We start from the raw sequence: 71360 nt of genomic DNA on the forward strand, positions 1-71360 counted from the left end.
AGCGCAAGTGCCCGATTTATGGTCCATTCATCATGCTGCTCATTGAGAAGGCCTGGGATCATGTCTATCCCAAGGTGCCTCTGGAGTCTGGAGAGTTGATCTCTCACGACGTCAAGCGTCTGAGGAAGAAGGATAACTGGGGCACTCAGGCCCCTAGGACTGGAGTTCCTTCATCTGCTGCTGCCATGGAGACAAAGGAGGAGCCTGCAGCTGATGATGATGAGGATGATGACTATATGCCTTCTGAGGCAGAGCCCTCTTGGGCTAAGAAGCTCAAGTCTAAGATGAAGAAGTTGTTCTGCATGGAGGCTCACGGTCAGTACATGACTCATGTGGCTGAGAAGAAGGCTCGAGGTCGTCACAAGGAGCTCATGCGTCAGTTGGGTGCTACAGTCAACAGTGGATCTGAGGACCAGCTTACTGAGGAGGAGGAGTGGATTCAGCAGCACTGCCCATGGACCGATTCTGATGCCGAGCACTTCCAGACTAACGACGGTGGTGCCGATGCTTCCGCTGGGCTCTGATGCGTGTGTCCCTCATTTGCTCTCACCTGGAGCCGTAGCAACAATCCCTCTCCTTTTTGGTGTCTCGATGCCAAAGGGGGAGAGAGTTAAGGGATTTGCGAGTTGTGTCTTTCGTCTCTTGTTCGTGTTTTCCTCGCATTTGCTTTGGTTGGTATGTCTGTGAGACCTAAGTTCGAGTGAGACCTAAGTTCGAGTCATATGGTGTGAGACATATGCTACCTTATCTTTCCAGTATCATTATCTATGTTACTATCTAGCTTATGAGTTGCTTTCTTTTCTTGTTATATCATCTATGTTGCTCTCATATACCTTGCTTAGTTTGTTGGTCTCTAAAATGTAGGGGGAGCATTGATCCTAGTATGTGTGTTGTGCAGTCCAAAGCACTTATCTAGATAGCACACATCTAGGGGGAGCCCATCTACATTTTAGGACGGTGGGGTTTGTATGCTTATTCTATATCATGCTTGTGCAAATCTTGTATTGTCATCAATCCACCAAAAAGGGGGAGATTGTAAGGGCATATTTATCCCCTAGTGGTTTTGGTGATTGATGATAATGCTTTTGCGGACTAATCGTGTGTGTTAAGTTCTTTTAGAGAATCATCCATTGGCACGAGACGATCTCCTCCCCTCGGTGTTTTATTCAAGACGGTGTAGCTCCTTCGTTTCATTGTTGGTGGACTAGTTTCGTAGGAGTCACCGTACTATTAAGAGGGGATCCGCTTTGGTAAGACTAGGGTGGAATCAACACGTACACATCCCTATCACACCCGTCGTCTTCCTTTTGCATCTTTGGAGCTGCAACTTCTCTTCCGTACCTGCTTCGCCCTGTGCCAGCGGTAGTACCGCGGTCTCCAGCGGTAGTACCGCCGAAGCCCTCCAGCGGTAGTACCGCTGCGCAGAGCGGTAGTACCTCTCGCAGGCTTCGGTCGTAGTACCGCAGCTGTACCGCGCTACTGCCGCCTCGATTCGTGACTGTGTTTTCTCGTGTCGGGTTTTGCGGCACTAGATGCGGTAGTAGAAGCGGTAGTACCGCTCCGAGCGGTAGTACCGCCCCTACTCCCGCGGTAGTACCGCTCTGGGGCCAGTGGCCTGACTTCCTCACCAGCATGGTAGTACCGCTGGGTAGAGAGCGGTAGTACCGCTCTCAGCGGTAGTACCTCCCTGCCCTAGCGGTAGTACCGCTCTGTGCGGGGCTGCTCAGTGGGGTAACGGTTGGAATTGTTCCCCCACTATATATAGGTGTCTTCTTCCTCCAAGTTGACCTACCTCTTTCCCCCAAAGCTCCATTGTTGCTCAAAGCTCCATTTTCGCCCGATCTCTCTCCCTAGCCAATCAAACTTGTTGATTTGCTCGGGATTGGTTGAGAAGGCCCAGATCTACACTTCCACCAAGAGAAATTTGATTCCCCCACTTATCCCTTGCGGATCTTGTTACTCTTGGGTGTTGAGCACCCTAGACGGTTGAGGTCACCTCGAAGCCATACTCCATTGTGGTGAAGCTTCGTGGTGTTGTTGTTGTTGGGAGCCTCCGATTGTTGTGGAGATTGCCCCAACCTTGCTTGTAAAGGTTCAGACGCCGCCTTCAAGGGCACCAATAGTGGAATCACGGCATCTCGCATTGTGTGAGGGCGTGAGGAGAATACGGTGGCCCTAGTGGCTTCTTGGGGAGCATTGTGCCTCCACACCGCTCTAACGGAGACGTACTTCCCCTTAAAAGGAAGGAACTCAAGTAACACATCCTCGTCTCCACCGGCTCCACTCTTGGTTATTTCGTGTCTTTACTTTTGCAAGCCTACTTGTTTTACACCCGTTGCTTGCTTGTGTGCTAGTTGTTATTGCATCATATAGGTTGCTCACCTAGTTGCACATCTAGACAACTTATTTTGTTGCAAAGTTTAATTTGGTAAAGAAAAGCTTAAAAATTGTTAGTTGCCTATTCACCCCCCCCCCCTCTAGTCAACCATATCGATCCTTTCAGCCGAGCAACGCCGGCGCGCCGGAGGAGTGGGAAAAGAACTAGAGGAGGAGTGCAAGGAGGAACCGAACCTCGTGGCCATCCATTGCCCGGCGCGCCGGCGGTGGACCGGGGCGGCCGTCGTGGGAGGGTATGCCAGCGGTGGTTCGTTGCCGCTCTCGAGGTACGATAGCATGCCGTCGAGCGTGCGGCCGGGGGCGCCCCACCACACGCAGCGCCCCTCACTGTTCTTGACGCCGCCTACAACCAGCGCCCCGTTGGTGGACGCCAGCCTCTGCTCCTAGCGGCGCTGGAAATACGCCGTCCACGCTGCGTGGTTGTCAGCGGCGTACTGGGGGAGGGCGAGCTGCTCCGCTGTGAGGGAGGCTCGCACGCGGTCGACCTCGACGGCAAACACGGCGGGGCGCGCCTCGACGTCGGGCACCGGGGGAATGGACACTCCCCCATTGCTAAGTCTCCATCCCGTCGCCCTGCACGCATGTCTGGTGACGCCGGGATGTTCGCCTCGAACAGAAGCCACGCCCCCCACTCGTGAAGCGAGCGGCGGCCGAAGCCATTGGCCGCCGCCGCGTCGCCGGGGAAACATGCGGCCATCGGGCTTGGGAGCGAGGGAGAGGGAGGGAAGAAGCGTCGGCGGCTGCGCATAGGAGAGGGAGAGCTCGGCGGCGGTCGATGGGTGGCTAGGGATGGTCTGGCCAGAGGCGAGGGAGGCCACCGGCTTATATAGCCGTGCTCGTGTGTACGCGTGGTCGGAGGAGAGGCTGACCGGTGGCGGCAGCGCGGCAGCCTTGGCATTGATTCCCGTGGGAACCGAGGCGATGAGGGCGACGAGCGGCCGTCTCGCTGACTCGGTGGGCCCGCGGCTCTTTCGCGCCAAAATCACTCGCCCCGGCGCCTCCGGACGCCCCCCAGCGCGCCGGGTTGGGCCTGGGTCCGCCGGTGCTGATTTCGGCCTAAGCCGGCCCAAGCCGACGAAAAACGGGTTCCTGGGGGCGTAACTAGACCGTGGGAAGGCCGTGTTGGGGCACGACTAGAGATGCTCTAAAAGCAACTCCGACGCGCCGACCTAAACGTACATGCTATTTTCCGCACCAAACATGCTAACCATCTAGGAGACCTCACCTTATTGTCGAAGTTCTTGTTTTCCATCATTTGCAGTGCGTCCAATATAAAGCTAAAAAGAAAGACTCTGATTTTCCTTTTTTCGGCCTTTTGGGCAGGTTTTTCTTTACTTTTTACTCGGGTTTTTATTTTCTTATATTTTTATTTTCCTTTATTTTCTAATTTTTGAAATGCATTTTTTTTAAAAAGTTTATAGCTTTTTACAAATTTGCGAACTTGTCATAAAATTTGTGAATCTTTTTCAACTTCACAATTATTTTTTCCAAATTTCACGTACTTTTTAAAAGTTTAATTTACTCGGGTTGGGCAGTCTGCGGCAGCTGTGGCTGGGCGAGGATATGCAAGAGATCTCTTCCCGCTGGGTGCCTGGGCTTCAAGTGCAGCACCGGCGACTTCATGGCGAAGACCTGATATCTACACATGGACCGGTTAGACGGCACAAGGTATATTTGAACAGGACATACTGATTCAAATATTTAGTATATTTGTGTCTTTGATTCTTTTAGCAGGCATGATTCATGTTCTCACAATTCAGTTTTCTACCTTAGTGGATTCATGCACAAATCACATCTTTGTTGAGTTGTATGCCACCGTATATGCTTATGCAACAAAAATGCCCGACCCTTGTACACATTCCAAAACTTCTAGATGTCCACTAGCTGTATGATTTTGCTCTAAATTGCCCATGTGTGTTCCTTCGCGGTCTAACATGCCTTGGAGGCCCATGCTGTTGCTTACATTCTCGTAATCTTCCTCTTAGATTTGATAATATAAAGCGGGGCGAAAGCCTTTTTTAGTAATATCGATGAATGGTGAAAGACAGTGACAAGTACTTGTTCAAGGAGCTATCTGTGGGAGGGGAAGCGTGAAGGATAGGGGCAAGCTCTGTTCTATGCAACTTAGCTGGCTCAAATTTGTTAGGATAACTCAAACTTGTTCTCCTATCATTGGTTTTGTTTTGCCCCCAAAAAAAAAAAAAGAATCCTTCTTCTGATGACTAATACAGTACTAAAAATGATTTGATAACACATGAATGAATGATCCATGTGTACAGCTTTCCTTTTTAGAGGACACAGTTCAGTTCGCCAACTGTCTGAGCACACTGAGCAAAGCCCCCAAGCCAATCGAAGGTGTGTATGGTGTGTATGTATGCGTGACACGGTTTCATTCTTTAAACATAACCAGTAAATTTATTTCTTTGCTGCACACTGTACCTACGTGCATGACACGGTTTCATTCTTTGTATGTAACCGATGATTTTCATTCTTTGTCTGGGGTTTGCCGCACCGAACGTGTGTAACCTGTATGTATCGCCAAGCCTGTGTGTGTGATCTGATGAAGGAAATCGTAGGCGTCTGATGTGCGACCAAGATGATGCCGACCTGACACAGCTGCAGAATAAACACGGCACGAAGGTGTGCAGTGCGGCGAAGGTTGCTGTTGCTGAGCTCCAGGAGCACAACCCTGCGCCGGATCTCTGGAACTTGAGCAAAGGATGGTCGGCGACGACGACGGAGGCGCCCAACTGCTGAAGCAGCTCTCTAAGGGCATCTTCAGCCGCGCCCCCAACAGACCCTTCCCAGGCAATTTTGCCGTGCCGTCGTCAAAAAAAGGCCCCAGTTGCGCCCTCAGAAGCCCGTTTTTCGCCGGCTCGGGCCAAAACTGATACCGGCGGACCCAGGCCGAACCCGGCGCCTTGGGGGCCCTTGGGGAGCCGGCACAAGCGAAAAAGGCGCGTGGGCCCGCCCTGGAGGCGACCCGAGGGCCTTTTCCCGCCGTTTCTTGACGCTTTTCCCTCGCATCTCTCCCGCTCGCTCGCCTTCCTCCCGCCATTCTCTCCCTTTCTCCCGCCAAACCCCCTCCCGCTCGCCTTCCAGTCGCCGCCATGCTGCCGAAGCAGTACGCGGCAACCGCGACTGGCGCCGTGGCCCAGCCAAAGCAGAGGAAGCCGAGGGCGCCGCCATCGAAGCCACCGGGCCTGTCGAACGCCGAATGGAGGGTGGAAGTTCAACGGCGCGAAGCAGTCACCGCCGACATGCGGAACAGGGCCATAGCCAAGAAGGTCCGCGACAACGCGGCGCGCGCGACGGCGTCTTCCTCATCGGTCGACCAGGCGGGGATTAATCCACCCGTCGTCAGCCACGCCCAGTACGCGCCCTGGGGACAGCAAGGCGCCGGATCTACATGAGGTTCATCGTCGCCCGGCTACGCCGACGGCGACGCGCACGGTGGGTTCAACCCAAACGTGACCTTCCCTCATGGTCACCCCGCTACACGCACGCCCTCGCCCGCCTTCGTCGGCGTGCCGTACCCTCCATACAACTACTCGCCGCCCGCCGCCTACGCGTCCACACCGACGCCCCATCTCTACCGTGGACCGCTACCCTTTCCGCACCTCGGCGACGCCGACGACACGGGAGCCGACATGGACGACATCATCGCGACAGGATCGACCGCGGCCGCCGCGTCTCCCGGGTTCGCCACCCAGGACGAGGTAGTGGACCTCAGCGGCGACATGGAGGCCGAGCTCGGCTACGTCTACGGCGACGACGCGCAGGAACCCGAGGAGGAGGAGGAGGACGAGGAGGAGGAGGAGGAGTCGGCTCCTGTTCCGACGAAGGGGCGCCAGAAGAAGAAGAAGCGGGCGGCTAGGTCAGGCGAACCGCACATCAAGTGGACGTCCAAGGAGGAGGAATGCCTCGCCGAAGCATGGAAAGTCGTCTGCCTCGACCCGACCACCGGCGCGAACCAGAGCTTGGAGACGTACTGGGACCGCATCAAGGCCGAGTTCGACGAGCGGAAGCTCATCGACCCCTACTTCAAAGGCGTCTACATGCAGCGCGGCTCCAAGGCGATGGTGAACCATTGGGGGCGTATCCAGTTGGCGTGCAACAAATGGCATGGAATCGTCGAGGAGGTCGCGGCTCGCCCGGAGAGCGGCGCCAGCGTTGAGGATCAGGTACGCACGCCGTTCGCCTGCATATCTTCGTCCCCTACACCCACCACCCGCCAACTGTTTGTCCCTCCGCGTAGCTGCTGCGTATATTCGCCATGTATCGGGGCGACAACCAAGACGCCGACTTCAAGCACCTCCACGTCTACAAGCGCATTGACAAGTGCGAGAAGTGGGCGGAAGTCCGACGTGCCCTCGACAAGGCCAAGGAGACATACAAGCCGGACGCGATGACTCCGGGCGCGTCAGAGGGGCGGCCGGACGGCCATAAATTGGCAAAGAAGGGGAAAAGCGCCGACGCGGCAACCGCGCGAGTGCAGGAGTCCATCGAGCATTGCCTCGCCGACGCCCAGGCCCGGGCCGTCATACGCGAAGAGAAGACCGAGGCGCGGTGGTCGTCGCTAATGAAGAACAACGCCATCAAGCTCGACCTGCTCCGGACGAACGTCGCCGCGAAGAAGAGGAACACCGACGTGGCTTTTCTGATGGGCGAGGCTGACATGCTCCAGAGCAACAACGAGAAGCTCAAGGCGTGGTACCTGGTGCAGCGCGGCCTCATCCTGAACGAGCTGCCGACGGCAACGCCGACGACGCCCACGACCACACAGACGCCAAGCCTGAACGATGCCTCTACATCGCCGCCCAGTAGTGCCGAAGCCGCGCCGACGCAGCCCAGCACCGAAGCAGCTCCGACACAGCCAACGCCTGGAGCCGACCCCGCCGAGTGAATCGTTGCGCACGCGAACTTGCGGCGGCGGCGCTCTGTTTTTTGTAACGCTAGACTACGTCCAATCGCCGGATTTGCGGCGTCTTTTGAGAGCGGGAACGACCAAGTTTAAATTTCCTGCATCCTGAGCCGGCGCGTGGGGGCGTGACTGGGAGTTAGGTCGCCCCCAGGGGCCGAACTAGCACCGGCACGCCCCCAGACCATTCTATTTAAGCGTCCTGGGGGGCCGAACGGCTGGAGATGCCCTAAGCGTGAGCTCTCTGAAAGACACAAGCTCTGTTCTCTGCAAATGCAATGCTCTTCTGTACTTCCTCCGTCTGAACATATTTGTCATCAAAATAAATAAAATGAGATGTATTTAGATGTATTTTAGTTCTAAATACATCTCTTTTTATCCAATTTTATGACAAATATTTCCGGACGAAAGGGTAGTATCTTTTCTGAACTCAATTAAGTGTCTACTCTGCGGCGGAGACAGGCCCAGGCAGCCGGGGCGGCAGCCTGGGCGTGGGGCAGTTTCCTTTGGTTACTGTAGCATACATTGTAGCTACAGTGACGGCACCCCCACTCACTCTGTTGCGGTGCAGATGGATGCGTCTTATCCGCATCTTAGTTGAGTACAAATGCAGGATGGCCGCTTAGTTGGAAGGAAATGAATGTATTAGATTTATCACCCGAAAATCCAAATCTGAGCCCGAGCTCATCTGCACCTGCGCTCACCAAAAAAATCAAAATAAATACTAAAAAAATTCAAAAAATTCCAAAACAAATTGGGGTGGTGGACAATTTGATGCGTGAGGCGCGCCTCAATTTTCAAAACATTTGGACTTATATGCATCTCTCAACAAAAAAGAAAACAAATCAGAGGTCAGTAAAAATGTGTACTGTTCATATACTGTTTTGGTCTGATTTGTCTTTTTTGCTGAGAGCTGCACATAAGTCCAAATATTTACAAAATTGGAGCGCACCTCACGCATCAAATTGTCCACCACCTCAATTTTTTTCGGAATTTTTTGAATTTTTCTGAATGTTTTACGATTTTTTTTTGAACGGGTGCAGATGCACCCGGGCACCGAAACGCCGCACTCATTTATCACCCCCTTTTTTTTGCATGGAAGATTAATTAGACTGTTTGCCTGCAAATGTATTGATCTACTACAGTTAGTTTCTATGCAAACTGCTGCATGTGTCCTCGCAGCTGGCTCCTGTAATACACAAAACATCATTCCTCTGTTTTTAATTGCTGTCTTAAAAAACACTTGCAGCTAATTTTTTCTGGGATCAATACTTTGATTTCAAAAAAGAAAACTGTTGCATATTTGTGGCATGGGCTAACTGGGTTCATGTTTGCTGACACACAATAAATATAAATAAAGACCTGCACTTAGAATTTAACGGTGGCCTTCGTAAGTGTCAATAAATTATCACAGAAATATAGAGCATGTCACACGTATTAATTCGTGAATATAAGTTATATTGGGTCCAAACTTAATCTATTCATTGTTGGCACCAACAATTGCTATCGGTGGTCACTAAAACATCAATGACATTAAGCAACCAGCTGGCCGCCTTTAAAGACTATGCTGTGTAGCCACAAACGCAAGCAGAGGAGGGCCAAGATACTGACAACTGCCTCCATCTCAAAATATAAGAATTGCCTATGAAAACGTCTTATATTTTGAGACGGAGGTAGCTTTGTACTAAACTTATTTTGGGACGGAGGGAGTATCTAGACGGAGAGATGGATGTATCTAGACGTATTTTTGTTCTAGATGCATCCATTTCTATGATAAGTATTTCCGGACGGGGGGAGTACTTCTGTGTGTGGTAGCTAGCCACTAGCCTTTGCTCTTGCTTAGCTCTAGTATAATTAGATTAGTTAGACTGTTGTCTGCAATCAAAACTGTAGCGAGGCCTTTCTACACAAACTGCTGCATGTGTCCTCAGCAGCTGGCTCCGGTATAACTCAAAACAATATCCCTCTGTTTCTAATTGTTGTATTTAAATGCATTAAATTGGTTTGGGATTAACACTTGCATTTTAACAAAAAAATAGCCTCCCTAAAAAAATTGTTCTTACTTATGGAATGACCTAACCTGATTCATGTGTGCTGCCAATTTTTTTTTTGAAAACATGAACTCAGAATTTAACAGCGGCCTCCGTAAGTGTCAAAGAATTATCGCTGAAATACAGTTGAGGCCACACGAATTAATTCATGAATATAATTTATATGGACCCAAACTTGATCAATTCAACGGTACCGGCGAATGCTACCATTTGATAAAATATCAATGACAATAATCAGCCAGTGGGTAGCTTGCCAATCTCTTTCAGAAGACAATTCCAGCTTCCGCTTTTAAAGACTGTGCTGTGTGGCCACAAGCGCAAGCAGAGGAGGGCCAAGACACTGACTTGTATTTATCATCTACTGGCGTATACCAGCTAGCGAGTATCCTTTGCTCTTGCTGGGCTCTAGTATGCTGCTGCTATCTGCCCAGACAAGGCATCACGAAATCTCAGAAATCTGAAGATTTCGTTCATTCCCTTCTGCAATTGCAAGCAGAGGAAGTTTCATCTTGATCGCTGTTGATTGAAGTAATCCTGTATTCAGGTATATATATTCAGTTTCTTTTTACATTAAGGTATATATATTCAGTTTAGTTACCTGTTTTGTTCACTAGTTGGTCAATAATCTTGTATCATCTATTGCAGGTGTAGCAGCATGGTTTTCTCCTGGTGATTGGCCGATAATCTTCTTTTATCTATTTTGTTTATAGCTTGCGCACAGCCTCGCGAGATCTTGAAACTATCGATGGGCTAGAAGACTGGTTCTAAGGTAAGACTTGCTGCCGTACCTCAGAGAGCTTCGGACCTTAGTTTCATAACTTCAGTGGAATGAATTGTGATGATTTATAGGCTAGCATGTCGGAAAACGATTAGAGTTAAGATGGATTTGACAACCACAAATAATTAGCTGGTTGATCAATCTGTATCTAACTGTATTTTGTAACTCAATGAAAGAATTTCAGTAGTAGTTTGGTGTGGAGTAGTTTGACAACCACAAATAATTAGTATGCTGTAACTCATGGCCCTTTAACTGACCAAAACAAACCAGCAAATCATATAAATTGGCAACCGGAAAAAAATTGAAAGGGAAGAATGCCAAATGATTAAGAATTTATACCTCAATACAAGTTTCTACGCAAACTGCTGCACATATCCTCAGTCACATTCACACCTGGCTCCTGTATAACACAAAACATTATCCCTCTGTTTTTAATTGTTATATTTTATAAGACTTATATTCAATTATTTTTGGGATCCATACTTGCGTTTCAACAGAACTGTCCTATTTGTGGCATGAGCTAACTCGATTCACGTTTGCTCACGCAAAAGAAAAAAGAAAAACATGAACTTATAATTCTACGGTGGCGTGCGTAAATGTCAATAAACTATCACCAAAATGTAGTTTAGGTCACACAAATTAAATTCATGAATATACTTTATATGGGCCAAACTTAGCCTATTCATAAATGGCCCTGGTCAATGCTATTGGTCAATTAAAAGAGCAATGACAACAAGCAGCCAATGGGAAGCTTGCCAGTCTCTCTTGACTGGTTTGTTCCCTTCTTCTTCTGCAACTGCAAGCAGATGAAGTTTCTGTCTTGATCGCCGTTGATTGAAATGACCGTCAGTAGCTTCTCAGTTTAGCTACCGTCTGTATCCAGGCACATGTACATTCAGTTTAGTTACCTGCACTTCTGGCACTCCTTTTTTTGTTCAATAATCTTGCATCACCCATTGCAGGTGCAGCAGCATGGTTTCCCCCTGGTAATTGACTGATAATTTTCTGTTATCTATTGCGATTCTTAGCTTGCACTCAGCCTTGCGAGATCTTTAAAACTATAGATGGGCTAGAAGACTGCAGGTTTATAAGGTCAAAACTTGGTACCGTGGAATAAATTATGATGATTGATAGACTAGCATGTACGGAACCAATTAGAGTTAAGATGAATTAGACAAAAAAATATAAATATCTAGATGATTTATCCATATCACTCTATGTTGTAACTAAATGCAACATTTTCAGTAGTAGTTCGGTGTGGAGGCTTCTGTGCAGATTGGCAACCGGAAAAACAATTAAAGAACAGAATGCCAGATGATTAAGAATTGAGACCTTAATACTTGGCACTACCGCTCAAGCTGTATTTGCATAGTTATATTATTATTATTATTGAAAATGTAAATGGCAGCCCACTAGTGATAAATTTCGTGAGCCTTGTCCTACTTTGAAAGCATGTTATCATACCTTGTGCATCCATTTTCAGCTTTCGGTTTCAGCCAGACTCAAGGAATATCCTAGTGTTTTTGGTGGACCTCTGGCGCTGAGTTTGTCTGATCCATGGCAGCCGTACTTGAAACTTTGCTTAAATCAAGTGTCAATAAGTTGCAAGATGTCATTACAGATGAGGCCATACTAATCCTAGGGGTGGAAGAAGAGCTCACAAAAACTACTGCGACGAGTGGAACTAATTCAGTGTTGTATATACCATGCTGAGAAAAGGAGGACAAAAGAGCAAGCAGTAAACAATTGGCTTGGTCAACTGAGAGATGTTGTATATGATGTTGATGAAATCTTGGACGTGGCTAGATGTAAAGGAAGCGAGCTACTTGCTGACCACCCTTCACCATCATCAGACAAATCAGTTGAATGTAAAGGCCTTTCAGTTTCCTCCTGTTTTTGCAACATAGTGCCACGCCGTGATGTTGCAGAATGCATGACCTCTTAAGACAGCTTGCTTTAAATATATCAAGAGAAGAATGTTTTGTTGGAGATGTTGAATCATTAAGGGGTGAAAATATGTCAAAACTGCGACGTGTTACTGCTGTTGCAACTAAAAAGGATATATTAGTGTTGCTTAGCAAGGATAAAGTCAAAGTTAAGGTGAGGACTTTCCTAACTGTTCGTGGTCCATAGAGAATTGAGGATACATTGTTCAAGAGATTTCTGCTTCTTCGTGTTTTGGTACTGAATTACACACTTGTGCAAAGCATCCCAAATTATATAGGAAAATTGATACATCTACGCCTACTTAATCTAGATCACACTGGCATATCTTGTCTTCCGGAATCCATTGGCTCCCTAAAGAACCTTCAAGTACTGAGCTTGAGATGGTGTAATGATCTGCACACTCTTCCTTCGGCAATGACCCTGTTGACCAGTTTAAGATGTCTTAATCTTTTTGGCACAAAAATAAATCAGGTTCCCAAAGGCATAGGCAAACTGAAGTTCCTCACCCATTTAAGAGATTATCCTGTTGGTGATGGAAGTGATAATGCTGTTGTACAAGATGGATGGAAGTTAGAAGAGTTGTCTTCTTTGTCGCAGATGAGGTATCTTTCTCTTGTTAAATTGGAAAGAGCAGCTCACTGCAGTACAAATACAGTGCTTATAGACAAAAAGCATCTAAAGACTCTAATACTAGAGTGGACTAAACATGGAGAGGGGTCATATTCTGAAGAAAATGTTAGCAATGTTGAGAAGGTGTTTGAGCAGCTAATACCTCCACCTAACCTGGAAGACCTATCTATTGTTAGATTCTTTGGTCAGCGGTATCCCACCTGGTTTGGTACCACCTGTTTGTCTTCATTATTATACATGAAACTCATAGAAGTACGATCATGTGTGGAACTACCACCGTTTGGGCAGCTACCCAACTTGAAATTTCTGAGAATTGATGGAGCACATGCAGTTACCAAGGTTGGACCTGAATTTGTTGGCTGCAAGAAGGGTGATCCTGTATATAATGAGTTGGTTGCTTTCCCTAAGCTTGAATGCTTGATCTTCAAGGATATGCCCAACTGGGAGGTGTGGTCTTTTTTTGAGGAAGAAGTTGTTGCTGCTGATGTAAGGGGAGAGGATGGAGTTGCTGAGATTCTAAAAGAGGATACCCAATCTGCAAGGTTGCAACTGCTGCCCCATTTGTTGCAAGTGCAACTTTGCGGTTGCCCGAAGCTGAGGGATCTCCCGCAACAGCTTGGAAAAGACACCGCCTGTCTGAAGGAGCTCAGTTTAAGAGAACTAAACAACTTGAAGGCCATGGAGGACCGCCCAGTGCTCTCTGAGCTCCTTTTTATTGGGAATTGCGAAGGCCTGGAGAGGATCTGCAACCTCCGTCAAGTAACAAAGCTGCGTGTATTTGGTTGTCCAAACTTAAGCCATGTAGAGGGGCTGGACAGTTTGCAGCAGCTGAGGCTAGGCAAGGATATGCAAGAGATATCTTCAAGATGGGTGCCTGGGCTTCAAGAGCAGCACCGGCGGCTTCATGGCGAGGACCTGGATGTCTACACTGTCTAGCAGTTAGATGCCTCAAGGTATATATGAACACTGCCTGCTGATTTGATATTGAGTATTGCGTCTTTGATTCTCATGCAACCATTCGCTTATGAAACAGAATTTGTTTTTGATTCTATTGGCAGCAGACTGCAAGCGTATAAGTTATTAATGTTGTTCTAAGTTGCTTGTGTGTGTTCCTTCTTTAACATGCACTGTAAACCCCTGCTATTGCTTACGTTCTCGTAATTTTCCTCTTAGAGTTGATAATATGGGCAAACGGTGAAAGGCGGCGACAAGTACTTGTTCAAGGAGCTATCTGTGGGAGGAGAAGTGTGAAGGATAAGGGACAAAGCTCTGTTCTCTGCGATGGAGCTGAAGAAGAAGAAGGAAACTGCAGAAACTACTTACTAGCTACACCATCTGCCAAAAAACTTAATAGTGCAATGCACTGCTCTTCAGACTTCAGTGGTACTACTATCGTTTTCTTTTCTGAACTTAATTATTGTCGCTCTTCAGTGGCTGTTTAGTTTAGTTGGGAGGAATTGGATATATTTGGTTAATTGGAACGTTGCCTGTAATCAAACTGGCCAGGTGCATCTCGTGTGTAATACTGTATTTGTTTACCCCCACGCTGGATTGGATGTAATCAAACCTTAAATCTTGTGCGCGGGACTAATAAGGTTACTTCACTCATGGACGGGCTGCAATCAATCAAGACATGCTTTCTTGTCAGAGGACACGGTTCAGTTCGCAACTGTCTGAGCACACTGAGCGAAACCCGCCATCGCTCCAAGCTGATACTCCCTCCGTTCCTAAATACTCCCTCCGTCCGAAAATACTTGTCATCAAAATGGTCATTGCTTTATTTATAAAGCGGGGCGAAAGCCTTTTTCGGTAAATGGACAAAAAGTGATGTATCTAAAACTAAATTACATCTAGATACATCCCCTTTTATTCATTTTGATGACAAGTATTTCTGGACGGAGGGAGTATTTGTCTTTCTAGACATTTCAAATGACTACTACATACGGATGTATGTAGACATATTTTAGAGTGTAGATTCACTCATTTTGCTCCGTATGTAGTCACCTGTTGAAATGCCTAGAAAGACAAGTATTTAGGAACGGAGGGAGTAGATGGTGTGCACGTGTATGCATGACACGGTTTCATTCTTTAAACGTAACCAGTGAATTTATTTCTTTGCTGCACACTGTACCTATCGTGCGTGACTGTCATGCTCTGAACTAGTTGAGGTCAGAGATGCTCAAGATTCAGAGAAATTCAGAGATCACGCAAGGAAAGCAATGCACTGAGATGGATTCTATTGGGGAAAGTACTTGATTACAGAAGGAGGTTTATGCCGGCCAGAACATGGCGGCGGCTTAGGGTTCAACCCCAAATATACAAGAGATAAGATAGACATGCCTTCTAGCTTACACAGGTTATATAGCCCATCACAGAAACAAGCAAGGGTAGGAGATAAACGGCGGATGACTATGATCCCTTGGATCCGAGATGGACGGTTTCGAGTCATCACCGCAGCGAAAGGGTAAGTGAGCTGCGGGTGTACGGTAAATGTTGAATTCTTCAGTAATGTTCAGATTTTCAGGGAGTTACCAAGTGTTGGGTCCTGACAGTGACACGATTTCATTCTTTGGATGTAACCGATGATTTTCTTCTCTGAATGGAATTGATGTCTGGGGGTTTGCCGCATCGAACGTGTATAACCTGTATGTATCGCCAAACATGGGTGTGTGACATCACCTGGTGAAGGAAATCGTAGACGAAGATGATGCCAAACTGACACAGCTGCAGAATAAACAGGGCAGGAACATGTGCAGTGCGGCGAAGGCTGCTATTGCTGAGCTCCAGGGGCAAAAGCAAAACCCTGCGCCGGAGCTCCGAACTTCGGCAAAGGGTGGCCGGTGACGACGACGGAGGCTCCCAAGTACGTTCTGAAGCAGCTATCTTGTCCAGGGGAGAAGCATGAGCTCTCTGAAAGACACAAACTCTGTTCTCTGCAAATGCAATGCTCTTGAGTACTATCTTTTCTCAACTCAGTTAAGCGTCTACTGTGAAGTCTGTGATGCAGATGGATGCATCTTATCCGCATCTCAGTTGAGTACAAATGCAGGACGGCCGTTTAGTTGGAGGGAAATGAATATATTAGATTTATTACACCTTATAGTTGCATGGAAGATTATTTAGACTGTTTGCCTGCAATGCACACCCTCTGTTCCTAAATAGAAGACGTTTTTGCAGTTCAATTTAAACTACAAAAACGTCTTGCATTTCAAAACAGAGGTGGTATTGGTGTACTACAGTTTCTATGCAACCTGCTGCATATGTCCTCGCAGCTGGCTCCTATATTACACAAAACATCATTCATCTGTTTTTAATTGTTGTATTAAAAAACACTTGCATTTAATTGGTTTTGGGATTAGTACTTGGGTTTCAAAAAAAACTATTGCCTGTTTGTGGCATGAGCTAACCGGATTCATGTTTGCTGACACACAATCTTTCCCTAATAATAAAGCGGTCACCGTCATCCAAATTACCCCTACAGTTGGAAAAAATTACAATTCATGCTACCACCAAAGTAAAAAAAATCTGTCAAAAAAATAAATCAAACATGCCTTTTTTTAGGGGAAAATGGTGCCGCTTTATTTAACCGAAACTAGGAATGTCGTCTGAAATTACATGTAAAATAAAGTCTGGTGGTGAATCCACCCACACCTCCGAACGGTTCTCACCTACACCTACTCGCGCAAGATTATGAGCGGCTGCATTCCCCGAGGGTCGAATCCACATAACCTTGGCCTCCTCCATAGGCCTGAGCAGCGCCTTGATCTCCTCCACCCAAGGCCCGACAGCAGAAAGATCCCTTTCCTGGTTGTTTAGCTTTTGCACCAGTGCGAGACAGTTCAACGTAACTCCACATGAGCTCTCTGAATGTTTAGATTCATAGCTAAGCGAACAGCAGTTCTGCATGCTAGAACTTCTGCCATCTCAGGATCGGTGATATTGGAAAAGAAGTGACATGACCCGGCTATGAACGCCCGCGTTGTGATCTCAAAGGACCGCACCTCCTTCTCTGTCGCCGTGCCTAGAGACATGCCTCACGCCCCTGCTCCCTCCCATAAAAAAAAAAAAAACACGCCCCTGCTCCGGTCGATCCAGCGGTGCCGCCGCTTCAGCTCCCGCTCATCGGGCGCCGCCGGAGCCACCTGCCCAGCGCGCTGCTCTGCCTGCCCTCACCGGTAGGCTTCCACCCCTGTCGCGCGCCACTTTGCATCCCCCTCCCATAGAGCTCCTGCACAACCGCCTCAAATCGCAGCTGGAAGCATGCAAATCTCTCGCTCTCTCTCTACTGGTGGGCATGGACTGATGTTTCTGCTCCTCTCTCTCTCTCTCTCTCTCTCTCTCTCTTATACATGGATCGGCAACTACATTCTTGCCAAACAAATATGTGCCCCTTTTCTTGAGATTGCGCCCACAACATGTTTGATGTTTTGCTTATAAAGAGTTGGACTTCATTTTTTTCAGTTTTTTTTAATGTATGAGGCCTGGTCTAATTTGTTTTCAAAAGTGAACCTACTGTACATGCCAATGCATCTAGGAAAATTAAGTTTTTTTGCCAAACTAACTGGATGCTTAAATTCTGGATATGAACATTGATTGGGTGCTGAAATGTTTCGCTAATGATAGTTTCCAACATGCTTTTTAGCACAACTACAGAACTACAGAAATACATATAAACTATTATAGTTCAACCAATTTGCAGTTTTTAATTATGTGTACTGAAAATGGATTTGGTGTCCACGACATGTGAAGTTAAGATCAACTTAAATTGTGTGTTAATGTTCTTCTCCTTTAACAAATATATACAATACGAGGCCATGATGCCCGGCAGATATGTAGCAACAAAGGTGATAACCTCTCTTTGGTCCCTTTGGTAAGATAAATTCGTTCTTCTGTGCATCTTGTATGAGTTTGATGCGGTAGGTTGGAAATTTATTGGATTTTGTTTGGTTCCTTCAGACTCAGAGGCTTTCATTTTGCTCAGTTGATTGGCTGAAGTTATGCACACAGCCCTGCAGGCTGTTTGTTGTAATGCAAATAAAGCATTTCTCCCGGCAAAACACCCAACAACAAGATTTTCTTTAGGGCTGATTTATCCAGAAGCCCAAACCATGTGGGTGTAGTTCTTGCAATTAGAATTACTAATATCCGTTTGTTAGAGTATAGTTATTTGGCAGAGAACTTCTTCTAGATGCTCTGCATCCTCTATGAGTAATGCACTTTGTTGTTTGTTGACCATTTATGGGTAGATTTTGCCTATTGGATAATGGCCCAGAAAATATCTTCTTAGAAAATAGCATTGGCAACTTTGATAAATCGAGAAAGCTTCTTCTTTGTTTGAGTTGAAATTAAGAAACCTCCCACAGAGCAATGTCGTCTTCATCATGCTGCAACTATAAAACACAGGGTGACCAAACCCGAAAAGTTGATGGGAATTTAGTTTACATTTGGATTCCTTTGTACTGCCTACAATATTATAGCTTAAATATTGCTACTAAATTTCTCGGAGTGGTGATGCATGCAAACAATTTCTTAGAGATAGGCTGTGTACAATCATTCACGATGCAGATCTGTTAATTTTAATTTTGGAATAATGGATATGTTCTATTAGCTTGAGCTGGTGACAGGACACCTTTTGATTGCAGAAGCTCAAGTACTTGAGCCATCTAGAGAAATCACTAAAACTACTTGCTAATCCAGTGCATCTCTATCAAGATAAATCATACTGTAGGTGTTGCCATCTATGATCATTTCCCTATTCATACTCTGCAACTCCACTTGAAAAGGGCATGGAGTCAGGAAAAAGGCTACGAGCTTCTGATGGATATTCAATCTCATGGTCAGACTGTGGGTACATTAGGGTCAAAGCACCACAAGATAATTAGTTGCTAATTAAATATGGCATGAACCTCAATTAACACACTTATAGTTCAAGTTGAAGGAGCTTACTCTGATTCACAACCACAATAGCAGAGTAAATAACTTGGTAGTTTCATGTTTAACAACTTCTATTTTGATACTGTCTCGACGGCTTGATGGAAAAGATCGACGGAATAACATGGTTACAACTAACAGTCTGACGGCCTAAATCAAGTATGTTCCGTTGCCAACTTTCTCTTGAAGATAAAGACTGAAGCTTGTTGCTTTTGCTCATCCTGGTGCTACCTGATTAGTACTTAATCAAGATGAGTAATCATGATAGCTGGTGTTGAACTCCAGCCAACCATGGTGAGAAGGAATTGATGCTGCAGCTGTAAGCGGCGGGTGGCTACGCATTGGTAGCCGTTGTGCTGATATGTAACTCCAGCCAACCATGGTGAGCAGACTTTGATGTTGATATGTTAGTCTGGTAGATAAACATTACTAAATTTTCAATCAGATGTTAGTACTGGTTGAATGTCGATTAGGATATCAGTAGTACATACCCACATATGATTTTTTGCAGTTGCCATATGATTGAAATAAGTAGCTTGATTTATTGTTCAACAGAAGGTTCCTTTCATATTTACTACTCCCTCCGTCAGAAAACACTTGTCATCAAAATGGACAAAAAGGGATGTATCTAGAACTAAAATACATCTAGATACATCCCCTTTTATTCATTTTGATGACAAGTATTTCCGGACGGAGGGAATATTTGTGTGGTGTTTGCGGGTTCAGTAGGAATTCATCACATGGTGTCCACGCTTATGGTATGTGTGTGCTTGTGCTGATTCTCAAGAAAATGCTCGCCTTTAGGATGTGGTTCTTTAGTTCTAGGCATTTAGTACTTTTGGTTTTGAGGAAAAAAATTTGATCCTATTACCCTATACCTTGAAATAAAAGGTTCTAGCTGTGATTAGGAGTAATCAGATTATTTGCAAATCATGTGCAGAAAAATTGGATCAGTTATGGGAAAGCTCTCATGCCATATTACTGCTTTGTGTATTATATTTAGAAAATAAATCTTAGGGTAACATCATTTCCATATAATTTGTGCAGAGTTATGTATGTTTAATGCATGAATGGTAGAGGCAACATTAGATAGAAAATGACTACACCATGCATGCTCTTAGGAAAAAAGGCCATGATAACACCTGTCACATTTTCAGTTTTTTGAATAGCCTATTATAAGTCCTTATCTTACCATTTAAAGTTTGTCACGATGTGTTCTTTAAGTAGGATGGTGTGGCCATGCGAGGATATTTTTATACCCGGTGCAACGCACGGGCCCTTTTGCTAGTAAATATAAATGAAAACATGCACTTAGTATTTAACAGTGGCCTTCGTAAGTGCCAATAAATTATCACCGCAATATAGAGCAGGTCACACGTATTAATTCGTGAATATATTTTATATTGATCCAAACTTAATATATTCATTATTGAGTGGGCAGATAGCCAATCTCTTTCAGAAGACTATTCCAGCTGGCTGCCTTTAAAGACCATTCTGCGTGGCCACAAAAGCAAGGGCAGGAGGCCCAAGATACTGACTCTACTACCACTGTCTCAAAATACAAGACGTTTTTGTAGGCTATATAAAACGTTTCTAGGCTAATTTAGCCAACAAAAACGTCTTATATTTTGAAACGGAGGTAGTAGTATTTATTGTATACTGGTGCGTGTGGTAGCTAACCACTATCCATTGCTCTTGCTTGGCTCTAGTATAATTAGATTATTTATACTGTTGTCTGCAATCAAAACTGAAGCAAGGCGTTTCTACGCAAACTGCTCCTGTATAACACAAAACATTATCCGTCTGTTTTTAATTGTTGTATTTGAATGCATTCAATTGGTTTGGGATTAATACTTGCATTTCAACAGAATTATTGCCTCCCTCAAAAAAAATTGTTGCTTATTTGTGGCATGACCTAACCTGCTTCATGTGTGCTGACAATTTATTTTTTTGAAAACATGAACTCAGAATTTAACAGCGGCCTCCGTAAGTGTCAAAGACTTATTGTCGAAATACAGTTCAGGCCACACGAATTAATTCATGAATATAATTTATATTGACCCAAACTTAATCAATTCAACGGCACCGACGAATGCTACTAGTCGATAAAATATCAATGACAATAATCAGCCAGTGGGCAGCTCACCAATCTCTTTCAGAAGACTATTCCAGCTGGCGCATTTAAAGACTGTGCTGCATGGCCACAAGCGCAAGCAGAGGAGGGCCAAGATACTGACTTATATTTATCATCAACCGGCGTATTCCAGCTAGCGAGTATCCTTTGCTCTTGCTGGGCTCTAGTATGCTTCTGCTATCCACACAGGCAAGGCATCACGAAATCTCAGAAATCTGAAGATTTTGTTCATTCCCTTCTTCTGCAACTGCAAGCAGAGGAAGTTTCATCTTGATCACTGTTGATTGAATAATCCTGTATTCAGGTATATATATTCATTTTTTTTTTGACAATCAGAACTTCCCCATTCAGTTTAGTTACCTGTCTTGTTCACTAGTTGGTCGATAATCTTGTATCATGTATTGCAGGTGCAGCAGCATGGTTTTCTCTTGGTGATTGCCCGACGATCTTCTGTTATCTATTGTGGTTCTTTGCTTGCGCTCAGCCTCGCGAGATCTTGAAACTATTGATAGACTGGAAGACTGGTTCTAAGGTAAGACTTGATGCCGTACCTCAGAGAGCTTCGGACCTTAGTTTCATAACTACTCCCTCCGTCCGGAAAAGCTTGTCCCAAGCTTGTCCTTCAAATGGATGTATCTAGCACTAACTTGGTACTAGATACATCCATTTGAAGGACAAGCTTTTTCGGACGGAGGGAGTACATGGGAATAAATTATGATGATTTATAGGCTAGCATGTCAGAAGATGATTAGCGTTAGGATGGATTTGACAACCACAAATAATTAGCTGGTTGATCAGTCTGTATCTAATTGTATGTTGTAACTCAATGCAACATATTCAGTAGTAGTTTGGTGTGGAGGCTGCCATCTCATGGCCCTTTAACTGACCAAAACAAACCAGCAAACCATGTAAATTGGCAACCGGAAAAAATTGAAAGGGAAGAATGCCAAATGATTAAGAATTTATACCTCAATACAAGTTTCTATGCAAACTGCTGCAAATATCCTCAGTCACACTCACACCTGGCCCCTGTATAACACAAAACATTATCCCTCTGTTTTTAATTGTTATATTTTAGAAGACTTAGATTCAATTATTTTTGGGATCAATACTTGCGTTTCAACAGAACTGTCCTATTTGTGGCATGAGCTAACTCGATTCATGTTTGCTCAGACAAAAGAAAAAAGAAAAACATGAACTTATAATTCTACGGCGGCATGCGTAAGTGTCAATAAACTATCACCAAAATGTAGTTTAGGTCACACAAATTAAATTCATGAATATACTTTATATGGGCCAAACTTAGCCTATTCATAAATGGCCCTGGTCAATGCTATTGGTCAATTAAAAGAGCAATGACAACAAGCAGCCAATGGGAAGCTTGCCAGTCTCTCTTGACTGGTTTGTTCTCGGAAGATGATCCAGGCACATGTATATTCAGTTTAGTTACCTGCACTTCTGGTACTCCTTTGTTTTGTTCACTAGTTGGTCAATAATCTTGTATCACCCGTTGCAGGTGCACCAGCATGGTTTTCCCTTGGTAATTGATGGGTGGTCATTCATTTTCAGCTTTTGGTTTCTGCCAGTCTCAAGGAATATCCTAGTGTTTTTGGTGGATCTCTGGCGCTGAGTTTGTCTGATCCATGGCAGCCGTACTTGAAACTTTGCTTAAATCAAGTGTCAATAAGTTGCAAGATGTCATTACAGGTGAGGCCATACTAATCCTAGGGGTGGAAGAAGAGCTCACAAAACTACTGCGACGAGTGGAACTAATTCAGTGTTGTATATATGATGCTGAGAAAAGGAGGACAAAAGAGCAAGCGGTAAACAATTGGCTTGGTCAACTGAGAGATGTTATATATGATCTTGCTGAAATCTTGGATGTGGCTAGATGTAAAGGAAGCAAGAGACTTCCTGATGATCCTTCTTCATCATCAAGCAAATCAGCTGCATGTGTAGGCTTCTCAGTGTCCTCTTGCTTTTGTAACATCTGGTCACGTCGTGATGTTGCTGTTCGGATTAGAAGCCTCAACAAAAAGATTGAGAACATTGCAAATGATAAGATATTCTTAACGTTCAACAGTAGTACACAACCTACTGGAAATGGTCCAACATCCAGACTGATAAAAAGTTCCAACCTTCTTGAGCCCAACCTTGTGGGAAAGGAGATCATACATTCCAGTAGGAAGTTGGTGGACTTAGTGCTTGCACACAAGGAAAATAAGTCTTACAAGCTTGCTATTGTTGGAACAGGCGGAGTTGGAAAGACAACACTAGCTCAGAAAATATACAATGACACAAAAATAAAAGGAAGCTTCAAGATGCATGCATGGATTTGTGTTTCACGGGACTACAATGAAGTTACTCTTCTGAAAGAAGTTCTCCGGAATATTGGTGTGCATCATGAACAAGGTGAAACCATAGCAGAGTTGCGGAGTAAGCTTGCAGAAACAATTGAAGGGAAGAGTTTCTTTCTTGTTCTAGATGATGTATGGCATTCCAATGTATGGACGGGTTTATTTAGACTTCCCTTACATGCAACAACTAGAGAAGTAATATTGGTAACCACACGAGATAATCAAATTGCATTGAGAATAGGCACACAGTACACCCATCGAGTTGATCTCATGTCAGCAGAGGTGGGATGGGAGCTGCTTTGGAGGAGCATGAACATTGGTGAAGAGAAACAAGTGCAGAATTTTAAAAACACGGGGATTGAGATTGTTCGTAAATGTGGTCACCTCCCTCTTGCAATCAAGGTTACATCTAGTGCTTTGGCCAGCAGAGATCTAACAGAGAATGAGTGGAAAAAGTATCTGGGTAAATATATTGGCTCCCAGAGCATACTCTTGGACGAAGTAGAATTAGCTTTGTATCTAAGCTATGATGAGTTACCACATCGTCTGAAACAGTGTTTCCTTTATTGTGCTCTGTATGTTGAAGGTTCTATCATTCGACGTGATGAAGTTACCCGGTTATGGATTGCTGAAGGCTTCATCGAGGAGCAGCAAGGCCAACTACTAGAAGACATAGCAGAAGAGTACTACCATGAGCTAATCCACCGGAATCTCCTCCAACCAGATATCTCATATTTTGACATGTCTCACTGCAAAATGCACGACCTCTTAAGACAACTTGCTTTGAATATATCAAGAGAAGAATGTTTTGTTGGAGATGTTGAATCATTAAGGGGTGAAAATATGCCAAAACTGCGACGTGTTACTGCTGTTATTAAGAAGGATATGTCAGTGTTACCTAGAGTGGATAAGGTGGAAGTTAAGGTGAGGACTTTCCTAACTGTTAAGGGTCCATGGAGAATTGAGAATACATTGTTCAAGACATTCCTGCTTCTTCGTGTTTTGGTACTGAATTACTCACTTGTACAAAGCATCCCAGATTACATAGGAAAGCTGATACATCTACGTCTACTTAATCTAGATTATGCTGGCATATCTTGTCTTCCAGAATCCATTGGCTCCCTAAAGAACCTTCAAGTACTGAGCTTGAGATGGTGTAATGATCTGCACAGTCTTCCTTTGGCAATGACCCTGTTGTGCAGTTTAAGATGTCTTAATCTTTTGGGCACAGAAATAAATCGGGTTCCCAAAGGGATAGGGAAACTGAAGTTCCTCACGTATTTAGAAGATTATCCTGTTGGTGATGGAAGTGATAATGCTGTTGTACAAGATGGATGGAAGTTGGAAGAGTTGTCTCCTTTGTCGCATATGAGGTATCTTCTTCTTATCAAGTTGGAAAGAGCAGCTCACTGCAGTACAAATGCAATTCTTACAGACAAAAAGCATCTAAAACACCTAACACTAGAGTGGACTGAACGTGGAGAGGGGTCATATTCAGAAGAAGATGTTAGCAATATTAAGGAGGTCTTTGAGCAGCTAATACCTCCGCACAACCTGGAAGACCTATGTATTGTCAGATTCTTTGGTCAGCGGTATCCCACCTGGTTAGGTACCACCTATTTGTCTTCATTAATACACTTGAAACTCATAGATGTACGATCATGTGCGCATCTTCCACCGATCTGGCAGCTACCCAACTTGAAATTTCTTAAGATTGGGGGAGCACATGCAGTTACCAAGGTTGGGCCTGAATTTGTTGGCTGTAAGAAGGGTGATCCTGTATGTAATGAGTTGGTTGCTTTCCCTAAACTTGAATGGTTGATCTTCGAGGATATGCCCAACTGGAAGGTGTGGTCTTTTTTTGAGGAAGAAGTTGCTGACGATGTAAGGGGAGAGGATGGAGCTGCTGAGATCCGCAAAGAGGATGCCCAATCGGCAAGGTTGCAACTGCTGCCTCGTTTGGTGGGCTTGCAACTTGTAGGTTGCCCAAAGCTGAGCGGTCTGCCACGACAGCTTGGAAAAGACACCGCCTGTTTGAAGGAGCTCAGTTCAACGGGACTGAACAACTTAAAGGCCATGGAGGATCGCCCAGTGCTCTCTGAACTTGTTGTTTCGTACTGTGAAGGCCTGGAGAGGATCTGCAACCTCCCTCAAGTGACAGAGCTGCGTGTAGGTGGTTGTCCAAACTTAAGCCATGTAGAAGGATTGGGTAGTTTGCAGCGGCTGTGGGTGAGTGAGGATATGCAAGAAATCTTTTCACGCTGGGTACCTGGGCTTCAAGAGCAGCACCGGCGACTTCATGGCGAAGACCTGGATATCTACACATGGACAAGGTACAAGGTATATTTGAACAACACATACTGATTCAATATTAGTATTTGTGACTTTGATTCTTTTAGCAGCCATGACCCACGATTCATGTTCTGAAAATTCAATTTTAAGCTTATGGAACAAAAATGCCTGAGCAGAACTTTGTATACATGCCAAAACTGGTGCAAGCATACAAGTTCTTAAGTGCAGTATGATTTAGCTCTAAAAAACTCATCTGTTTTCCTGCTGTAACTAACATGCATTGGATTGGACACCCATGTTGTGGCTTACATTCTCATAATCTTCCTCTTAGAGTTGATAATATCGGCAAACCGTGAAAGGCGGCGACAAGTTCTTTCAAGAAGCTATCTGTCATCTGTGGGAGGAGAAGCGTCAAAGAAAAGGGGCAAGCTCTGTTCTGTGCGATGGAGCTGAAGAAGAAGAAGAAGAAGGAAACTGCAGAAACTACTTACTAGCTACACCATCTGCCAAAAAACTTGATAGTGCAATGCAGTGCTCTTCGTGGTACTACTATCGTTTTCTTTTCTGAACTTAATCATTGTGTGATGGAGATCGATGATACTCTCGTACATTTTATCTGCGTTTTAATTACTTATGTGAAACGCACTGCACTGCACTGCACTCTGGTTTAAGCTAAGTGTGTGATCTGTTTTTGGATACTGTTAGGCGGGCTCAGTGGCCGTTTAGTTTAGTTCGGAGGAATTGGATATAGGAGTATTTTGGAACGTTGTATTGTGATCAAACTGAAGCGAGGCGCATCTCGTGTGTTACTCGCACGCTGGATTAATTGGGTGTAATCAGAACTTAAATCTTGTGTGTGGGACAATCAATCAACACCGGTTTTCATTTCAGAGGACACTGAAATCGCATTGTACCGCCAAGCCTGTGTGTTTAGGAAATCTTAGACGACGAAGATGATGCCCAAATCGTAGACACACACAGCCACAGCTGCGGAATAAACACGGCACAAACGCGTGCTGTTGCTGCTGCGCTCCAGGAGCACAACCCTGCGCCGGAACTTCAGCAAAGAGAAGTCGGGATCCGCGGAGATGCCTTCGGCTTCGTCGGCGGTGGGGAGGCTGCAGGCGGCGGCGCAGGACGCCGCCAACTCCTCCTCCTCCTCCTCCTCCTCGCGCTCCGCCTTCTCCGACCAGCTCCTCCTGCCCAGGGAGGCAGGGTACGTCCGAGCTCCCCCTCCTCAGCCTCCTCTGATCCGATCGATGCGCCCTGTTCTCGCTCGCTCGCCCGGTAGATTGCTAAGATTTGGGGGCGGATTTGGCCGTTTGCTGCTAGTAATTGTATGGTAGGAAATCCCTTGCAACACCTACACCTCATGTTTCCTCTATGGCTTATCATCAGAGCTTTTGAAGCGAGTTAAAAGTGATTTGATATGTAATAAATATTTGGCAGGGGAAATCTTCGGTTATGTGTATGTATGGCAGGACAACCCAATTGTTCGATTTCTGTTTACTTTTATGTCAGTAGTATTTGTGGTGTCTATGACATCTCTTGTTCCATATGGTGCTATATATAGCGTTCTGTATCTTAAATGCCAAACCACAAACCTGAGAACAAGAATTAGGCTGGGCAATGTACTCTGTATGTTGTACACGTATTTGTGGAACTTCTAAACAGCAGATATTCGGTTGCCAGTGTACATGCTTAGCAATGTCGATTTAGGAGATTGCAACTCTGCCTCACTATGCAGCTGTCTGCTACATGATTATTATTGCTGAACTTTCCATATCCCAATTCTACAATTGTACTCTCTTAACATCCCCTGTGCCTCCTCCTTAAGCAAATCCCCAGGCCTCTCTGCCTCACCTTCTCATGCTCATCCTCCTGCTTTGTGCCGTGCTGCCACTGTGCACCCTATGGTGCTGCGCCAACTGAGGTTGTCACCCTTGAGCAGTGGCTGCGGGGGGTTGAAGTACACTGATCCCTATGTTAAATTAGCCCCCCTAATGTGAAGAAACCTGACCCAGTTGATTTTTTTTATCCTAATAATTGAAATTTTGATATTGGCTCCAGTTTATTTATTTATTTGGTCAGTAGTTGATTGAGAGCTGCTTGATACTTGTAGGTGAAAGGTTTGTCCCCCCCTTAGTTGAAATTGAAAGTATTGATTTGCACTAGTCCGAAGTTCTATCAGAACCTCCCAGTTTAGAGGTTAAAAACTGGAAAGGTCAGTTGCAAGTTCAAACATCCAGTAGATAGCATGCTTTGAAATTTTGTGGCATGCAATTGAATGCTGGGGATGGAAGAAAGACAATGTGGAGGGTTGGGGTCTGCATCTGCCAACCAAAGCTGCAGTCATCTACCAAATAGACTCTGTGCCTATATAGTGAAATCTGTATGGCACATGCATGGCATCTACTCTCTAGTCTTCGTTTCTAGATTTAGGCTGCAGCCGTAACATTTTTGGTGATGTAAACGTTGACATGTTGTACTGTAAATCTGTAATCCCTGACTCAAGTTATGCTCCTTGCAAGTTTGCAACTTGTTGAGTAACGTGATTGTATTAGGAAACATAGGTTAGACTAGGAAATATTCTGGCTTGCCTTGTACTCCAAGTAGATCATGTACTCCTATATATATGCCCATGAGGCTCAAGCAATACAACGAACAATTCCATCAATCCCTCTCTCCCTTACAACATGGTATCTATCGCAAGTCGATCCTAAACCCTAGCCACCGCCGCTTCCGCACCCGTGCGCCGCCCCCGGGGCGGTCGGCCTCCATGACCGCCGCCGGGGGCCGCGCCGCCCGTACCTAGGGTTCGTCCGCCGGCCGTGTTGGCCGGCTGCCCTAGAGAGTTTTTTTCCCGATCCTTTGATCTGGGTTTTCTCTCTCTTGCCGGTCGCTTTGATCGGCGTCTACTTTTTGGTTTTTCGGTCTTTGTGATCCGGTTTGCGTCGCCCACCGCCGCCGTCGACCCCGTGCGCCTCTACTCCGACTTCGGCATCGACTACACCGGCGTCTTCACCGACATGGCGGCCTCGCGCGTCGTCCACGCGTCTACCCGCCGGCCGCCCCGACCCGGCGGCCTCGCATCATGCGGCGGCCCTTCACCGCCGCCGTTCGCGCGACGGCCCGCCCGTCGATCTACGCCGGCCGTCACCGCCTGCTCCGACCGGGACTCCTGCATCACCCCGACCCGGCGGCCTCGCGCCATGCGGCGGCCAATCATAGCCGCCCTGTCGCCTGCCGCCGCCGGCTTCATCTCGGACTTCGCCGCCACCACGCCTCCATCGAGCGGCGTCCCGACCTCGCGCGCGATCGGCTTGATCACCCGCTCGCCGCCGCGATCCGCCTCATCTACGCCGCGCGACCGACTTGGCCCGTCAGTAACGCGCGCCTCCGCAGGTCCCGTGAAGATCATCTCCGAGTTCAGCGCGCCCCTCCGCCGATCGAGCAACGGGCTGCCGCTGCGTCGCCCCGTCGGGCCGCAGCGCCGCCGCCCCGTGGTTCTTCTCCTGGCTGCACCGACCCGCGTCACCGCTGCGTCGCCCCTTCGGGCCGTAGTGCCGCGGCCCGCGGTCCACCGCCGCCCCGAGGCCGTCCGCTCCTGGTCGTCCCCGTGGCCGCACCGACCCTCGCGTCGCCGCTACATCGCCCCATCGGGCCGTAGCGAGCATGGCACGTGGTCCACGCAGCCGCCCCGAGGCCGTTCCCGCAGTTGCACCGACCCGCACTCCTCCACCGCGCCGCCCTTTCGGGATGTCGCGCCGCGGCCCGCGGTCTCCGCCGCCGCCCCGAGGTCTTACCGCCGTCGCCCCGACCTGCCCGCCGCCGCTGCGTCGCCCCTTCGGGCCGTAGCGCCGCGGCCCGCGGTCCACTCTGCCGTCACCGCGCGTCGACCTCCCGTGGTATGTGCTGCGCCGTCTCCCTTGGCGCAGGAACGCCACCGTCCGCGCCGGTCTTCGTCACGCTGTCGGGTTCTTCGCCTACTTCGAGCACCGCCGCCGCACCCCTAACCTAGCCGCCGCCGCCGCCGTCAGGCCGCCGCCGCCGCCGTCAGGCCGCCGCCGCCGCTCTTCTTTGGCCGCCGCCGCCGCTACCACCGTAGCAGCCGCAGCCGCCCGTCCACCTTCTTCGTCTTCGTCCAGCACCAGCCCGTCGCCAGCATCGCCGTCATCTAACTTGACCGCTTCATCTACTCCGACAACCGCGGGCGACATTGGCCCCGTGCCGATTGGCGCCGCAACCGTCGTCGAGTCCTTCTCTGCTGGCCTCTCCGACTTCTTCGACATGGCGTACAGCTTGTGCAGGTCCCTCGTCTACGCATGCCCGGTGCTGGCAACACCGCCGCGTGCCTTCGTCCACGACGTGTCCCCGGGCCTGGCAAGCCTGGCGCGGCGCTTCATCAACTTCGTCTTCGTCCGTCTACGCATGCCCGGTGCTGGCAACACCGGTGCGTGCCTTCGTCCACGATGTGTCCCCGGGCTTGGCAAACCCGCCGCGACGCGTCGTCAACATCATCTACTTCCTGGCGCACCACTACTTCGACACCACTGCGCCCATGCTAACTCGGCGCCCCCTTGCGCCCGCGGCTCCACGGCGACTTCCTCGACACCGGCTACCCCGACTCGACATCGACCACGGCATTCTTCGCACGGCTACCTCGACCACGGCTCCACCACCCACGCTCTCGGCTACATCGACAAACGGCACAAAGGGCTACCGCCTGCTTGAGCAACCTCGTTGGTTTCCACTCCAGCCACGACTCCGCGATGCATCGACCGTTACGACTGTGGGGGGTGTCCGTCGGCTTGCCTTCGGATTCTTCTCCAGTCTCACCGTCTGCATCGCTACCGTTGTGACTGCGGGGGGATGTTGAGTAACGTGATTGTATTAGGAAACATAGGTTAGACTAGGAAATATTCTGGCTTGCCTTATACTCCAAGTAGATCATGTACTCCTATATATATGCCCATGAGGCTCAAGCAATACAACGAACAATTCCACCAATCCCTCTCTCCCTTACAACACAACTGACGTATGATCCTTTGGTATTGCAGACGGATGGTGTCTCTGTCGGCTTGCGCGAAGTTCGGCGCTGTCAGCTTTGTGGTTGGCGTCGTGGTTGGCTTCACCCTGAATAAAAGGCTGCGCCGGTGGGCTGCCAAGCTGCTCAAGAGAATTAAGGACGATAACTAGCAAAGCTAGCAGAATTAATCTCAAAATTTTGTTGGCAAGTGTGCTCTAGTTACCTCTGTAGTAACCTCAAGTTGGATCTCCTTACTGCTTGGATCAACTGTGATGGATACAACATAGTCGTTTGTAAGCTGTATCGCAAAATTCTCTTTTGGGGGGATCTTTATTACTGGTGCAGATTCCACAGTACATCTCTCGTTGACCGTAAACGTATGGTGCCGTTGTGTTTGAGACTTGCTTTCATTGCTGGTTGCTGAAAATGATGAGCTAATGTTGTTTGGTGAAATAATACAGTTTGTCTAATTCACATCTAGATGTTTTTTAAGGATATCACATCTAACCTCCCACAAATAACTCTGCAACAAGAAACAAAAAAAAAAGCTGGGACAAAAAAAAATAGACCACAAACATAGTGGACATCAGGTTTGATGTGACACAACTATGTCACATCTAGATGTGTCCTAGACACACCCTAAATAATATCATGACAATTGAATTAATAATAGAAGTAGCTAGTGTTGTTTGGGTATACAATTCATTCCAACCGAGGGCTTTGCTGTTGCTTGGCTTTCCAGTATATATATGCTGTTGCCGGCTTAGGTAAGGCATCAGGCTGAATCGTCAAGAAAGAAAAAGTGAGCCACCTTGAGTGCTTTTGCTTTTGCCTTTTGCTGCAATGGTGGGTGGGAAGGATGGAATAATTAGTGGGTTAAACAAATTATAAGATAAGCATCATTAGCCCTCTTCACCTCTATTCTCTTCCAGCCAGCACCAAAGCTTGCCTTTATGCGACTAATTCTTGCTTCAGACCAAAGTGATTCCCCGCTGAGTTCGCCTCCTCGAGTGTGCCTTTCACCGATTTTTGTTCTCTCCGTTCTTCCTCTTCTCCACACGCAGAGGAAAAGTTTGTCTTGATCCTCTCAAGTTCGTCGTTCCTTCCCCGTTGGTCCACTGGTCACCACTGATTGAAGTGATCCTGTGGACTTACCGGCCCGTGTTCAGGTATATATTTGATCTCAGTATCCTTAACTTCTTGATTTGTATCGCGGTGGGAGGCACTCCTTCTGTTCACTAATTGATACATAATCTTGTATTATCTATATAATACTGCAGGTGTAGAAGCAGTATGGTTTTCTGGTGGTGATTGAATGGTAATCTTCTATGAGATCGACTGATCATCATAGCAAACTGCTTCTTCAAGATTTATGATCACTATTGGTTCTTACTATTGACCGTTTTTCCTTGACCGGAGAGTGGTTTGTAAGGTAAAGACTTGCAATCAACTTAACTTTCATTAGTCCAGTCGAATAAACTAGTTATCAAGATTTCTAGGCTAGCACTGGGGCTATTCATCAGATGAATCAGAAAGCAAAAAAGCCGCTGGATGATTAATCTAGGTGTTGTAACAGATAGAAATATACTTCATCCGGTCCTTTTTACTCCGCATATACTTGACGCAACATTTTCTTTGGTTCCGATTGACTGCTATGCAGCTGCCATTGGATGGCGCCCTTAAGCAGGCAAGACAAACTAATAAATATTTTTGTATGAAAAACTGAAACACATGTAAATTTGCGAGCATAAAAAATGGAACTTAGTCCTTGATACATGGCACTACTCAAGGTGCTGAATCTATATGTATGTTGCATACATAGCTTTCATTAGGCAAAAAATATAGTAAATGTAAATAGTAACTAAGTAGCTTCTAGTGTATCTGTAGAGCCTTGTCTAATTTTTGAAAGCATTCACTTTCAGCTTCCAATTTCTGCTATTCTCAGAACAAGTCACTGGTGGTTTGGGTGGATCTCCCTTGCCGAGTTTGTCTGATTGATGGCAGCCATACTTGAATCTTTGCTTGGATCATGTGCCAGTAAGTTGCAAAATATCATTACAGATGAGGCGATACTAATCCTTGGGGTGGAAGACGATCTCAGAGAAGTCCTGCGACGAGTAGAACTAATACAATGTTGCATATATGATGCGGAGAAAAGGAGGACAAAAGAGCTAGCAGTAAACAATTGGCTCGGCCAACTGAGAGATATTATATATGATGTTGATGAAATCCTGGACGTGGCTAGGTGTAAAGGAAGCAAGCTACTGCCTGATGATCCTTCATCATCATCAAACAAATCGGCTGCATGTAAAGGCCTCTCAGTTTCCTCTTGCTTTTGTAACATTGGATCACGTCGTGATGTTGCTGTTCGGATTAGAAGCCTCAACAAAAAGATTGAGAACATTGCAAATGACAAGATATTCTTCACATTCAACAATAGTACACAGCCTCCTGGAAATGGTCCAACATCTAGACTGATAAGAAGTTTCAACCTTGTTGAGCCCAACCTTGTGGGAAAGGAGATCATACATTCCAGCAGGAAGTTGGTGGACTTGGTGCTTGCACACAAGGAATACAAGTCTTATAAGCTCGGTATTGTTGGAACGGGTGGAGTTGGAAAGACAACACTAGCTCAGAAAATATACAATGACCAAAAAATAAAAGGAAGCTTCAATCTACAAGCATGGATTTGTGTTTCGCGAGACTACAATGAAGTTACTCTCCTGAAAGAGGTTCTCCGGAATATTGGTGTGCATCATGAGCAGAGCTCCAAAGGAAGCTTGCAGAAACAATTGAAGGGAAGAGTTTCTTTCTGGTTCTAGATGATGTCTGGCATTCCGATGTATGGATGTATCTATTAAGGCCTGTATTACATGAAACAATATCCAGAGTAATATTGGTAACCACACGAGATGATCAAATTACAAGGAGAATAGGTGTAGAGCATACCCATCGAGTTGATCTCATGCACTGGTGGAAAAACAGGCTTCCGTCCAGCCCCATAAGTCGCGAAGCTGTAGGAACCGCGACTAATGGGACCTTTAGTCACGGTTCTGGAGGTGAACCGCGACCAAAGGCCTGGGCCCAGGGCGCTCGGTGGCTAGCTGGCGCACGTGAGGGTCTTTAGTCGCGGTTGGCCAGGACAACCGCGACTAAAGGCCTTCGGGCACCTTTAGTCACGGTTTGCCAGGCCAACCGCAACTAAAGCCCCTCCCCTATATATACCCATCCAGCAGCCAACACTTAGCCATTTGGAGCCATTCTCTTCACAAGTGGGTGTAGCTAGGTTTGCTTTTGGTTCCTCTTATGCACATAAGGTGTTTGATGAAATGCCCCAAGAGTATGAAACAAACATGACATGAAGTGTTGGAGCCACACTCCTCGATCGCGGTTAGCAACTTGATGAACCTTTGATGTGTCATTGATAAAATATGCATGTGTGCAGTTCATTGTTTAATTTATATTGTTTGTAGCTAGTTAGTTTAACAAATGCATGATGGTTAATTATATATTTTATATTATAATAATGCAGATGAATCGGCAATGGATGTACGGTAACCGACTCTCCGGCGAGTTCACTACGGGTTTGAAAGATTTCCTCGTAGTGGCTAATGCGAACAAGCAGGGGGGTTTTGTTATCTGTCCATGTGTTATCTGTAAGAATCAGAAAGGTTACTCTTCCTCAAGAGATGTTCACATGCATCTGCTTCGGCACGGTTTCATGCCAAGCTATAATTGTTGGACCAAGCATGGAGAAAGAGGGGTTATAATGGAAGAAGATGAAGAAGGGGATGATTTCATCGATGAAAGCTATCTTGCTCATTTCGGTGATACTTTCATGGAGGATGCTGAAGGTGAAGGGGAAGGTGAAGAAGAGGCACGTGATGATCCCGTTGATGATCTTGGTCGGACCATTGCTGATGCACGGAGACGTTGCGAAACTGAAAAGGAGAGGGAGAATTTGGATCGCATGTTAGAGGATCATAGAAAGGCGCTGTACCCCGGATGCGATGATGGTCTGAAAAAGCTGGGCTGCACACTGGATTTGCTGAAATGGAAGGCAGAGGCAGGTGTAGCTGACTCGGCATTTGAAAACTTGCTGAAAATGTTGAAGAATATGTTTCCAAAGGATAACGAGTTGCCCGCCAGTACGTACGAAGCAAAGAAGGTTGTCTGCCCTCTAGGTTTAGAGGTTCTGAAGATACATGCATGCATCAACGACTGCATCCTCTACCGCGGTGAATACGAGAATTTGAATGAATGCCCGGTATGCACTGCATTGCGTTATAAGATCAGAGGCGATGACCCTGGTGACGATGTTGAGGGCCAGAAACCCAGGAAGAGGGTTCCCGCCAAGGTGATGTGGTATGCTCCTATAATACCACGGTTGAAACGTCTGTTCAGGAACAAAGAGCATGCCAAGTTGTTGCGATGGCACAAAGAGGACCGTAAGTCGGACGGGGAGTTGAGACACACCGCAGATGGAACGCAATGGAGAAAGATCGACAGATGGTTCAAAGATTTTGCAGCTGACGCAAGGAACATAAGATTTGCTCTAAGTACGGATGGCATGAATCCTTTTGGCGAGCAGAGCTCCAGCCATAGCACCTGGCCCGTGACTCTATGCATCTACAACCTTCCTCCTTGGTTGTGCATGAAGCGGAAGTTCATTATGATGCCAGTGCTCATCCAAGGTCCGAAGCAACCCGGCAACGACATCGATGTGTACCTAAGGCCATTAGTTGATGAACTTTTACAGCTGTGGGGTGGTGTCCGTGTGTGGGATGAGCACAAACAAGAGGAATTTGACCTACGAGCGTTGCTTTTCGTAACCATCAACGATTGGCCTGCTCTTAGTAACCTTTCGGGACTGTCAAATAAGGGATACAATGCATGCACGCACTGCTTACATGAGACTGAAAGTGTACATTTGCCAAATTGTAAGAAGAACGTGTACCTTGGGCATCGTCGATTTCTTCCGAAAATTCATCCAGTAAGAAAGAAAGGCAAGCATTACAACGGCAAGGCAGATCACCGGCCGAAGCCTGCGGAACGCACTGGTGCTGAGGTATTTGATATGGTCAAGGATTTGAAAGTCATCTTTGGAAAGGGTCCTGGCGGACAATCAGTTCCGAAGGGAGCTGACGGGCACGCAGCCATGTGGAAGAAGAAATCTATATTCTGGGAGCTAGAATATTGGAAAGTCCTAGATGTCCGCTCTGCAATCGACGTGATGCACGTTACGAAGAATATTTGCGTGAACCTCCTAAGCTTCTTGGGCGTGTATGGGAAGACAAATGATACAAAGGAAGCACGGCAGGACCAGCAACGTTTGAAAGACCCTGATGACCGGCATCCGGAATGGTTTCAAGGTCGTGCCAGCTACGCTCTGACCAAAGAAGAGAAGGTCATCTTTTTTGAATGCCTGAGCAGTATGAAGGTCCCGTCTGGATTCTCGTCCAATATAAAGGGAATAATAAACATGGCGGAGAAAAAGTTCCAAAACCTGAAGTCTCACGACTGCCACGTGATTATGACGCAATTGCTTCCGATTGCTTTGAGGGGGCTCCTGCCGGAAAATGTTCGAGTAGCCATTGTGAAGCTATGTGCATTCCTCAATGCAATCTCTCAGAAGGTAATCAATCCAGAAGTTCTACCACGGTTACAGAACGATGTGATCCAATGTCTTGTCAGTTTCGAGTTGGTGTTCCCGCCATCCTTCTTCAATATTATGACGCACCTCCTGGTTCACCTAGTCGAAGAGATTTTCGTTCTCGGTCCTGTATTTCTACACAATATGTTCCCCTTCGAGAGGTTCATGGGAGTATTAAAGAAATATGTTCGTAACCGTGCTAGGCCAGAAGGAAGCATCGCCAAGGGCTATGGAAATGAGGAGGTAATTGAGTTTTGTGTTGACTTTGTTCCTGACCTTAAGCCGATTGGTCTTCCTCGATCGCGGCACGAGGGGAGACTAAGTGGAAAAGGCACGATCGGAAGGAAATCAACGATATGTATGGACGGCCATTCTCTGACTGAAGCACACCACACTGTACTGACCAATTCCAGCTTGGTGGCTCCGTACTTTGAGAAACACAAGAATATTTTACGCTCGGACAACCCGGGGAAGCCTGAATCCTGGATTAGGAAGGCCCACATGGAGACTTTCGGCAGTTGGTTGAGAAAACATTTAATGAATGACAATGATGTTGTAGATCAGCTGTACATGTTGGCCAAGACACCATCTTCGACTATAACGACTTTCCAAGGGTACGAGATAAATGGGAATACATTTTACACGATCGCCCAAGATAAAAAGAGCACCAACCAAAACAGTGGTGTCCGCTTTGATGCAGCAACCGAGAATGGGCAAAAGGTCACATATTATGGTTACATAGAGGAGATATGGGAACTTGACTATGGACCCTCCTTTAAGGTCCCTTTGTTCCGGTGCAAATGGTTCAAGCTAACAGGAGGTGGGGTAAAGGTGGACCAGCAATACGGAATGACAATGGTGGATTTCAACAATCTTGGTTACCTTGACGAACCATTCGTCCTAGCGAAAGATGTCGCTCAGGTTTTCTATGTGAAGGACATGAGTAGCAAACCGAGGAAACGGAAAGATAAGAAAACGATCAGTACATCATGCGATGATCCAAAGCGCCACATTGTTCTTTCAGGGAAAAGAAACATCGTGGGAGTGGAGGACAAGACAGACATGTCAGAAGATTATAATATGTTTGCTGAAATTCCGCCCTTCAAAGTGAACACCGACCCAAGCATTAAGTTAAATGATGAGGATGCTCCATGGATACGGCACAATCGTAAGCAAGCAGGGACACAAGGGAAGAAATGATGTGTAATAATTTATTGTACCAAACTTTGTTGAATGGATCATGTGAATTATATTACCCGTGGTGTGTTTGGTGTCCATTTTCGAATGATACATGAAATTTGGAGTGATGTAGTCCATGACGCTCTGCAGAGTCCGGCCGTACCACCATAGCCGACAACCGGCCTCTGGTATATTATTTTGAATTGAATTAGTTTTATTTTTCTGAATTTTTTGATATATTATTTGTATTTTTAACATTTTGAATTGAATTAGTTTTATTTTTCTTAATTTTTTGATATATTATTTGTATTTTTAGAATTTTGAATTGTACTAGTTTTATTTTTCTGAATTTTTTGATATATTTTTTGTATTTTTAGAATTTTGAATTGAATTAGTTTTATTTTTCTGAATTTTTTGATATATTATTTGTATTTTTAACATTTTGAATTGAATTAGTTTTTTTTTCTGAATTTTTTGATATATTATTTGTATTTTTAGAATTTTGAATTGAATTAGTTTTATTTTTCTGAATTTTTTGATATATTATTTGTATTTTTAACATTTTGAATTGAATTAGTTTTTTTTTCTGAATTTTTTGATATATTATTTGTATTTTTAACATATTGAATTGAATTAGTTCTATTTTTCTTAATTTTTTGATATATTATTTGTATTTTTAACATATTGAATTGAATTAGTTTTATTTTTCTTAATTTTTTGATATATTATTTGTATTTTTAGAATTTTGAATTGAATTAGTTTTATTTTTCTGAATTTTTTGATATATTATTTGTATTTTTAAGATTTTGAAAAAGAAAAAGTATTTGGAAAATACTTTTAGTCGCGGTTGGCCTGCCCAACCGCGACTAAAGGTGGTTGCGCGCGGGAACGAAAAACCCGCCAAAAAAGTCCTTTAGTTGCGGGTCGCCTCCCCGACCGCGACTAAAGGTTCTCCTTTAGTCGCGGGTCGCCTCCCCAACCGCGACTAAAGGCCCTTTAGTCGCGGGTCGCCTCCCCGACCGCGACTAAAGGGGGGGGCTATAAATACATGCGCCCGACCCGTCGCCTCCATTTCTCCGCTCGTTCTCTGCCGCGCCGAAGGCCTGCCGCCCTCGCCCTCAACGCCGCCCGCCGTCGACGCCGCCCTCGACGCCGCCCGCCGTCGCCCGCCGCCCCCTCTCGCCCACGTACGGCGCCCGCCGCCCCCTTTCGCCCTAGTACGCCGCCCGACGGCCTCCCTCGCCCACCACCGCGCCGCCTCGCTGCCCTCAGCGCCGGCGGCCGGCCTCGCCGCCCTCGCCGGCGGCCGGCCTCGCCGCCCTCGCCGGCGGCCGGCCTCGCCGGCGTTGATCGAGAGAGAGAGAGAGAGAGAGAGAGAGAGCAGAGAGAGAGAGAGAGCAGAGAGAGAGAGAGAGCAGAGAGAGAGAGCAGAGAGGATGGGTAGTTGGCTACAGCCGGCAAAAAAAATTGAAAACACAAACAATTTTCTGAAACTCCGGAACAAAATTTGAAAACACGAACAAATTTGTGAAAATCGAACATTTTTTGAAAATATGAACATTTCTGAAAAATAGAACATTTTTTAAAAGGAGAACATTTTTTAAAAAGAAAAAGAAAAAGAAAAAGAACAATAAACAAAAAAAGAAAAGAAAAACGAAACAGAAAAAGAAAGGAAAAGAAATGAAAATAAAAAAAGGGTTGGGAACCCTCGTAGGTGCGTTCGCTCGACAGTTTGACGCAGACAGCGTCATATAGGAAATTCCAACGTATCCTAATCACTGTTTCGGCGTCGGCTACAACGGGCCGGTGCATTAGCAGCAGTACAGCCGCGGAGGCTGCAACTGCAGCCCGGCTAAGACCCAGGCTCGGCCATATCCAGCCCTGTGTGACGCTCTTTGCATCAAAAAGTCGACGCGTCTCACAGGACGTAGCTCACCTGGGCCGGCCCATTTTGGGTTCGCGACATGACAAATTGGAATTTCCTCCCTCTCCGTGACGCCGTCGTCTGCCGCCCCGTCTCGCGCTCTACCGCGACACCCTCTCCCACCCCTTCCTCGCCCCCTCCTTTTGCCACCGCCCTTTCGCCACCGCCACCGCCACCGCCCCCCTTCTTCACTTAATTAATTTGTTTTTACTACATGTTTTCAGGACTGACATAATGGCGGACGATAGAGCTGACCCGATTATGGACAACTATGATCCGGACGGTGAAGCACATATGTTCGGCATCATAAACGGCGATATTCTATATGTGCCGACCGGAGAAGAAGAAGATGATATCTCTTCTTATCTGAACCTTGACGGTGAAGATGAAGGGCGCCGTCAGCAAGATGATGCCGAACAAACGTCGATAAACGACGATCTTCAAATGGAAGTAGCAACCACCTCCGGCGCCGAGGTATATATATACATTGAGCCTCTGGTGATACAAACTAACTGATTTGAATAAATATGTGTGTACTAACGCGCGCGACTCTCTTTCTTATTTTAGCCCTCGGCCGGATCGTCGAAACAATCGAGTACGTCGTCAAAGCGTGGCGCAACCAAGACGATGAAACAAGGAGAAACATGCACCATCGAGGTTGTCGACAGTGCAACCGGCAGGCCGCTGGAGCCCCGCAAGAACGCCACCAAGTTTGTCAGCCAATGCGGAGCCATTGTTAGAGACAACGTCTCGATCACCGTCCAGGAGTGGAATGAGCCAAAGAAGGCACGAATTGATGGTTTCACTTTTGTCGATAAGAGAACAAAAAAAGATTGCTTCAAGAAGCTTATGGAACATTTCGTTCTACCTCCGGAATACAACAAATTCGATGAGGAGGGTAACAAGATTGAGGAAAACAAGGAGAGGAGGAGGCTAGTCAAACAGTTCGCTCTTCATAAGATGGCCGACGCATTCCGGAAATTCAAGCAAAATCTAGCCCATGACTTTGTCAAGCAGAACAAGACTCCGGATTTCAAAGGACAATATGAGAAACTGAAACATGATTGGCCAGAATTTGTGAAGCAAAAGAAATCGGAGCAGTTCATTCAAATATCGAAAAAAATAAGGAAAATGCGGCTAAGAAGGAGTACAATCATGTTATGGGGCCAGGAGGGTATCGCATTTGGGTGCCTAGGTTGGAGAAGATGGAGAACGAGCTGAGGGCGCGAGGAATCCGTCCAGGTACGGAGGGATGGGACCCAAGGGCCAAAAGCTGGTGGTACGGGCATGGGGGAACGCTGAACCCGGAGACAGGGGAGTGTGTTTACCGGGGCAAATTAATTAAACCCACCCAAGCCCTTATTAACGCAATGAGGGATGCTCAACAGGGGAAGATCAAGTTCAACAGAGAGAACGACGCGCTGACAAAAGCCCTCGGGAATCCTGAACATGGAGGACGTGTACGAGGCATGGGGCACATTCCGTGGAAAATAGGGTTCCCCCAGAACGATGACCCGTACGGTTACAGAAGCCGTAAGAGAAAGATGGATCGGGAAGCAGATGTTGTGGCGCGGTTGGCATCGGAAATGGATGTGATGAAGAAAACCATGAGTGTACTAGTAGCCGAAAGAGATGCAGCTCGGGTGCAGCATGAAGATCATCCAGCGGATCTCGGAAGCCAGCAGCGGAGAAGCAGCGTGGCTTCCACGGAGGCCCCACCGGCTGGTGCAGATGCACCGACGATCGAAATTACTGCACCGGAGCCTCTGGTGGTCGAAATTACTGCACCGGAGCCTCTGGTGGTCGAAATTACTTCACCGGAGCCTCCTCGCTACCCCGTGGACGATATAAAGGAGATGAAAGAATGTCATCTGTATTATCCTATCGGGAACATGTCCATGAAGGTAGCCATCGGCAGTGCTTTACCATGTTTACCTGGAGCACTCCACCACAACAACCCCATTCAAGATGGCTATGCTCGTGTCACGGTGGAGGACATAGTCCAAGGGTTTGAGGACCTGGAGATTGACATTGCTACACCTGAAGGGGAGAAAAGACTTGGAGATGTCAAGCGCCATTTCATTCTATGGCAAAAGAAGTTTATCAAGTTTCCAGGCGAGGCGCCAAGGACAACAAGTCCACCCCCCTACGGTGGTGGTGGTGGCGGTGGCGGTGGTGGTGGTGGTGGTGGTGGCGGTTCACCTACACCTCCGTCACGTCAGCCGACGCCGCCCCCCAGTCCACAACGTCCGGCGGGTGATCAGCCGCCGCCCCCCAGTCCTCGTCCGGCGGGTGATCAGACGCCGCCCCCCAATCCACCTCCGGCAAAGAAGCAGAAGCAGTCCTGGATTATTAACCCGGACCCTTATGTACCTAAGACCACAAAGGTACCGGAGCCATCACTGAAGCCTCTCCCCACAAGGCCTTGGGAACGTAGTGCCGAGGAAGTCGACGCGGCCGCGGCTGCTGATTTGGAGAAATGGAAGGCGGACTGCAAGAAGAAAAGAGAGCCCGAGCCCAAGCCAGTATTTTCTGATGAGCAAAAGAAGTGGGCTAAGTCATTTTTGAGCACACCGTCCCAAGCCGCGAAGAATCTGCCTAACGACTATGCACGTGAACTTCGCAGGCAGGCACTCATGTTCAAGGAGAACAAAGAGCGGGAGAAGGCCGAAAGTAAAAAAAGCGGGAAACAAGTTGCCCAGCTCGGGGAACAAAGTAAACAATCGATTGCCCCGCTTATAGTGGAAGCCTTCTGTCCGGATGCCCCCGAGATCATACAAGCTGCGGCAGCACAGGGATTGACTGTAACGAGTGCCAGAGAACAAGCGGCCAACTTAGGTATTACTCTTCGTGAACTGTTAGGCCTTGATGAGGCGCCAGTGAAGGAGGTAGTAATTACATATGTCAAGAATGGGCCTCTCGTCGAGCCTGCGCAGGAAAAGGATCTACCTCCACAAATGAAAGGTCTGCTGAAATGGTACAAGGGTTACATAAAAAATAAAAACGCCAAAGAATATATTTATGCGGAAGTTAGACATGAGCATCACTTCAAACATTACTATGTACAAATTGAACTGAGTGAATTGTTCCAGCTTTTCAATCTGCGCGAGCTCGATAAATCTATCATCAGTTGCTACGTTCTGTAAGTGATTTATTAATTTCTACCCCATCTCGTTCATATTGCCTGCACTATATATATGTCCTAACTATATTGTTGTGTCCGCTATTATACATGCAGAATGAAGATTAAGGAATGCAGAGTAAGGAACATCCATGATGTTGGGTTCATTGACCCACACATCGTTAATGGACATGTGTTGGAGCGTTACCCCGCCGACGTGGAGGCAGACCTGTGGCAGTTTCTTACAAAGCAGGAACTCAAAAGTGATATTCTATTTCCTTACCATTTTGAGTGAGTGTTTCTGTCTTGAGCACATTCTCTTTTGTTTACTCCATGCATGGTATGTGGCCGGCTAATCGATGAGTTATGCATGACGTACTGTGCATGTATCGTGTCCGCAGGTTCCACTGGATTCTGCTAGTAATTAAAGTTAACACCTCAGAATGTCTCGTCCACGACTCTGTGAATATGGATCCAAAGCTTTGGGGCGGCATGAGAAGAATGCTGCAGAAGTAATTATTTTCATTCATTTGCGCTCTATATCGATCGGCCTATTTCGTTCATTTCCTAATATCAAGTAACTAATTAATAACTCTCTTGTTCATTTAATTTTCTTTGCCTCGTAGGGTTTGGAGACGGTTCGTAGATACAAAGGTCGGTGAATTCAAAAAAGAGCTAGAATTCAAAATGTTAAAGGCTAAGAATGCTGGGGATATTCAGCCACCGGAGACCAATCTATGTGGATACTATGTCTGTGAGATGATCCGGAGATACACCTCTGAGCGGGTTCCGAGTGATACCAATGCTCAGAGGAATAACCTCCGGTGGATGCTTAGTCCAGAAGCTCGCTTCCGACCACTTCAAGAGGAACTAGCTGGATGGTTCAGCAGGGAAGTCCTCCATCCTAAAGGAGAACACTATTACGAGGACGTAGAACTTTATATGCATTAAATCATGTATGGAAACTTGTTCAAAATTGTATATGGTCATCCGATGATATTGAATATATATTGTATATTCCTCTTGAATTCTTTTTGGTTCTAATTTCAAATTTATTTGAAATTGTACATTCATATGCATGTATGTAGTACCGTAGAATATATGAAACTCCTTCAAAATTAAAATAAAGCACAAAAGAAATAAAACAATACAAATTAAACAGAAAACAGGTTTAAGGGGGGGGGGCTAAAACCCTAAACCTGCGGCGGCCTTTAGTCGCGGTTGGCCAGAAGAACCGCGACTAAAGGTCCTCCGCCCCGACGGCCACCTGGCGCCCACGTGGACGGGCCTTTAGTCGCGGTTCTTAAGCAACCGCGACTAAAGGGGGGGGCCTTTAGTCGCGCCCGTTCGGTCGCGGTTGCGCAACCGCGACTAATGGCAGTTGCGAACCGCGACCAAAGGCCCTTTTTCCACCAGTGATGCCAATAGAGGTGGGATGGTGTTGGGAAACGTAGTAATTTCAAAAAATTTCCTACGCACACGCAAAATCATGGTGATGGTATAGCAACGAGAGGGGAGAGTGTTCGTCCACGTACCCTCGTAGACCGTAAGCGGAAGCGTTAGCACAACACGGTTGATGTAGTCGTACGTCTTCACGATCCGACCGATCCAAGCACCGAACGTACGGAGCCTCCGAGTTCAGCACACGTTCAGCTCGATGACGATCTCCGGCCTCCGATCCAGCAAAGCTCCGGAAATGAGTTCCGCCAACACGACGGCGTGGTGACGATGATGATGTTCTACCGGCGCAAGGCTTCGCCTAAACTCCGCGACGATATGACCGAGGTGGAATATGGTGGAGGGGGGCACCGCACACGGCTAAGGAACGATCTGTAGATCAACTTGTGTGTCTATGGGGTGCCCCCCCCGCCCCCGTATATAAAGGAGCCAGGGGGAGGAGGCCGCCGGCCAAGGAGGGCGCGCCAAGGGGGGATTCCTACTCCCACCGGGAGTAGGACTCCCTCTTTCCAAGTAGGAGTAGGAGAAGGGGGGAAAGAGGAGGAAGAGGAGAAGGAAAAGGGGGGGGGGGGCGCCGCCCCCCTTCCCTTGTCCTATTCGGACTAGGAAGGGGAGGGGCGCGGCGCCCCTTCCTGCCTCCTTCCCTCTTCTCCCTCGAGGCCCATGTAGGCCCAATAACCCCCCGGGGGGTTCCGGTAACCTCTCGGTACTCCGGTAAAATGCCGATTTCACCCGGAACCATTCCGATGTCCAAACATAGGCTTCCAATATATCAATCTTTATGCCTCGACCATTTCGAGACTCCTCGTCATGTCCGTGATCACATCCGGGACTCCGAACAAACTTCGGTACATCAAAACTTATAAACTCATAATAAAACTATCATCGAAACGTTAAGCGTGCGGACCCTACGGGTTCGAGAACTATGTAGACATGACCTAAAACCATTCTCGGTCAATAACCAATAGCAGGACCTGGATGCCCATATTGGTTCCTACATAGTCTACGAAGATCTTAATCGGTCAAACCGCATAACAACATACGTTGTTCCCTTTGTCATCGGTATGTTACTTGCCCGAGATTCGATCGTCGGTATCCAATACCTAGTTCAATCTCGTTACCGGCAAGTCTCTTTACTCGTTACGTAATACATCATTCCGTAACTAACTCATTAGCTACATTGCTTGCAAGGCTTATAGTGATGTGCATTACCGAGAGGGCCCAGAGATACCTCTCCGACAATCGGAGTGACAAAACCTAATCTCGAAATACGCCAACTCAACATGTACCTTCGGAGACACCTGTAGTACTCCTTTATAATCACCCAGTTATGTTGTGACGTTTGGTAGTACCCAAAGTGTTCCTCCGGTAAACGGGAGTTGCATAATTCTCATAGTTACAAGTGAAGGAAATATGCCCTAGCTAGAGGCAATAATAAAGCTATTATTTATTTCCTCATATCATGATAAATGTTTATTATTCATGCTAGAATTGTATTAACCGGAAACATGATACATGTGTGAATACATAGACAAACATATAGTCACTAGTATGCCTCTACTTGACTAGCTCATTAATCAAAGATGGTTATGTTTCCTAACCATAGACATGTGTTGTCATTTGATTAATGGGATCACATCATTAGGAGAATGATGTGATTGACATGACCCATCCTGTTAGCTTAGCACATGATCGTTTAGTATTCTGCTATTGCTTTCTTCATGACTTATACATGTTCCTGTAACTATGAGAATTATGCAACTCCCGTTTACCGGAGGAACACTTTGGGTACTACCAAACGTCACAACGTAACTGGGTGATTATAAAGGAGTACTACAGGTGTCTCCGAAGGTACATGTTGAGTTGGCGTATTTCGAGATTAGGTTTTGTCACTCCGATTGTCGGAGAGGTATCTCTGGGCCCTCTCGGTAATACTCATCACTTAAGCCTTGCAAGAATTATAACTAATGAGTTAGTTATGAGATGACGTATTACAGAACGAGTAAAGATACTTGCCGGTAACGAGATTGAACTAGGTATTGGATACCAACGATCAAATCTCGGGCAAGTAACATACCGATGACAAAGGGAACAACGTATGTTATTATGCGGTTTGACCGATAAAGATCTTCGTAGAATATGTAGGAACCAATATGGGCATCCAGGTCCCGCTATTGGTTATTGACCGAGAATGGTTTTAGGTCATGTCTACATAGTTCTCGAACCCGTCAGGTCCGCACGCTTAATGTTTCGATGATAGTTTTATTATGAGTTTATAAGTTTTGATGTACCGAAGTTTGTTCGGAGTCCCGGATGTGATCACGGACATGACGAGGAGTCTCAGAATGGTTGAGACATAAAGATTGATATATTGGAAGCCTATGTTTGGACATCGGAATAGTTCCGGGTGAAATCGGCATTTTACCGGAGTACCGGGAGGTTACCGGAACCCCCAGGGGGGTTAATGGGCCTCCATAGGCCACGAGGGAGAAGAGGGAAGGAGCCAGGAGGGGGCCGCGCGCCCCTCCCCCTCCTAGTCCGAATAGGACAAGGGAAGGGGGGCGGCGCCCCCCCTTTCCTTCCCCTCTTCCTCCTCTTTCCCCCCCTTCTCCTACTCCTACTTGGAAAAGGGGAGTCCTACTCCCGGTGGGAGTAGGACTCCCCCCCTTGGCGCGCCCCCTAGGCCGGCCGCCTCCTCCCCCCTGGCTCCTTTATATACGGGGGCGGGGGGCACCCCAAAGACACACAAGTTGATCTACGGATCGTTCCTTAGCCGTGTGCGGTGCCCCCTTCCACCATATTCCACCTCGGTCATATCGTCGCGGAGTTTAGGCGAAGCCCTACGCCGGTAGAACATCATCATCGTCACCACGCCGCCGTGCTAACGGAACTCATCTCCGGAGCCTTTGCTGGATCGGAGGGCCGGAGATCGTCATCGAGCTGAACGTGTGCTAAACTCGGAGGCCCCGTACGTTCGGTGCTTGGATCGGTCGGATCGTGAAGACGTATGACTACATCAACCGCTTTGTGCTAACGCTTCCGCTTACCATCTACGAGGGTACGTGGACGAACACTCTCCCCTCTCGTTGCTATATCATCACCATGATCTTGCGTGTGCATAGGAATTTTTTTGAAATTACTACGTTCCCCAACAGTGGTATCAGAGCCTAGGTTTTATGCGTTGATGTTATATGCACGAGTAGAACACAAGTGAGTTGTGGGCGATACAAGTCATACTGCTTACCAGTATGTCATACTTTGGTTCGGCGGTATTGTGAGATGAAGCAGCCCAGACCGACATTACGCGTACACTTACGCGAGACTGGTTTCACCGTTACGAGCACTCGTGCTTAAAGGTGACTGGCGGGTGTCTGTCTCTCTCACTTTAGCTGAATCGAGTGTGGCTACGCCCGGTCCTTGCGAAGGATAAAATAACACCAACTTGACGAACTATCGTTGTGGTTTTTGATGCGTAGGTAAGAACGGTTCTTGCTAAGCCCGTAGCAGCCACGTAAAATTTTCAACAACAAAGTAGAGGACGTCTAACTTGTTTTTGCAGGGCATGTTGTGATGTGATATGGTCAAAACGTGATGCTATATTTTATTGTATGAGATGATCATGTTTTGTAACCGATGTTATCGGCAACTGGCAGGAGCCATATGGTTGTCACTTTATTGTATGAAATGCAAAAGCCCTGTAATTGCTTTACTTTATCACTAAGCGGTAGTGATAGTCGTAGAAGCAATAGATGGCGTAACGAAAACGATGCTACGATGGAGATCAAGGTGTCGCGCCGGTGACGATGGTGATCATGACGGTGCTTCGAAGATGGAGATCACAAAGCACAAGATGATGATGGCCATATCATATCACTTATATTGATTGCATGTGATGTTTATCCTTTATGCATCTTATCTTGCATTGATTGACGGTAGCATTTTAAGATGATCTCTAACTAATTATCAAGAAGTGTTCTCCCTGAGTATGCACCGTTGCGAAAGTTCTTCGTGCTGAGACACCACGTGAAGATCGGGTGTGATAGGCTCTACGTTCAAATACAACGGGTGCAAAACAGTTGCACACGCGGAATACTCAGGTTATACTTGACGAGCCTAGCATATACAGATATGGCCTCGGAACACGGAGACCGAAAGGTCGAGCGTGAATCATATAGTAGATATGATCAACATAGCGATGTTCACCATTGAAACTACTCCATCTCACGTGATGATCGGACATGGTTTGGTTGATTTGGATCACGTGATCACTTAGATGACTAGAGAGATGTCTGTCTAAGTGGGAGTTCTTAAGTAATATGATTAATTGAACTTAAATTTATCATGAACTTAGTACCTGATAGTATCTTGCTTGTCTATGTTTGTTTGTAGATAGATGGCTCGTGTTGTTATTCCGTTGAATTTTAATGCGTTCCTTGAGAAAACAAAGTTGAAAGATGATGGTAGCAATTACACGGACTGGGTCCGTAACCTGAGGATTATCCTCATTGCTGCACAGAAAAGTTACGTCCTGGAAGCACCGCTGGGTGCCAGGCCTGCTGCTGATGCAACTGACGACGTTAAGAACGTCTGGTAGAGCAAAGATGATGACTACTCTATAGTTCAGTGTGCCATGCTTTACGGCTTAGAACCGGGCCTTCAACGACGTTTTGAACGTCATGGAGCATATGAGATGTTCCAGGAGTTGAAGTTAATATTTCAAGCAAATACCCGGATTGAGAGATATGAAGTCTCCAATAAGTTCTATAGTTGCAAGATGGAGGAGAATAGTTCTGTCAGTGAACACATACTCAAAATGTCTGGGTATAATAATCACTTGATTCAACTGGGAGTTAATCTTCCTGATGATAGTGTCATTGACAGAATTCTCCAATCACTGCCACCAAGCTACAAGAGCTTCGTGATGAACTATAATATGCAAGGAATGAACAAGACTATTCCCGAGCTCTTCGCGATGCTGAAAGCCGCGGAGGTAGAAATCAAGAAGGAGCATCAAGTGTTGATGGTTAACAAAACCACTAGTTTCAAGAAAAAGGGCAAAGGGAAGAAGGGGAACTTCAAAAAGAACGGCAAGCAAGTTGCTGCTCAAGAGAAGAAACCCAAGTCTGGACCTAAGCCTGAAACTAAGTGCTTCTACTGCAAGCAGACTGGACACTGGAAGCGGAACTGCCCCAAGTATTTGGCGGATAAGAAGGATGGCAAAGTGAACAAAGGTATATGTGATATACATGTTATTGATGTGTACCTTACTAATGCTCGCAGTAGCACCTGGGTATTTGATACTGGTTCTGTTGCTAATATTTGCAACTCGAAACAGGGACTATGGATTAAGCGAAGATTAGCTAAGGACGAGGTGACGATGCGCCTGGGAAATGGTTCCAAAGTCGATGTGATCGCGGTCGGCACGCTATCTCTACATCTACCATCGGGATTAGTATTAGACCTAAATAATTGTTATTTGGTGCCAGCATTGAGCATGAACATTATATCTGGATCTTGTTTGATGTGAGACGGTTATTCATTTAAATCAGAGAATAATGGTTGTTCTATTTATATGAGTAATATCTTTTATGGTCATGCACCCTTAAAGAGTGGTCTATTTTTATTGAATCTTGATAGTAGTGATACACATATTCATAGTGTTCAAACCAAAAGATGCAGAGTTGATAATGATAGTGCAACTTATTTGTGGCATTGCCGTTTAGGTCATATTGGTGTAAAGCACATGAAGAAACTCCATACTGATGGGCTTTTGGAATCACTTGATTATGAATCACTTGGTACTTGTGAACCGTGCCTTATGGGCAAGATGACTAAAACGCCGTTCTCCAGTACTATGGAGAGAGCAACAGACTTGTTGGAAATCATACATACAGATGTATGTGGTCCAATGAATGTTGAGGCTCGTGGTGGATATCGTTATTTTCTCACCTTCACAGATGATCTAAGCAGATATGGGTATATCTACTTAATGAAACACAAGTCTGAAACATTTGAAAAGTTCAAAGAATTTTAGAGTGAAGTGGAAAATCATCGTAACAAGAAAATAAAGTTTCTACGATCTGATCGTGGAGGAGAATATTTGAGTTACGAGTTTGGTCTACACTTGAAACAATGCGGGATAGTCTCGCAACTCACGCCACCTGGAACACGACAATGAAATAGTGTGTCCGAACGTCGTAATCGTACTTTACTTGATATGGTACGATCTATGATGTCTCTTACTGATTTGCCGCTATCGTTTTGGGGTTATGCTTTAGAGACGGCCGCATTCACGTTAAATAGGGCACCATCAAAATCCGTTGAGACGACGCCTTATGAACTGTGGTTTGGCAAGAAACCAAAGTTGTCATTTCTTAAAGTTTGGGGCTGCGATGCTTATGTGAAGAAACTTCAACCAGATAAGCTCGAACCCAAATCGGAGAAATGTGTCTTCATAGGATACCCAATGGAGACTATTGGGTACACCTTCTATCACAGATCTGAGGGCAAGATTTTCGTTGCTAAATTCGGATCCTTTCTAGAGAAGGAGTTTCTCTCGAAAGAAGTGAGTGGGAGGAAAGTAGAACTTGATGAGATAACTGTATCTACTCCCTTATTGGAATGTAATTCATCACAAGAACCGGTTCCTGTGACAACTACATCAATCAGTGAGGAAGCTAATGATATTGATCATGAAACTTCAGATCAAGTTTCTACAGAACCTCGTAGGTCTACCAGAGTAAGATCCGCACCAGAGTGGTACGGTAATCCTATTTTGGAAGTCATGTTACTTGACCATGATGAACCTACGAACTATGAGGAAGCGATGATGAGCCCAGATTCCGCAAAATGGCTAGAGGCCATGAAATCTGAGATGGGATCCATGTATGAAAACAAAGTATGGACTTTGGTTGACTTGCCCGATGATCGGCAATCTATTGAGAATAAATGGATTTTTAAGAAGAAGACTGACGCCGATGGTAATGTAACTATCTATAAAGCTCGACTTGTTGCGAAAGGTTTTCGACAAGTTCAAGGGGTTGACTACGATGAGACTTTCTCACCCGTAGCGATGCTTAAGTCTGTCCGAATCATGTTAGCCATTGCTGCATTTCATGATTAAGAAATTTGGCAAATGGATGTCAAGACTGCATTCTTGAATGGATTTCTAGAAGAAGAGTTGTATATGATGCAACCGGAAGGTTTTGTTGATCCAAAAGGTGCTAACAAAGTGTGCAAGCTCCAGCGTTCCATTTGCGGACTGGTGCAAGCATCTCGGAGTTGGAATAAACATTTTGATAGTGTGATCAAAGCATATTGTTTTATACAGACTTTTGGAGAAGCCTGTATTTACAAGAAAGTGAGTGGGAGCTCTGTAGCATTTCTAATTTTATATGTAGATGACATATTGTTAATTGGAAATGATATAGAATTTCTGGATAGCATAAAAGGATACTTGAATAAAAGTTTTTCAATGAAAGACCTCGGTGCAGCTGCTTATATATTGGGCATCAAGATCTATAGAGATAGATCAAGACGCTTAATAGGACTTTCACAAAGCACTTACCTTGACAAAATTTTGAAAAAGTTCAAAATGGATCAGGCAAAGAAAGGATTCTTGCCTGTGCTACAAGGTGTGAAGTTGAGTCAAACTCAATGCCCGACCACAGCAGAAGATAGAGAGAAAATGAAAGATGTTCCCTATGCTTCGGCCATAGGCTCTATCATGTATGCAATGCTGTGTACCAGACCTGACGTATGCTTAACAATAAGCTTGGCAGGAAGGTACCAAAGTAATCCAGGAGTAGATCACAGGACAGCGGTCAAGAACATCCTGAAATACCTGAAAAGGACTAAGGATATGTTTCTCGTATATGGAGGTGACAAAGAGCTAGTCGTAAAAGGTTACATCGATGCAAGCCTTGACACTAATCCGGACGATTCTAAATTGCAAACCGGATACGTGTTTATATTAAACGGTGGAGCTGTAAGTTGGAGCAGTTCTAAACAAAGCGTCATGGCGGGATCTACATGTGAAGCAGAGTACATAGCTGCTTCTGAAGCAGCGAATGAAGGAGTCTGGATGAAGGAGTTCATTTCCGATCTAGGTGTAATACGTAGTGCATCAGGACCAATGAAGATCTTCTGTGACAATACTGGTGCAATTGCCTTGGCAAAGGAATCCAGATTTCACAAGAGGACCAAGCACATCAAGAGACGCTTCAATTCCATTCGGGACCAAGTCCAAGTGGGAGACATAGAGATTTGCAAGATACATACGGATCTGAATGTTGCAGACCCGTTGACTAAGCCTCTCTCATGAGCAAAACATGATCAGCACCAAGACTCCATGGGTGTTAGAATCATTACTATGTAATCTAGATTATTGACTCTAGTGCAAGTGGGAGACTAAAGGAAATATGCCCTAGAGGCAATAATAAAGTTATTATTTATTTCCTCATATCATGATAAATGTTTATTATTCATGCTAGAATTGTATTAACCAGAAACATGATACATGTGTGAATACATAGACAAACATATAGTCACTAGTATGCCTTACTTGACTAGCTCATTAATCAAAGATGGTTATGTTTCCTAACCATAGACATGTGTTGTCATTTGATTAATGGGATCACATCATTAGGAGAATGATGTGATTGACATGACCCATCCCGTTAGCTTAGCACATGATCGTTTAGTATTCTGCTATTGCTTTCTTCATGACTTTTACAATTCTTTGGTCAGCGGTATCCCACTTGGTTTGGTACCACCTATTTGTCTTCATTAATGTCCTTGATCCTCAAAGATGTACGATCATGTGTGCATCTTCCACCGATCTGGCAGCAACCAAACTTGAAATATCTGAGAATTGATGGAGCACATGCAGTTACCAAGGTGGGACCTGAATTTGTTGGTTGCAAGAAGGGTGATCCTGTATGTGATGAGTTGGTTGCTTTCCCAAAACTTGAATGGTTGATCTTCACAGATATGCCCAACTGGGAGGAGTGGTCTTTTTTTGAGGAAGAAGTTGCTGCTGCTGATGGATGGGGAGAGGATGGAGCTGCTGAGATTCTAAAAGAGGATGCCCAACCTGCAAGGGTGCGACTGCTGCCTCGTTTGTGGGAATTGCAACTCCACGGTTGCCCGAAGCTGAGGGATCTCCCGCAACAGCTTGGAAAATACACCACCGGTTTGAAGGAGCTCAATTTAGGAGGACTAAACAACTTGAAGGCGGTGGAGGACCTCCCAGTGCTCTGTGAGGTCCTTGTTATTGGGTATTGTGAAGGCCTGGAGAGAATCTGCAACCTCCCTCAAGTGACTGAGCTGCGTGTATTTGGTTGTCCGATCTTAAGCCATGTAGAGGGGCTGGACAGTTTGCAGCGGCTGGGGCTGGGCAAGGATATGCAAGAGATCTCTTCCCGCTGGGTGCCTGGGCTTCAAGAGCAGCACCGGCGGCTTCATGGCCAAGACCTGGATGTCTACACTTCGTCTAGCAGTTAGATGGCTCAAGGTACATCTGAACACTGCCTGCTGGTTTGATATTGAGCATTGCGTCTTTGATTCTGCAGCAACCATAATTCGCTTATGCAACCGAAATTTTCTTTGATTCCATTGGTAGCAGATTGCAAGCGTATAAGTTATTATTGTTGCTCTAAGTTGCTTGTGTGAGTTCCTTCTTTAACTAACATGCATTGCACTGTAAACCCCAGCTATTGCTTATGTTCTCGTAATTTTCCTCTTAGAGTTGATAATATGGGCAAACGGTGAAAGGCGGCGACATGTGCTTGTTCAAGGAGCTACCTGTGGGAGGAGAAGCTTGAAGGATAAGGCATAAGGGGCAAAGCTCTGTTCTGTGCATACTGCCATAAAAATACTCTTGTCTCATTTCGTTTGGTGCAACAAGCAAGCTGGTGAATGAAGTGTCGTGTTTTTCTTTGGGCAGGTGCCCAGGAAATACTCTTATTTCATTTCGTTTTATTTATTTCTGAATTCGGGCCGGAGCCCTTTGCTGTATTAAAACCCATGTGTTGCTTTCAGTTTTGTTTTATTTATTTCCGAACTTGGGGCTGGAGGCCTTTGCTGTACTGAACCTGTATGACACGGTTGGTTCTTTGAATGTAACCGATGAATTCCATTTTGGCATGATTTTAGTCCTTGAATGGAAGTGATGAACTTCGTTTTAGTTTGTTTCTGAACTTGGGCCTGATACTTTGCTACAGTGCACATGTGTAACCTGGTGAACTACATTATCAGAAGGAATGTTTGAGTAGAATTCACGACAAATAATAATAAATATATCATGCTTGTTGCAGGAAGTGGTGGATGATGGAAATGATGCCAAACTGACACAGCTGCAGACTGAAGATGGCAACGATGTGCGCAATGGGGTGAAGGTGGCTGTTTCCGATGTCCGGGAGTACAACCCCTGTGGTAGTTACCTTGTTCTGGAACTCTGGGGAACTTGAGCCAAGAGCGGAAGGCGAGGATGGCGGAGGCGCTCAACTGAACTATGAAGCAGCTGTCTGAACTTTGAAGGGCAAGTCTGTTCTCTGCAGTGAAGCCGAAGAAGTACAAGGAAATCGCACCACAAACTACTACATTATCTGCCCTAGCAATGGTGCTCATCAGTGCTGTCTTTTCTGAACTCAAATAAGGTGATGCAATGCTAGTTTCAACTTTTAAGGCTGACAAAAGGAAGCCGAGACGTCCAATTGAAAGCACGCTTTGACATTTTGGACGTGCGAGTGGATGTCAGTGTTGGAACAAAGTCAATGTGAAAGGTGGTGATCCAAGTTTTCGTTTCTTGGGAGATCAAAAGCTCCTTCTTTTTCCAAGCCGCCTACAAGGAATCACACACTATCGATCTTTCCTGAACTTAAAGCGTGTGATTGAGATCGAGTAGAGACTACTCTCATCTTGTCTCTGGTTTCACTCTGCTTTTGCTTTAAGCTAAGAGTCTTATCTGTTTTTGGCTACTGTCAGGCGCAGTGTCCGTTCAGCTGCAAGGAATTGGAGCATCGCTTGTGTAGTAGTACTCTATGCGCTGGCTCAAACTTATTCTCCTTTTTTTTTCCTTTGGCGAAACAATTAATCCTTCTGATGATGATGTTCTGCTTCACGTACTCTGTCACCGTCAGCGGCTTCAGCTTTGCAGCGGTTGTAGTGCAGCAGTAAAATCTTTTGGTAACACATGAATGAATGAATGAATGATCAATCTTTGGTTTTTTGGACTAGCTAATAAGGTTACTGCACTCATGGACGGACTGGAATCAACACAGCTGCAGAATAAACACGGCACCCGCATGTGCAGTGCGGCGAAATCTGTTGTTGCTGCGCTCCAGGAGCGCAACCCCGAGCAGGAGATACCCTGCGCCGAAGCGCTGAACTTCGGCAAAGGGTGGCCGATGACGACGACGGAGGCGCCCAAGTACGTTCTGAAGGAGCTATCTAGTCTAGGGGAGAAGCGTGAGCTCTCTCTGAAGGACAAGCTCTGTTCTCTGCAACTAAGGTAAAGAAGAATAAAGAAAATTGCAGAAACTACTATCTTTTCTCAACTCAATTAGTTGGAAGGTACTCCCTCCGTCCCATAATGTAAAACGTTTTTTGCCACTAGTGTAGTGTCAAAAAATATCTTACATTATGAGACAGAGGGAGTATTAGATTAATTGCATTGTTTTTTTCATGGAAGATTAATTAGACCATTGCCTGCAATCAAAACTGAAGCGAGGCGTTTCTGCTGTGTATTGGTGTACTACTACAGTTTCTATGCAAACTGCTGCATATGTCCTCAAAGCTAGCTGCTCGTATATAACAAAAGACATTATTCCTCTTTTTTTTTATTGTTGTATTTAGAAAGACTTGCACTCAAATTGTTTGGGGATCAATGCTTTCATTTGAACGGAACTGTTGCCTATTTGTGGCATGACCTAACCAGCTGATTCACATTTGCTGACACAAAATAAAAAATGAAAACATAAAAATAGAATTCAGCAGTGGCATCCATAAGTGTCAAAAATCTATCACTGAAATATAGTTCAGCTCACACGGATTAAATTCGTGAATGTAATTCATATTGGCCAAACTTAGTCTATTCGTTATTAGGCCAATGCTATTGGTCAATTCAAAGAGCAATGATAATAAGCAGCCAATGGACAGCCAAAGCCGTCGGCGTATATCCATCTATGCCGACGGGTGCCGTCGGCATCGCAACAAATGTGCCTACGGCGGCCGTCGGCATAGCATGTGGGCCCGGCTACTCGGGCGGCGACGGCTGTTTGACGGCGTCAGGCCTACGCCGACGGTCTAACGATGGGCGTCGGCATAGCAATGCCCACGTCATCGATCCGCATCGCGCACCACGTCATCGATCCGAGCCGCCCGCCGGTCCGTGGGGTGGCATACCTATGCCGACGGCAAAGCCGTTGGCATAGGCCTGGCCCATGGATCTTGCCCCGTCATCGATCCCCGCCCTACGCCACGTCATCGATCCAGGGCTCTACCGTTCCGTAGCCGTAGCTATGCCGACTGCCGTAGGCATACATTTCTAATAATATTTTAATATTTTATTTATTTTCTCTTTTTTATTTTTTATTTTTTCCAAAACTAATTTCATTAACTTAAATGTGCCTTATGTACAGAAACATATCTCAATTATATATATATCGATTGCCCCCCCATCACACGGGCCTTGCTTCCGTCGTGTCACGGAGAGGGGAGACAGGACGGGGTACCTGGGGGGGGGGGGTAGCAATGCCGCCAGGTGTTGCGGTGGGCCCTCCTACGGTTGTGGAGGTGTGGTGGCAGGCGCAGGCACCCGACACGCGGCTCCGGGGTGTGTCCCCCTCACGGGTGTCGCTGCCGCCGTGTCCCGGAGGGGGGAAACTGCCACGTCGGGTCGACACGAAGGGAATCTTGGGATGGGTTGGGCCGGGGCAGTGTTGGGGGTGTAGCTATGGGCTGGGCTACGACAACCTGGTGAAAAGGTCCACCGGTCAAACCCCGTCTGGCGAAAGTCAAAGGGCTAGACCCATTGGTCGTCTGTGTCAGGGTTAGACAGGACGGGGTACCTAGGGGGGTAGCAATGCCGTCAGGTGTTGCGGTGGGCCCTCCTACGGTTATGGAAGCGTGGTGGTAGGCGCAGGCACCCGACACGCGGCTCCGGGGTGTGCCCCCTCCTCACGGGCGTCGCTGCCGCCGTGTCCCGGAGGGGGAAAACAGCCACGTCGGGCTGACACGGAGGAAATCTTTGGGTGGGTTGGGCTGGGACAATGTTGGGGGAGTAGCTATGGGCTGGGCTATGACAACCTGGTGAAAAGGTCCACCGGTCAAACCCCGTCCGGCGAAAGTCAAAGAGCTAGACCCGGCGGTCGTCTGTGCCAGGGTTTGGGACGGGGTACCTAGGGGGGTAGCAATGCCGCCAGGTGTTGCGGCGGGCCCTCCTGTGGTTGTAGAAGCGTGGTGGCAGGTGCAGGCACCCGACACGCGGCTTGGGGTGTGCCCCCCTCACGGGCGTCGCCGCCGCCGTGTCCCGGAGGAGGGAAACGGCCACGTCGGGCCAACACGGAGGGAATCTTGGGGTGGGTTGGGCCAGGAATGTCTTGGAGGGTGTAGCTATGGGCTAGGCTATGACAACCTGGTGAAAAGGTCCACCGGTCAAACCCCGTCCAGCGAAAGTCAAATGGCTAGACTCGGCGGTCGTCTGTGTTAGGGTTAGACGGGACGGGGTGCCTAGGGGGGTAGCAATGCAACCAGGTGTTGCGGTGGTCCCTCCTATGGTTGTGGAAGCGTGGTGGCAGGCGCAAGCACCCGGCACGCGGCTCCGGTGTGTGCCCCCCCACGAGCGTCGCTGACGCTGTGTCCTGGAGGGGGGAAATGGCCACGTCGGGCCGACACGGAGGGAATCTTGGGGTGTGTTGGGCCGGGACGGTGTTGTGGGTGTAGCTATGGGTTGGGCTATGACAAGCTGGTGAAAAGGTCCATCGGTCAAACCCCGTCTGGCGAAAGTCAAAGGGCTAGACCCGGCGGTCGTCTATGTTAGGGTTAGACGGGACGGGGTACCTAGGGGGTAGCAATGCTGCCTGATACCTCTCCATCATATCTACTTTTCCAGACACTTTTGCCCTTATTTTGGACTCTAACTTGCATGATTTGAATGGAACTAACCCGGACTGACGATGTTTTCGGCAGAACTGCCATGGTGTTATTTTTGTGCAGAAACAAAAGTTCTCGGAATGACCTTAAAATCCACGAAGAGTACTTTTGGAAAATATAAAAAATACTAGTGAAAGAATCAAGGCCAGGGGGCCCACACCCTGTCCACGAGGGTGGGGGGGGGGGGCGCCCCCTCCCCCTGGGTGCGCCTCCTACCTCGTGGGCCCCCTGGATGGCCACCGACCTCAACTCCAACTCTATATATTTGCTTTCGTGGAGAAAAAATCAGAGAGAAAGTTTCATCACGTTTTACAATATGAAGCCGCCGCCAAGCCCTAATCTCTCTCGGGAGGGCTGATCTGGAGTCCGTTCGGGGCTCCGGAGAGGGGGATTCGTCGTCGTCATCATCATCAACCATCCTCCATCACCAATTTCATGATGCTCACCGCCGTGCGTGAGTAATTCCATCGTAGGCTTGCTGGACGGTGATGGGTTGGATGAGATTTACCATGTAATCAAGTTAGTTTTGTTAGGGTTTGATCCCTAGTATCCACTATGTTCTGAGATTGATGTTGCTGTGACTTTGCTATGCTTAATGCTTGTCACTAGGGCCCGAGTGCCATGATTTCAGATCTGAACCTATTATGTTTTCATGAATATATGTGAGTTCTTGATCCTATCTTGCAAGTCTATAGTCACCTATTATGTGTTATGATCCGACAACCCCGAAGTCACAATAATAGGGATACTTCTCGGTGATGACTGTAGTTTGAGGAGTTCATGTATTCACTAAGTGCTAATGCTTTGGTCCGGTACTCTATTAAAAGGAGGCCTTAATATCCCTTAGTTTCCACTAGGACCCCGCTGCCACAGGAGGGTAGGACAAAAGATATGCAAGTTCTTTTCCATAAGCACATATGACTATATTCGGAATACATGCCTACATTACATTGAAGAACTGGAGCTAGTTCCGTGTCACCCTAGGTTATAACTATTACATGAGGAATCACATCCGACATAATTATCCATCACTGATCCAATGCCTATGAGCTTTTCACATATTGTGCTTTCCTTATTTACTTTACCGTTGCTACTGTTATAATTGCTACAAAACTGCTATCGTTACTTTTACCACTGTTACCTTTACTATAATACTACTTTGCTACTAAATACTTTGCTGCAGATACTAAGTTATCTAGGTGTGGTTGAATTGACAACTCAACTACTAATACTTGATAATATTCTTTGGCTCCCCTTGTGTCGAATCAATAAATTTGGGTTGAATACTCTACCCCCGAAAACTGTTGCGATCCCCTATACTTGTGGGTTATCAAGACTATTTTCTGGCACCGTTGCCTGGGAGGCCTTCGCTCAAGTCAAGACATACCAAGTACCCATCACAAACTCATCTCCCTCGCATTACATTATTTGCCATTTGCCTCTCGTTTTCCTCTCCCCCACTTCACCCTTGTCGTTTTATCCGCCCTCTCTTTCCCAATATCCTCTCTTTTTTCGCTTGTCTTTTGTTTGCAAGTCATGGCTAGTACCTTATCCGCTCCTATGTCTCCCGAGTTTGAAGTTCTTCACTTCAAGCAAAGGCAAGGAGAAAACTTAAAAGATGCTTGGTATAGGATGATGGAATCTTATCGTAATTGCACCCTAGAGGTGAATTTTAGAATTTTACTTCGCAATTTTTATGTTGGGCTAAATATGTCCCATAGACAACTCTTGGATTGCATTGCCAAAGGAAATCTTGTTGAAATTGATCCCAGTATTGCGCATGAAATTATAGAGGGAATAGTGGGAACACTACCTCAAAAAGGGGGACCACATCCTACCCAAGAAGAAACACAAGTGTTTGAAAAGATTTGCGAAGTAACAAAAATCTTACAAAAGTCTCTTGAACTTCTTAAGAGTGTTAGCGGAAATCTTCGCCGCATGAATATGTTTATTACTCTTTGCAATAAGCGGTTGGACTCTTTAGATCTAAAAATTTACGAGTATGAAGGGAAACGTAAAGAACCTTCCGGATTCGAGCATGACTTCGCTAAAAAACTGAAAATTAAAGATGGCACTACTTAGATCTATCCTTGCTTTTATGCCTAGCTTGGGGCGTTAAACAATAACGCTTGTTGGCAGGCAACCCAATTTTATTTTTGTTTTTTGTTTTTACTTATGTTTAGTAATAAATATTTTATCTAGCTTCTGTTTAGACGTGTTTTCATGTATTAATTAGTGTTTGTGCCAAGTAGAACCTATAGGATAACCTACTGTGATAGTTAATTTGATTCTGCTGAAAAACAGAAACTTTGCACACACGAAAATAATTTTAGTAATTCACAGAAACGTGATTTTGCGTTGATTATTTTTGCTGTAGATAAATAGACAAATTCCCAGGACTTCCTAGTTTGGTAGGATTTTTAGAGTGCCAGAAGTATTCGAGAGTTACAGATTGCTACAGACTGTTATGTTTTTGACAGGTTCTATTTTTCGTGTGTTGTTTGCTTATTTTGATGCATCTATGGCTAGTATCAGGGGGTATGAACCATAGAGAAGTTGGAATACAGTAGGTTTAACACCAATATAAATAAAGAATGAGTTTATTACAGTACCTTATGTGGTGGTTTTTCTTTCTTGCACTAACGGAGCTTATGAGATTTCCTATTGAGTTTTGTGGTGTGAAGTTTTCAAGTTTTGGGTAAAAAGATTTGATGGACTATGGAATAAGGAGTGGCAAGAGCCTAATCTTGGGGACACCCATGGCACCCCAAGATATTCAAGGATAACCAAAAGCCTAAGCTTGGGGATGCCCTGGAAGGCATCCCCTCTTTCGTCTTTATCTATCGGCAACTTTACTTGGAGCTATATTTTTATTTGCCACATGATATGTGTTTTGCTTGGAGCGTCTTGTATGATATTAGTCTTTTCTTTTTAGTTTACCACAATCATCCTTGCTGTACACACCTTTTGGGAGAAACCCACTTGATTGGAATTTATTAGAATACTCTATGTGCTTCACTTATATCTTTTGAGCTAGATAGTTTTGCTCTACTGCTTCACTTAAATCTTTTAGAGAACGGCGGTGGCTTGATTTTGTAGAAATTGATGATCTCTCATGCTTCACTTATATTATTTTGATAGACTTTTAGAACAACGTGGTATTTTCTATGGTTATAAAATTGGTCCTAGAATGATGGGCATCCAAGTTCGGTATAATAACAACTATCATAGGAAGTGAATTGGATGCTATGATCAATTTGATACTTGATAATTGTTTTGAGATATGGATGTGGTGATATTAGAGTCATGCTAGTTGGGTAATTGTGAATTTAAAGAATGATTGTGTTGAAGTTGGCAAGTCCCGTAGCATGCACGTATGGTAACCGTTGTGTAAATTTTTTGAAACATGAGGTGTTCTTAGATTGTCATCCTTATAAGTGGCGGTCGGGGATGAGCGATGGTCTTTTCCTACCAATCTATCCCCCTAGGAGCATGCGCATAGTGCTTGGTTTTTGATGACTTGTAGATTTTTGCAATAAGTATATGAGTTCTTTATGACTAATGTTGAGTCCATGGATTATACACACTCTTACCCTTCCATCATTGCTAGCCTCTTCGGTACCGTGCATTGCCCTTTCTCACCTTGAGAGTTGGTGCAAACTTCGCCGGTGCATCCAAACCCCGTGATACGATACGCTCTATCACACATAAACCTCCTTATATCTTCCACAAAACAGCAACCATACCTACATATTATGGCATTTCCATAGCCATTCCGAGATATATTGCCATGCAACTTTCCACAGTTCCGTTCATCATCATGACACACATCATCATTGTCATATTGCCTTGCATGATCATGTAGTTGACATCGTATTTGTGGCAAAGCCACCATGCATAATTTTTCATACATGTCACTCTTGATTCATTGCCCATCTCGGTACACCGCCGGAGGCATTCATATAGAGTCATATCTTGTTCTAGTTTTGAGATGTAATTCATGAGTTGTAAATAAATAGAAGTGTGATGATCATCATTATTAGAGCATTGTCCCTAAATTAAAAAAAATAAAGGCCAAAGAAAAAAAGGCCCAAAAAAGAAAAAAAGAGAAAAAATAAAAGGAAAAAAAATTAAAAAATTAAAAAGGGGGCAATGTTACTATCCTTTTCCACACTTGTGCTTCAAAGTAGCACCATGTTCTTCATATAGAGAGTCTCATTTGTTGTCACTTTTATATACTAGTGGGAATTTTTCATTATAGAACTTGGCTTGTATATTCCTACGATGGGCTTCCTCAAATGCCCTAGGTCTTCGTGAGCAAGCAAGTTGGATGCACACCCACTTAGTTTCTTTTGTTGAGCTTTCATACATTTATAGCTCTAGTGCATCCGTTGCATGGCAATCCCTACTTCTCATGTTGACATCAATTAATGGGCATCTCCATAGCCTGTTGATTAGCCTCGTCAATGTGAGACTTTCTCCTTTTTTGTCTTCTCCACACAACCCCCATCATCATATTCTATTCCACAATAGTGCTATATCCATGGCTCACGCTCATGTATTGCGTGAAAGTTGAAAAAAGTCCGAGATTACTAAAGTATGAAACAATTGCTTGGCTTGTCATCGGGGGTGTGCAAGATGTTAGCATTCTTGTGTGACGAAAATGGAGTATAACCAAACTATATGATTTTGCAGGGATGAACTTTCTCTAGCCATGTTATTTTGAGAAGACATGATTACTTTGATTAGTATGCTTGAAGTATTACTATTTCTTATGTCAATATGAACTTTTATTTTGAATCATTTGGATCTGAACATTCCTGCCACAATAAAGAAAATTACATTGAAAATTATGCTAGGTAGCATTCCACATCAAAAATTCTGTTTTTATCATTTACCTACTCGAGGACGAGCAGGAATTAAGCTTGGGGATGCTTGATACGTCTTCAATGTATCTATAATTTTTGATTGTTCCATGCTATTATATTACCCGTTTTGGATGTTTATGGGCTTTACTTTACACTTTTATATCATATTTGGGACTAACCTACTTACCGAAGGCCCAGCCCGAATTGCTATTTTTTTGCCTATTTCAGTGTTTCGAAGGAAAGGAATATCAAACGGAGTCCAAACGGAATGAAACCTTCGGGAGCGATATTTTTGGAACAAACGTGATCCAGGGGAGTTGGAGTGGACGTCAAGCAACAGAGGAGGCAGCCACGAGGGTGCCCGGTGCGCCCCCTGGAGGTGGGCGCGCCCACCACCCTCGTGGGCCCCTCGAGTGTCCACCGACCTACTTCTTCCTCCTATATATACCCATGTTCCCTGAAAACATCCAGGAGCACCACGAAAAACTATTTCCACTGCCACAACCTTCTGTATCCGCGAGATCCCGTCTTGAAGCCTTCGCCGGCGCTCCGCCGGAGGGGGAATCGACCATGGAGGGCCTCTACATCATCTCCAAGGCCCTTCCGATGAGTTGTGAGTAGTTTACCACGGACCTTCGGGTCCATAGTTATTAGCTAAATGGCTTCTTCTCTCTCTGTGAATCTCAATACAAAGTTCTCCTCGATCTTCTTGGAGAACTATTCGATGTAACTCTTTTTGCGGTGTGTTTGTCGAGATCCGATGAATTGTGGGTTTATGATCAAGTTTCACTACTAGGGAAAAGCCTATACACAGAACTTTAGCAGTAGCGCGTGTTAAAAAAGGGCGCTACTGCTAGATAGCAGTAACGCGCACGAGAAAACCGCGCTGCAGATACACATATAGTAGTACCGCGTCCTGCCGTAAAAGCGCTACTACAAAAATTCCCACCGCTAAGCCGATCGACTACACATAGTAGTAGCACTCTTTTATAAACAGCGCTACCGCTAACTTTGTTGTAGCAGCGCGTTTATGTGTAAGGCGCTACTGCTAACGAAAATAAAATAAAATGAAAAATAAGCAGAAAAGTAAATAAAAATGAAAGAAATAGAAAAAGGAGAAAGGGAAAAAAATAAAATGCAAAGAAAAATAAATGAAAAAAGGGAAACGAAGTAGCGAGTTTCAGGAAACGTGTTGTAGCTAACTTAGCTATAGCGCGTTTTCAGAAACGCGCTACCATTAAGTTTTCACTTAAACAACAGCCCCCCCCCCCCGGCCACCACTGATAACCCGCAAGTATACGGGATAGTTGTAGCCTCTTTCGATAAGTAAGAGTGTTGAACCCAACGAGGAGCTAAAGGTAGAACAAATACTCTCTCCAGTCCTATCGGCCACTGATACGACTCTACGCACGCTTGAAGTTCGCTTTACCTAGAACAAGTATGAAACTAGAAGTACTTTGTAGGAGTGATAGGATAGGTTTGCAAGATAATAAAGAACACGTAAATAAAAACTAGGGGCTGTTTAGATAAAGATGCAATAAAGTAAATATAGCGAGTGTGGAAAAGTGGTGGTAGGAGTTGTGGAATTGTCCCTAAGCAATTGACTACGTTACTAGACCGGTAATCACTATTGCAACTCTATTTGAGGGAGAGGCATAAGCTAACATACTTTCTCTACTTGGATCATATGCACTTATGATTGGAACTCTAGCAAGCATCCGCAACTACTAAAGATTCATTAAGGTAAAACCCAACCACAGAATTAAAGTATCAAGTCCCCTTTATCCATACGCAAACAACCTACTTACTCGGGTCTGTGCTTCTGTCACTCACGCCACCCACCATAAGAAAATCATAAACATATTGCAAACCCTAAAGCGGGAATCCCTCACGCTTGCACGACATGGAGGGCACAATAGGAAAGCACCAATAATAAAACATGCAACTCAAACCAATCATAGCAATTCATCAATCACCGATAGGACAACGAAAATCTACTCAGACATCATAGGATGGCAACACATCATTGGAAAATAATATGAAGTATAAAGCACCATGTTCAAGTAGAGGGTTCAGCGGGTTGCGGGAGAGTGGACCGCTGTAGATAGAAGGGGGAAGGTGATGGAGATGTTGGTGAATATGGCGGAGGTGTTGGTGAAGATGGCGGTGATGATGATGGCCCCCGGCCGTGTTCCGGCGCCACCGGAAGCAAGGGGGAGAGAGCCCCCCTTCTTCTTCTTCTTCCTTGTCCTTCTCCCTAGATGGGAGAAGGGTTTTCCCTCTGGTCCTTGGCTCCCATGGCTTGGGAGGGGCGAAAGCCCCTCTGAGATTGGATCTATCTCTCTGTTTCTGCGTTCTGTTTTGGTTCTGTTTCATCGTTTCATGTATATATGGAGATCCGTAACTCCGATTGGCCTGAAACCTTCGCCTTGTTTTTTTTTCCGAATATTAGCTTTCTTGTGGCAAAAGAAGAGCGTCAATCGCCTTACGGTGCGCTCACGAGGGTAGGGGCGTGCCCTCCTGGTACGGGCATGGGCCCCTACCTCGTGACCACCTCGGGCACCGTCTCGCGTGGATTTTTCTTCCGGAATTTTCCATATTTTCCAAAAATAAGCTCTGTCCATTTTTATCCCGTTTGGACTCCGTTTGATATGGATATTCTGCGAAACATAAAACATGCAATAGACAGGACTGGCACTGGGCACTGGATCAATAAGTTAGTCCCAAAAATAATATAAAAAGTTGCCAAAAAGTATATGAAAGTGAATAATATTGGCATAGAACAATAAAAAATTATAGATACGACGGAGACGTATCAGCATCCCCAAGCTTAATTCCTTCTCGTCCTCGAGTAGGTAAATGATAAAAAAGAATAATTTTTGATGTGGAATGCTACCTAGCATAATCTTGATCATATGTCTAATCATGGCATGAATATTAAGACACGAGTGATTCAAAGCAATAGTCTATCATTTGACATAAAAGCAATAATACTTCGAGCGTACCAATAAAGCAATCATGTCTTTTCAAAACAACAAGGCCAAAGCAAGCTTATCCCTACAAAATCATACAGTTTGGCCATGCTTCATTTTCGTCACACAAAATGCCCCCATCATGCACAACCCCAATGACAAGCCGAGCAATTGGTTCATACTTTTTAACGCGCTTCAGCCTTTTCAACTCTCATGCAATACATGAGCGCAAGCCATGGATATAGCACTATAGGTGGAATAGAATATAATGATGGAGGTTATGTGGAGAAGACAAAAAGGAGAAAGTCTCACATCGACGCGGCTAATCAACGGGCTATGGAGATGCCCATCAATTGATGTCAATGCGAGGAGTAGGGATTGCCATGCAACAGATGCACTAAGAGCTATACGTGTATGAAAGCTCAACAAAAGAAACTGAGTGGGTGTGCATCCAACTTGCTTGCTCATGAAGACCTAGGGCATTTGTGGAAGCCCATCATTGGAATATACAAGCTAAGTTCTATAATGAAAATTCCCACTAGTATATGAAAGTGACAACATAGGAGACAATCTATATGTAGAACATGGTGCTACTTTGAAGCACAAGTGTGGAAAAAGAGATAGTAACATTGCCCCCTTTTATTTATTTTCCTTTTTTTGGGTGGGTTCTTTGGCCCCCTTTTTTTATTTAGGATTCTTTGGCCTTTCCTTTTTTTTCATGGGGCAATGCTCTATAATGATGATCATCACACTTTTATTTACTTACAACTCAATATTACAACTCAATACTAGAACAAAGATATGACTCTATATGAATGCTTCCGGCGGTGTACCGGGATGTGCAATGATCTAGCGTAGCAATGACATCAAAAAACGGACAAGCCATGAAATCATCATGCTAGCTATCTTACGATCATGCAAAGCAATATGACAATGAATGCTCAAGTCATGAATATGATGATGATGGAAGTTGCATGACAATATATCTCGGAATGGCTATGGAAATGCCATGATAGGTAGGTATGGTGGCTGTTTTGAGGAAGATATAATGAGGCTTATGTGTGATAGAGCGTATCATATCATGGGGTTTGGATGCACCGGCGAAGTTTGCACCAACTCTCGAGGTGAGAAAGGGCAATGCACGGTACCGAAGAGGCTAACAATGATGGAAAGGTAAAAGTGCGTATAATCCATGGACTCACATTAGTCATAAAGAGCTCATATACTTATTGCAAAAGTTTATTAGCCCTCGAAGCAAAGTACTACTATGCATGCCCCTAGGGGGATAGATTGTTAGGAAAAGACCATCGCTCGTCCCTGACCGCCACTCATAAGGAAGACAATCAAAGAAACACCCCATGCTTCAAATTTGTCACACAATGGTTACCATACGTGCATGCTACGGGACTTGCAAACCTCAACACAAGTGTCTCTACAATTCACAACCACCCACTAGCATGACTCTAATATCACCACCTTTATATCGCAAAACTATTGCAAGGAATCAAACATATCATATTCAACGATCTACAAGTTTATGTAGGATTTTATGACTAACCATGTGAATGACCAATTCCTGTCATCTCTCTAAATAGATATAAGTGAAGCAAGAGAGTTTAATTCTTTCTACAAAAGATATGCCCATGCTCTAACAATTATAAGTGAAGCAAAAGAGCATTCTACAAATGGCGGTTTTCTATGTAAAGGGAAACATGCAATCCAAACTTCAAATGATATAAGTGAAGCACATGAAGCATTCTATAAAGCCATACTCAAAAGATTTAAGTGAAGTGCAATGAGCATTCTATAAATCAACCAAGGACTATCTCATACCAGCATGGTGCATAAAATAAAAGTGAAAACTAAATGCAAAAGACGCTCCAAGACTTGCACATAATGCATGAACGAAACGAATTCGAAAACATACCGATACTTGTTGAAGAAAGAGGGGATGCCTTCCGGGGCATCCCCAAGCTTAGATGCTTGAGTCTCCTTGAATATTTACTTGGGGTGCCTCGGGCATCCCCAAGCTTGAGCTCTTGCCTCTCTTCCTTTTCCTCATACCGAGACATCCTCGATTAGACACTACATCCACACAAAACTTCAACAGAAAACTCGGTAAGATCCGTTAGTATAATAAAGCAAATCACCACTGTAAGTACTGTTGCAAACCAATTCATATTTTGTTTTTGCATTGTGTCTACTATAATATAGCTTTTCCATGGCTTAATCCACTGATATAAATTGATAGATTCATCAAAACAAGCAAACTATGCATCAAAAACAGAATCTGTCAAAAACAGAACAGTCTGTAGCAATCTGAACATACACCATACTTATGGTACTCCAAAAATTCTACCAAAATTAGGAAAAATAAACAAGTTGTATAGAAAGACATTGCAGAAGTAATCAGAACCAATTGATGTTCCAGTTAAAAATGTAAAATCGCGCACTACAGCCAAAGTTTCTGTCCTGCACCGTACAAACCAACAAGCATTGTAAACATCCTAAAGGCAAACCTGAAGGAAATATGCCCTAGAGGCAATAATAAAGTTATTATTTATTTCCTCATATCATGATAAATGTTTATTATTCATGCTTGAATTGTATTAACCGGGAACATGATACATGTGTGAATACATAGACAAACATATAGTCACTAGTATGCCTCTACTAGACTAGCTCATTAATCAAAGATGGTTATGTTTCCTAACCATAGACATGTGTTGTCATTTGATTAATGGGATCACATCATTAGGAGAATGATGTGATTGACATGACCCATTCCGTTTGCCTAGCACTTGATCGTTTAGTATACTGCTATTGCTTTCTTCATGACTTATACATGTTCCTGTAACTTTGAGAATTATGCAACTCCCGTTTATCGGAGGAACACTTTGGGTACTACCAAACGTCACAACGTAACTGGGTGATTATAAAGGAGTACTACAGGTGTCTCCGAAGGTACATGTTGAGTTGGCGTATTTCAAGATTAGGTTTTGTCACTCCGATCATCGGAGAGGTATCTCTGGGCCCTCTCAGTAATGCACATCATTATAAGCCTTGCAAGTAATGTGACCAATGAGTTGGTTACAGGATGATGCATTACAGAACAAGTAAAGAGACTTGCCGGTAACGAGATTGAACTAGGTATTGGATACCGACGATCAAATCTCGGGCAAGTAACATACCGATGACAAAGGGAACAACGTATGTTGTTATGCGGTTTGACCGATAAAGATCTTCGTAGAATATGTAGGAACCAATATGGGCATCCAGGTCCCGCTATTGGTTATTGACCGAGAATAGTTCTAGGTCATGTCTACATAGTTCCCGAACCCATAGGGTCCGCACGCTTAACATTACAATGACAGTTTTATTATCAGTTTATAAGTTTTGATGTACCGAAGTTTGTTCGGAGTCCCGGATGTGATCACGGACATGACGAGGAGTCTCGAAATGGTCGAGACATAAAGATTGATATATTGGACGACTATATTCGGACACCGGAAGTGTTCCGGGTGAAATCGGCATTTTACCGGAGTACCGGGAGGTTACTGGAACCCCCCGGGGGGTTATTGGGGCTACATGGGCCTCGAGGTAGAAGAGGGAAGGAGCCACGAGGGGGCCGCGCGCCCCTCCCCCTCCTAGTCCGAATAGGACAAGGGAAGGGGGGCGGCGCCCCCCCCCTTTCCTTCCCCTCTTCCTCCTCTTTCCCCCCTTCTCCTACTCCTACTTGGAAAGAAGGGAGTCCTACTCCCGGTGGGAGTAGGACTCCCCCCTTGGCGCGCCCTCCTTGGCCGGCCGCCTCCTCCCCCTGGCTCCTTTATATACGGGGGCAGGGGCACCCCATAGACACACAAGTTGATCTATAGATCATTCCTCAGCCGTGTGCGGTGCCCCCCTCCACCATATTCCACCTCGGTCATATCGTCGCGGAGTTTAGGCGAAGCCCTGCGTCGGTAGAGCATCATCATCGTCACCACGCCGTCGTGCTGACGGAACTCATCTCCGGAGCTCTGCTGGATCAGAGACCGGAGATCGTCATCGAGCTGAACGTGTGCTGAACTCGGAGGTGCCGTACGTTCGGTGCTTGGATCGGTCGGATCGTGAAGACGTACGACTACATCAACCGCGTTGTGCCAACGCTTCCGCTTACGGTCTATGAGGGTACGTGGACAACACTCTCCCCTCTCGTTGCTATACCATCACCATGATCTTGCGTGTGCGTAGGAATTTTTTTGAAATTACTACATTCCCCAACAGTGGCATCCGAGCCTAGGTTTTATGCGTTGATATTATATGCACGAGTAGAGCACAAGTGAGTTGTGGGCGATACAAGTCATACTGCTTACCAGCATGTCATACTTTGGTTCGGCGGTATTGTGAGATGAAGCAGCCCGGACCGACATTACGCGTACGCTTACGCGAGATTGGTTTCACCGTTATGAGCACTCATGCTTAAAGGTGGCTGGCGGGTGTCTGTCTCTCTCACTTTAGCTGAATCGAGTGTGGCTACGCCCGGTCCTTGCGAAGGGTAAAACAACACTAACTTGACGAACTATCGTTGTGGTTTTTGATGCGTAGGTAAGAACGGTTCTTGCTAAGCCCGTAGCAGCCACGTAAAATTTGCAACAACAAAGTAGAGGACGTCTAACTTGTTTTTGCAGGGCATGTTGTGATGTGATATGGTCAAGATGTGATGCTATATTTTATTGTATGAGATGATCATGTTTTGTAACCGAAGTTATCGGCAACTGGCAGAAGCCATATGGTTGTCGCTTTATTGTATGAAATGCAAACGCCCTGTAATTGCTTTACTTTATCACTAAGCGGTAGCGATAGTCGTAGAAGCAATAGATGGCGTAATGACAATGATGCTACGATGGAGATCAAGGTGTCGCGCCGGTGACGATGGTGATCATGAAGGTGCTTCGAAGATGGAGATCACAAGCACAAGATGATGATGGCCATATCATATCACTTATATTGATTGCATGTGATGTTTATCCTTTATGCATCTTTATATGAGTAATATCTTTTATGGTCATGCACCCTTGAAGAGTGGTCTATTTTTATTAAATCTCGATAGTAGTGATACACATATTCATAGTGTTGAAACCAAAAGATGCAGAGTTGATAACGATAGTGCAACTTATTTGTGGCACTGTCGTTTAGGTCATATCGGTGTAAAACGCATGAAGAAACTCCATACTGATGGGCTTTTGGAATCACTTGATTATGAATCACTTGGTACTTGCGAACCGTGCCTCATGGGCAAGATGACTAAAACGCCATTCTCCGGAACTATGGAGCGAGCAACTGATTTGTTGGAAATCATACATACTGATGTTTGTGGTCCAATGAATGTTGAGGCTCGCGGCGGGTATCGTTATTTTCTCACCTTCACAGATGATTTGAGCAGATATGGGTATATCTACTTGATGAAACACAAGTCTGAAACATTTGAAAAGTTCAAAGAATTTCAGAGTGAAGTGGAAAATCATCATAACAAGAAAATAAAGTTTCTACGATCTCATCGTGGAGGAGAATATTTGAGTTAC

At 45.5% G+C, this 71360-nt stretch overlaps 4 protein-coding genes across 8 annotated transcripts; all 4 read left to right on the top strand.

Annotated features, from left to right (window-relative positions):
• Positions 1 to 9660: 9660 nt before the first annotated feature.
• On the top strand, positions 9661 to 14332 carry LOC123068587 (putative disease resistance RPP13-like protein 1). 3 transcript variants are annotated; one of them, XM_044491186.1, is made up of 5 exons: positions 9661 to 9913; positions 10015 to 10138; positions 11110 to 11239; positions 11631 to 13677; positions 13898 to 14332. In XM_044491186.1, exon 4 carries the CDS (start codon positions 12509 to 12511, stop codon positions 13658 to 13660), a length of 1152 nt encoding a protein of 383 aa, XP_044347121.1. In that variant the 5' UTR covers positions 9661 to 9913; positions 10015 to 10138; positions 11110 to 11239; positions 11631 to 12508; the 3' UTR covers positions 13661 to 13677; positions 13898 to 14332. The 3 variants fall into 3 exon arrangements, with proteins under 3 accessions (XP_044347121.1, XP_044347119.1, XP_044347120.1); XM_044491184.1 differs by having other exon boundaries at positions 11110 to 11133; XM_044491185.1 differs by lacking the exon at positions 11110 to 11239.
• A 2674-nt stretch (positions 14333 to 17006) lies between these two features.
• LOC123068588 (disease resistance protein RGA2) lies at positions 17007 to 26269 on the top strand. Of its 3 annotated transcripts, XM_044491188.1 has the most exons (5): positions 17007 to 19037; positions 20624 to 21093; positions 21197 to 21321; positions 22306 to 25479; positions 25770 to 26269. In XM_044491188.1, the coding sequence occupies exons 4-5, from the start codon at positions 22433 to 22435 to the stop codon at positions 25792 to 25794; spliced, it is 3072 nt and encodes a 1023-aa protein (XP_044347123.1). In that variant the 5' UTR covers positions 17007 to 19037; positions 20624 to 21093; positions 21197 to 21321; positions 22306 to 22432; the 3' UTR covers positions 25795 to 26269. The 3 variants fall into 3 exon arrangements, with proteins under 3 accessions (XP_044347123.1, XP_044347122.1, XP_044347124.1); XM_044491187.1 differs by having other exon boundaries at positions 17007 to 21093; XM_044491189.1 differs by having other exon boundaries at positions 17010 to 21093; positions 22306 to 25486.
• Positions 26270 to 26460: 191 nt separating this feature from the next.
• LOC123064775 (uncharacterized) lies at positions 26461 to 30758 on the top strand. The gene is made up of 2 exons (XM_044488171.1): positions 26461 to 26654; positions 30499 to 30758. The coding sequence occupies exons 1-2, from the start codon at positions 26527 to 26529 to the stop codon at positions 30635 to 30637; spliced, it is 267 nt and encodes an 88-aa protein (XP_044344106.1). The 5' UTR covers positions 26461 to 26526; the 3' UTR covers positions 30638 to 30758.
• A 600-nt stretch (positions 30759 to 31358) lies between these two features.
• LOC123064777 (putative disease resistance protein RGA3) lies at positions 31359 to 33415 on the top strand. Its single transcript, XM_044488172.1, has 3 exons — positions 31359 to 31636; positions 31748 to 31899; positions 32390 to 33415. Exon 3 carries the CDS (start codon positions 32465 to 32467, stop codon positions 33287 to 33289), a length of 825 nt encoding a protein of 274 aa, XP_044344107.1. The 5' UTR covers positions 31359 to 31636; positions 31748 to 31899; positions 32390 to 32464; the 3' UTR covers positions 33290 to 33415.
• The last annotated feature ends 37945 nt before the right edge of the window (positions 33416 to 71360 follow it).

Source organism: Triticum aestivum, chromosome 3B (genome assembly GCF_018294505.1).
Source record: "Triticum aestivum cultivar Chinese Spring chromosome 3B, IWGSC CS RefSeq v2.1, whole genome shotgun sequence".
NCBI lineage: Eukaryota > Viridiplantae > Streptophyta > Magnoliopsida > Poales > Poaceae > Triticum > Triticum aestivum.

Bases quoted from the DNA above. Each gene is read 5' to 3' on its own strand.
- LOC123064775 (XM_044488171.1), top strand. From the start codon at position 26,527: ATGCCTTCGGCTTCGTCGGCGGTGGGGAGGCTGCAGGCGGCGGCGCAG. The intron at 26,655-30,498 runs GTACGTCCGAGC...TTGGTATTGCAG, and splicing joins CTCCTGCCCAGGGAGGCAGG to ACGGATGGTGTCTCTGTCGG.
- LOC123068588 (XM_044491187.1), top strand. From the start codon at position 22,433: ATGGCAGCCGTACTTGAAACTTTGCTTAAATCAAGTGTCAATAAGTTG. The intron at 25,480-25,769 runs GTACAAGGTATA...TCTTCCTCTTAG, and splicing joins GATATCTACACATGGACAAG to AGTTGATAATATCGGCAAAC.
- LOC123064777 (XM_044488172.1), top strand. From the start codon at position 32,465: ATGGCAGCCATACTTGAATCTTTGCTTGGATCATGTGCCAGTAAGTTG.
- LOC123068587 (XM_044491186.1), top strand. From the start codon at position 12,509: ATGACCCTGTTGACCAGTTTAAGATGTCTTAATCTTTTTGGCACAAAA.